Below are 72,089 nucleotides of genomic sequence, written 5' to 3'. Positions count from 1 at the left end.
AGTACAAGTGTTTAAGTGTTATTGCTGTATTAAGAATGCAGTCTACAACCTGAACTGTTGAGCAGTTGAATTTAAGCACGTTGCAAAAGAGAAAAGAAAAAGACTGAACTGTTGTGTAATGCTAATATTAAAAAAATAATCACACAGCTAATGAGGTTTATCTGGAGGTTCTGCAGGATCTACAAGTTAGTATCATAATTTGACTTTAAAAAAGTATACCAGAGAATCATAGCTAATTAGATTAATAATTGAATATTGAACGGTCATGACCTTCAGGACCTTTAGGTCCTCAGCAGACACTGTGAAAAACATGATTCAGTACTGGAAATCAATGCATTTTCACTCAACTGAACTACTAGCAGTTCTGACCTGTACTTTATTAAAAACTTATTGAAGTGAAAATATGACAAAGGTGGTGCAAACTGTTAAGTTGCCATAATTTGATATCAGACAAAAATTAAAAAAAAAGTTAATATATATATAATTAAACCAATTGATCTTTTCAGTTTTCAAACAAAAACAGTGTTGCTAAAAGAAGAGGTGATGAAACACACTGGGAAACACGCCCCTGTGTCCATGTTACTGGAAATCCAAAAGGAGAGATTGTTTTTTAAAAAAAATCAAATTTCAACATTTGGTATTTGTTTTTTATACTATTGACAATGAAAAATACGTTTCAGGTAATTTGCAAATCAATGTATTCGCTAAATGTACATTTTAAACAGCCTCACAGTGATCCCAGATGAAACTCTCTTTGTTCAGCTGCAGCACAGTGCCCATGAGTCTGTGTAATGGAAATCAGAAAATCACAATAAAAGTGAGAGTGGAAACTACGCTTGGGCATTTCATGAAAAACTGATAGGGTTTGTCTGTTGTTGAGGTACAGGGGGAGCTGTAATACATTTCTCACCTATTGCTCCACCTGGGAATTTGATCCAGCACCTGCTTGGGTTTTAGTCGTCATCTCAGAGCTCCGGGACAGTTATCTGCTGGTCTCCTATATCTATTAAAAGCTCAACAGCACATTCCAATAAAAGATGAATTATAAAAGGTGTTCACAGGTCAGATTTGATTTAATTCCCCTCGTCCTCAGACTGAGTATCTGTATGTGTGGCAATCACTTTGTGGTGTATCACTTTATTATCTGCCCCCTCTCTCACTGTAATAACTGCACCTTCCCTGTGGACACTAACTTTGTCACTTAAATATCATCTTCTCCCTGTCTCGCTCTATCTTTCTTCTTGTTATAAGGCTTCACATGGATTATAAGTCCTAGATAGGCAGTTGAGAAAAAGACAGACCGAGAACTAGAGGATTGACAGCTGTGGGGTTTTCCAATAAACAAAAGGTTGTGGGATAACACCAGCTTTGGATGTTATCACACCTTCTGTTGGCCAGTGTCTTTTGCAGAACTACATATAAGATGGTTTAGTAAGTCATGTTATTGTTGGATTATGTGCCACAGCAGTTTAGGCACAAATGTATAGTTATGTTTAGACACAAAAAGGGAAAGGTTAGGTAAAGATGGTGGGTGGGGGAAAACCACACACTGGCCAATGATTGTTTCGATACCCTATGTTGTCACCCACCTTAAAACAACAGTAGTGCTGTAAAGTTGCAGTTAGTGTCAATCACTGTGTGACATTGTTTTTTAATGTTTGGTCAGTCATTTAAGTGTGTGTTTCATTCATTTATTATCCATATGCCATGGTCGCATAAATAAATAATTTACTCATTAATGTGTCACAATTGTTGATCTTAGCTTTGTGCTCTGTGTTATTTTTTGGGTTGGAGAAATGTTTGTCAAAGTAACGTTACCACTGTACAGTGTTGCCAGATCCTTTAGGAAAAATAATTACTAAACCTTAAGAATAATGTTATTAAAATTAAACTGTCGTACATTCAAAATCCAGACTTCAACGCATTTTTTAACATCACAGAGCACTTCAACATGAAAGCAGCCTGCCACATTTACTCCGGCTAGAGAACACACATTATCCTACATAAAAATATAGGTCGAAGATTAGTATTTATTGTATCATAAACCAAACAAACTTTGAGGAAAACCAGACAATGGTCTGTCTGCAAATAACTGTCTACAGTGCCTGGATCATCAGTGAAGGATGCAAGATTGGTTTTCTGATGTCTTACATGGTTACTATATAATAATTGACCAGGCTTGTTCCAAATCAGCTTTAGATAATTTCACTGATGGAAAAGATGAGGAAGTCAAAATTAAGAGACTATACAAATATGTGGAGGAAACCCAAAAAAATCCCCCTTGAGCAAGCCCTAGGAGAGGAAATATTCGCTTTAAAAGAAGAAACCTCCAGCAGAAGCAGGATGAGGGCGGGTGGCCATCTGCCTTGACCGTTCAGGGTGAGTAGAAAGTTGAGTGAAATAGGTTTAATGGATTTTGGTATTAGGTATAAGAGTCTGATCACAGGATCCAGTATACTAGGCGATTGATGGGAGAGACGTCTTTGCGGGCAAAAGTGCAGATAATCAGAAAGGGGCTTACTTGTAGTTGGAGACAGCAGGGGCAGAAGAATACAGGGTACGGTTGGCGGGGCAGGTAAGTGAGTCAGGAGCCAGACAAAAGGGGAAACCAGGAGGGAGGTTAAATTATGGATGACCAGGCGAGTGGAGGGGAGAGGGATAATGGCATTCCAGGAATAAGAGGCAGGCTGCAGGGGAGGGCTGTGTAGTTTCTATAGAAGATCTCAGGATACAGGGGAATGTTTCGTATGATGCCGGAGAGCAGGTAAATAACAAGTAGTTAACATTCAGGTTATCGCAATGCCAGAAGTAAATGTCCACTATCCAATCCAACTCAGAATCCCCAGATCCAAATCTTTCCTATTACAAGATCCAAATTCTTCTTGAATCCAAAATGCAATAGCAATAGTTAAGTACTCCAAGATCCATTTAAATAGTAAATAGTAGGGGACTTACGAAAACGAGTGGGGGAAGGAACCTGGATGGAGTCTGCAGGGATGGATTAAGAAAGGTAGCAGGCAGGTTAGCCACTTAGCAAGTTGGCAAAAGGCAGGCAGATTAACAGGCTGGAGGGTTAGGAGCTTAGCAGGCAGGTAATAAACAGACAGGTTAGCAGACAGACAAGCAAGATTAGCAGACCGGTAATAGGCAAAACTGGTTTAGCAGCAGGCTTCAGGCAAATCCCAGGCAGGTGATCACAGACAAACAAAGAAATTACCATGATCCAAACGACTAAGCAAAGGCTCACTCAAGTCGTACAGGGAGACGATCTGGCAGGGGAATGTGGCCAAGACCGGGATTAAATAGCCACGGAACAGGTGTAACCAGTTTACTCGGTTTTATCGTACTTCCGTTGTGTCAATTTGCAATGTTTGTATGTTTTAATGAACTGTAACTCTGAAGGACATGAAGCCTTTTCATACTGCCATGTACCAGCCCTTTCTTAAAACTCAATCACAATTGAATTGCCATAAATCTAAAACAAATGGAGGAGCATTTGACAACTAATAAGGTTAATTGGCCTTTGGATAAAAGAAATATTTCAACGAAGCAGAGCCTCTCGAATTTAAAGATGGACAGAGGTTCACCAATCTGTGAATAACTGCATCTAAAATTTGTTGAACAATTTGAGAAAAACGTTACTCCACATAAAATTGTGAAAACTTCAAAGATCCCACCATCTACAGTATCTGATATCATCAAAAGATTCAGAGAATCAGGAGAAATCTTTTAGCAAGGGACAATGCCAAATGTCCAAACTGGATGGGTTTCATCTTCAGGCCCTGAGGCGGCACTGCAATAAAACAGGCATGGACATCACCGCATGGGTTAAGGAACACTTCCATAAATCACCTTTTGTGAACAGAGTTTACTGTGCATCCACAAATATAAGTTAAACATGTATCATGCAAAGAAGAAGCCATATGTGAACACGATCCAGAAATGCTGCAGTGTTCTCTGGGACACAGCTCATTTAAAATGGTCTGAGGCAAAATGGAAAACTGTTCTATGTTCAGACAAATCAAAATTTGAAATTGTTTTTGAGTAAAGAGGACAGGGACCATCCAGTTTGTTATCAGCAGACAGTTCAAAAGCCTGCATCTCTGATGGTATGGGGGTGCATTAGTCTATGGTGTGGGCAGCTTACACATATGGAAAGGCTGAAAAGTACATAAAAGTTTTAGAGCAACATATACTCCCCTCCAGATGATGTCTGTTGTAGGGAAGGCCTTGAATATTTCAGCAGTAACATGACTTTGTCATTTTCAAAATGAAGGCATTTCCATGAAAGGGTAAAATGTGTCAGTTTCAACATCTGAAATGTTGTTATCTTCAATTGTGAATAAATTATGGGTTGATGAGATTTGCAAATGATTGCATTCTGTTTTTATTTAGTGCCTGGTTTTGAAACCTAAATCTTCAATTCCACAAGGCATATGTCAGTAATGTTGCATGTGCTGTTATGTTCCATCCTCTATCAGGCACCATGACCCACTGAGTGTTTCAGAAACACTTTGTTGTGATTAGTGACTTTTCACTTATTTTTTCCAGAGCTTTTTTAGTGGCTGGGTGGGCTTTGTATTTTATTTTCTTGCTGTATTTTTGTTTTGCTTATAATTATTTTATACATTTTATATTAGCAGTGGCAAAACCCATCTTCTCATACTTGAAAGGCCGGGGAGTAGGGTTAAAGGATAAACATGGGAACTGATAAGTAGGTTAATATGTTTTCTGAGGACCCCTACAAATGGCTTCCATCAAAGATACCTAGGTGTATATCTTAGGGGAGTGGAGAGCAGCTTCTATGAACAAGCATTGACTAGGGTTGCAGCTGAACTATCAGACAGTGGTGGCCAATGTCCCAAAGAGCAGGGACTGAGATGGACAGATGTTAAATAAGTCCTCATGTCAATGAGGAGCCACTGCCGTCACACTGTGACAGATGATTGAGCTCTCTCCCACACTGTTACTGCTACTTTGTTTTTCTTACCTCTTCTTAGAGACTTTTGCAAGAGACACGTTTATTGACCACAATGGGTGAGGACAGCTGATGTATATTATTTTTAACACCTGTTCTGTACAACTGAGCTCTTTACAAAGAGCATACAGGATTTTTTGCAATGCAGGTAAATTAAATTAAATTATGCATTTAATTTAATTTACCTGCATTTCAAAAAATCCTGTATGCTCTTTGTAAAGACTAAGGACATACTTAAAGTATGCCTTTGGGAAGAACCTCTTGATGCCATTGTTCCAAAAGGAGGGTCTCTGTCCAGTTTGGTGCTTTTGTGCAGATAATGTAAATGTATCTTAAGTTTTCTTCTCATTGTTTGATTGTTATCTCCATAGAAACCATTCAGTTCTGGCATTTTAAAAGCTGAAGAAATAACTCCCATTGGATAATTACTGCAGTTATTAATATGTCTCAGCTGGAAACAAGTTATTAAACCCTAGCTGATGCTATAAAAAGCTAGCTAGCTGAATGTACTGAATAACCAGGTTTTTCCATCAATAATTTATTTATTTCGTTATGGCACAGGCTTATACAAGGTAACAATTCCAATATTCACTGGGCACAAATTGGGAAAGAGCATGAGAGAAAGGCCCGTTCTGGAGGATGTAACCGGGTTACCTACCCACTTTATTCAGACTGAAGAAGCTGCTTGGATAAGTAGTGAAATGTTTCTAACCAAGAATAAAGAAGCCCAGACATGATTCAATCTTCGGATAACCAAACTTGAGGAGAATCTTCACAGACATAAACTGTAACAACAAATGCATTTCATAATATAACTGCAACTGGATTCTGTTTCTATGAGCACAATGAGAATATGTTGATAATGAAATAAATAACAAGTGATAAATACATGGATACTGAATATATTAGTAAAATGTTGCCAGACAATGGATTCCTTTTTTACTATTACACTATTACATTTACCAAAACCATAATCTTTCCCTCAACTTCAATATACAGTATTTACATTTTCGCAAATATTTTTACTAAAAAATATTGTTTGCCTTATCTTTTTTAAATATATGGCAGAAAATATATATATATATTGCTAGTATCAGTATCCAGCTTTTACCCAGATCCATAATGATTTTCTTACATTTAATTCAATTTTAAATGTTTAGGGGGTGGCGATACTTTAGGTTACAATATGCAGCTTAGGCTCTAGTAAGAGAATCAATCAATCAATCCATTCTGCTGCACCCAGGCTTCCTGCTCTCTGCTCTGCTTTGCTCTTCTACCTCTGCAGTGTCCTTTATTATTAGTTATTAGTCATTATTAATTTACAATAACTAAGAAACAGCAAAATCCTACTAGCTGAAATCGTTAATATTCTCTGAGTGGTCATTTGGGTGAGCCTTACTCAGACACCTTTAGAATCTCTTTAGTGAGTTTGGATCATAGAAGGCTTTGGCACAATCTCTAACCCTAATCCTGTTTGAAACTTTTTTCTAGTAAAAAAAAAATCAAAAAAGTTACAGACAGTAGCTTTAACCAAAGTGGTTTTAGTTTCTAAATGTAACCACACTTGGGCCTCTTGGAATCAAACTCACATCTGTGCTGTGACAGACTTTGTTAATAATGTAGTGTTCAATTCATTGACAAAAATGTGTTGTGTTAGAACATTGATTGCATTTCCAATTAAGGCACTTGCAATTTTTTTGCACAGGAGCTTAATGCCTGAACAACAGACGAAGATTCAAGATCTGCTCTGACTGTTTCCTTTTGTGAACCAGGTCAATAGTTTGTCACTGTGTTCACTGTGTTACTGTGGGTTTAAATGCAAACACACTCGTAAGTGGCACTTGTGAAACTTATGCGTGGGCATGAATAATGCAGCTTTTTTTGTGGGTGTAAAGCCCTTGAAACCAAACAAATCTAATAAAGGGAATTTATGACATGCTGCTGTTTTCTCTCTTATAAGCAGGTAATGGGCAGCAGCTGGGCTCAGGCCACACTCTGTTCTCAGCTTTATTAGTCTGTTTTACCAGAGGATTAAGCTAAACATATGTCCAGGTTTGTGTTGATTTGTTTTAATAAGAAACAGATTATACAGACACATACATCTGCTCAGGACAGTCATGTTAAAATGCATCTGTAAAACATTGGGTTGTCCACTACTACAGCATGGGACTGCAGATATATTTTCATGAGTATAGATAGAGTATAGAATATTGACTCTGGGAAAAACTCAAAATCTTCTTCATTGGTTGGTTGGTTGCTTGGACAGAGGCAGAGAACAAAATATTCCTTCCACTTGCCATGAGATTTTCGTTCTAGGAACAGTTTACAATAATTATTTTTATTACTGATATTTGTGTATTGTAGATAATTGCCTTTTTGTTGTTGAATAGAACTGCTGTTGTAAAGCTTTTCAGAGAGAGGGAAAATATTCCTTCGCTTTTTAAGTTAAAAGTAAAATGTTGACAAAGACATCTATTTCCAAACTGAAATAATTACATGCAATATATGTAAGCTTGTGGCTGCTAATGCAACAGTTTAATTAGATTTAAATATAGCTTTCAACTTGTATACTGGCAAAAAAAATAAAAAAATAAATTACATTCCTTGATTACTTACAAAAATGAATATTTAAAATGGAATCTTTGACAAACAATTCCGGTACTCAATAACGCCACCTTAATTACAAATCATATGTACAAATGTGTATTTTTAGGTTTTCCGTTGACTGTTAGTCAGTAAGTTACTGAAAAAAAAAAGTTTAAATAACATCAGGCTTTATTACAGCTCTTCTATGAAACGTATTAAAGTCATGGAATTATGGCACACAAACAGACCACTGCATTTTTTTTAAAGGAGTCATAGTGTGCTTCTCTGTGTTTCTCTGGGCACTTATCCTAAACAGATACGTGCCCATACTGACTTCTGTCCACCACAATATTAACACCTCCAAGGTTGGGGATTTTCGAAACATCTGTTGTTGTCAAAACGTCCGATAAAAACACAAAAAAACTAACTGTGTTAACATCTAGTTTTGTCTGTGGCGTAGAGGTCAGTTGTTGTTCAACCAACTAATAATCCATGACAGTTCACTGGGTGACATGTTACTTCCTCATCACAAATGTGACTGTGGTATTTAACCAGATCAGAGCTCCAAAGGCTGAGAACAGCCTTCACTTTTTAGATGCAAAAATGATGGGCATGCTCAACTTTTGGGACACTTATTGTTTTTAGAAAAGGAGAAAACGTGCATCTCTGTCTAACAGTGGGATTCAATTATATGTTTTTAATATATTACGATGTATTGACAGGTGCCAGGAGTGTGAGGGGAAGATTGGAGAACTTTAAAGAGTTGATGAATGAGGAAAATGAAATGGAACAAAGAGTAGAAGAGGTGACTGGTGTGGAGCAGGAAGTAGTAAAGATTAGTAAGAGTGAAGTGAGGAGGACGTTGAAGAGGATGAAGAGTGGAAAGGCAGTTGGTCCTGATGACAAACCTGTGGAGGTATGAAAGTGTCTAGGAGAGGTGGCAGTAAAGTTTCTGACTAGTTTGTTTAACAAGATCTTGGAGAGTGAGAGGATGCTGAGGACTGGAGGAGAAGTGTACTGGTACCTATTTTTAAGAACAAGGAAGATGAGCAGAGCTGTGGCAACTACAGAGGAATAAAGCTGATGAGCCACACAATGAAGTTGTGGGAAAGAGTAGTGGAAGCTCGGCTAAGGGCAGAGGTGAATATTTGTGAGCAGCAATATGGTTTCATGCCTAGAAAGAGTCCAAACAGATGCAGTATTTGCTTTGAGGATGCTGATGGAGAAGTACAGAGAAGGTCATAGGGAGTCGCATTGTGTCTTTGCAGATTTAGAGAAAGTGTGCAGAGAGAGGAGCTGTGGTATTGTATGAGGACGTCTGGAGTGGCAGAGAAGTATGTTAGAGTGGTGCAGGACATGTATGAGAGCTGTAAGACAGTGGTGAGGTGCTGTAGGTTTGACAGAGGAGTTCAAGCTGGAGGTGGGTCTGCATCAAGGATCAGCTCTGAGCCCCTTCTTGTTTGCTCTGGTGATGGACAGGCTGACAGATGTGGTTTGACAGGAATCTCCATGGACTATGATTTTTGCAGATGACATTGTGATTTGTAGTGAGACCAGGGAGCAGGCGGAGGAAAATCTAGAGAGGTGGAGGTCTGCTCTGGAAAACAGAGGAATGAAGCTTAGCCGCAGCAAGACAGAATACATGTGTGTCAATGAGAGGGACCCAGGTGGAACAGTGAGGTTACAGGGAGCAGAGGTGAAGAAGGTGCAGGACTTTAAGTACTTAGGGTCAACAGTTCAGAGCAACGGAGAGTGTGGAAAAGAGGTGAAGAGGCGAGTGCAGGCAGGTTGGAACGGGTGGAGAAAAGTGTCAGGTGTGTTGTGTGATAAAAGAGTATCAGCGAGAATGAAAGGAAAGGTGTTCGAGACAGTGGTGAGACCAGAGATGTTGTTTTGCTTAGAGACAGTGGCACTGAAGAAAAGACAGGAGGCAGATCTGCAGGTAGCAGAGCTTAAGATGTTGAGGTTCTCTTTGGGAGTGATGAGGATGGACAGGATCAGGAATGAGGACATCAGAGGGACAGCTCATGTTAGATATTTTGGAGATAAAGTCAGAGAGGACAGATTGAGGTGGTTTGGAAATGTTCAGAGGAGAAACTGTGAATATATCAGTAGAAGGATGCTGAGGTTGGAGCTGCCAGGCAGGAGGTCTAGAGGAAGAGCAAACAGCACATTTATGGATGTAGTGAGGGAGGACATGAAGTTAGTTGGTGTGAGTGAAGAGGATGCAGAGGACAGAGTTAGATGGAGGCACATGATTCGCTGTGGAGACCCCTGAAAGGGAACAGCTGAAAGGAAAAGAAGAAGTTTTTAATATATTACGATACAATGAAGCTTTATGGCATCAGAAAAGCTAAAATTACTTTCTGGATTCTCCAGAAATAAATAAACACTGTATTCCTAGCTGAAATAATCAGTCAATAATAACAATTTCATGAGAAAATATGTTAAAGGAGAAAATTTGTTTCCAGAACATGAATTTTGTCTTTTAGAATCTGTGTCCTTTTGACACCATTGTAAGACTGAACACTGTGGTTTTCCATTCCAAATCATGGTCATTGTGTTCCCTCCAACTTGGCTGTGCAGCCACTGAAGCCAGACATCGGTGGGGATCCCTACAGCAGTACTCTACATGTCATAGGCCCTCACCATGAATAGGCAAAAGTGTGCCAAAAGTGTCCCTCTAACCAAATTCTTACCAGAGAATGTTGGATTAAAAGGTGATAACATAAAAACACAGCCCGAACGCTAAGTTAGCCAACAAGCTGCAAACACTTTTCAATTTTCTGAGGCAGGAGGTTAATATATTACGAGTCCTGTCACAGAAGGTGCTTTCTGTTTTGGTAGAACTGAGGAACTGTGGTTAGACCAGCAGCTGGGCTGCGGTACTGGACTAATGGGTCTAAGAAAAACAACGTGAAAAAAGTCTAGCAACCTCTTGTTGGCAAAATCAGACGTGTGCAGTGAAGTGCATGCTACCCCCATCTGTCACGGAGACTCAAACATGTTTTATTCCAGAATTCATGGTTCTAAGTGTATACTGATGCACACCTCAGTGCTCCTAAAAAACAGTAATGTATAACACTCATGCCCTGGTAAATCTTTGTGAGTATATGATGTGTGAATGATGTGACAAGCTATGATCAATGTGTCACTGTGTGAAATCTACTTTCACTGCCAACCATCTTTGAGTGCAGCTTAGAGAACTTCAAATAAAAGCCCTTAAACAGGCTTTGTGGGCATAAGGCCCTGCTGTTTCCCCAAATTATTCAAAGCGTCTAATCAACATGAATTAGTAACATCAATACAATAACTTATAAAAGAAACTGAATGCATTTACGTTTAGAAGAGCATTTACAACGGCACAAATTGAATTTAAAGATTTTTTCTGCTGTCAGACACTCTGAAACCATGTTGCTATGAGGCCTACGCGTTGCTATGGAGTTTTGCTTCGGATTGGAGGTGATGTGTCAATATTTGCAGCATTGTTGAACAATCATCATCATGCTGCTCTATATTTAAAGTATAAATAGTCTGCACTTATATAGCGCTATATCAGCACTCAAAGCATTTTAAGCAAATAGCTTAACAAATATAAACGACTGGGCTCCTCACTTCCCAAACACAGAGGGGTTTCTTTCATTTCTTTTAACTGCTACCCAGTTATAAACATGTCCTATCACAAAGATGTTTTTTAAGGTCACCAGACTTTCTCTTTTTTAATTTAAAGTTTAGCACTTAAGGCTTGTACCTATACATTTATCAAATATGTGATTTTCCTGTTAAAAAGAAATCAGCCACTGCCTCTCAGCTACTGCATGTTGGGACACACTCCAGGTCCCCTGTGAGTCCAAACAGGATAAGCAGATGGAGAGAATGTGTGAGTGGATGGATGAATGTAGTGGTGGAGGAAGATGCATGAAACCACCACTCAGTGGTTATATAATAATAATAGTCATGTCGATGCATTTTATATTATTATATAATTTTATTTTATAAATGGTAAATGGTAAATAGTCGCTTATATAACGACTTTATCCAAAGCACTTTACAATGTTGATTCATATTCACCCATTCAAACACACGATGGCAGTGGCTGCCATGCAAAGTGCTCACCTGACCCACAGGGAGCAACTTGGGGGTTCAGTGTTTTGCCCAAGGACACTTCAACATGTGACCGGTACCAAACCAACAACTGTGAGATTGGTGGACGACCGCTCTACCTTCTTGCCCCACAGTCGCCCTAAGCCTTCAAACCTGGGACTGTGGGTCCAACCACTGTCCATGCTTTAAAAAGAAAACTGCTGTTGTATTTTAACTGTTTAAAATAATTTTTTATACATTTTACTGTCCACAGGAGCACTTAAAGTTGCTTGGAACATAAGAAACATGGTGTGAGAGCACAGCAGTGGCAGCAGGAGGAGCAGCTCTGAGAAACCTCTATCATGTAGAAGAAGTCCAGAATTTGAACAAGAGGTGACCACAGACAATCAGTTGGAGGGGGACCAGTGAAGGGAGCACAGCAGGGATGAAGAGCAAACCTTAATGAGAATGAAACAAACATTCCAACACAAATGCTACACAAGGTAATTCATAATTATGAGAAGAGCTGCACAGTTATTGTGTTCCCGAAATTCCTTGACAAAAAAGGACTGGTGAGCCCATATTAGGAGAAAGCATCCCAATGTATGTGACATACCAAATACATGTTGACTGTGAAGCTATTCAAAACAAGATTCTTGACACCTTACTGTTGTCAGCTTCATCAGCACATGCAAATTAGTTGTTTTTGTTTTAGGTGCTGCAAGATTTCCAGCTGCTGTTCAGAGAAGAGACCTCATCAAAACCTCTGGAGCAGTGGGGGACTTTCCTGAATCCAAAGGTCATCAAAGAAGCAAATACCCTTACCAAGACACCCATGCTGGTCTCCTTTATAAAATCTTCAGAGTAGAACCAAGTTGAAGATGAGTTCTTAGGTGTGCATCAGCTGTATACTTCCAACTTTTAACTAAAGACATCAATCATATAAAAAATTTTGATGGAATCACAGTGGAAGTCCCACCACCTTTTAAAGGCACATTATGTGTACGCCTACAATATACACATTGGTGCCGACATCAATTTGCAACATTGATGTTAGCATTTGCCATAAAAGCCAGACATCTGACAGGAGTGGGGTCTACAAAAACCTCCTTGATGGTAGTTGGTTTAAAGATCCACCTCTCTTCTCCAACAAAAAGAACTGTCTCCAAATACAGTAATTTGACAAGTTTGGCTTGGATCTTATCATTCATAAACTTTATTTTACTTTTTATTATTATTACTCTTCAATGCCCTTATTGTATAGTTGTATTTTATATTTTAATATTTATATGTGATCTAGATCTTAGGCTCCGCTGTTAGAATTATCTGTACGCACCATGGATCCGAGAGAAACACAATTTCTGTTCCCTGTATGTTTGTACTGTACATGTGGAAGAACTGACAACAAAACTTGACTTGACTTGATAAAGTTTTAAGTATCTACTTTGTTTTAAGAAGCTTGTCTGCTAAGATAAACTCTGCTCTGATAAATATTGATCTTGTGTTGCTTTTTTCATAGTTAGTGATCTGCAGTACTTTCATGTTTCTGACAATTGTGTGGTCATTATTATCCATGACATATTGGAAGGAGTGGGGAAGCTGGAGTTGGGAAGCTTCTTTTTGACTCGCTCTCAGACAGCAAAATCACAACAAGATGCCAGCAATAGAATATACTCATACAAATATGAACATCTTAAAAGAAATAACTGTCACAGCAAATCAATCTTGAAACACCCCAGCAATTCAAATGGACTAAATGCTGTCAACCTTTTCAAAAACAAAAACAAATATTTACCTCAAAAATCTTGATTTGGTCAGTATTTAGTCAAATAAGAGACATGGTTGTGTTTGATGAGCAGTATTTTCTAAGCACATAGGATTTTGAGAGTCTTGGCTTTGTTGAGCATCTTCATTCCCATCTTTTTTAAAAAAAAATCAAAATCATATTTCAATAAAGATAACAAAAATATATTTTTAAAGTGCATACATACGCCTCAGAAGTCGGCGTATGTGTGGTCCTCTGCCAGCGCAGCAAATGCGAGTTGAAGCTGCAGCCCTACACCTTCTTCTCTCGTCAACTATCCCCTACTTATTGGGTGATCGCGAGTTTCGGGCAGTGAAACTGTCCCCAGAGGAATGGTGCCATTGGTAAGAGGGGGCACCACAACCATTTATTATCTGGATCGATCACAAGAACCTCTCTCACCAAACGCAAACGCCTCAACTCTCGTCAAGCCTGTTGGTCCCTCTTCTTTGACCCCTTCAACTTTTCCCTCACCTCCCGCCCCGGGTCTAAAGACATCAAGCCTGATGCTTTGTCCCGCATCCACACCCCAGAGACGTCTTCCCGTGTCCCTGAACCTATTCTCCCTCCTTGTGGGAGGGAGGTGTGTGGTGGGGGTCCTCACCTGGGAAATTGACAAGACGGTGCGCACAGTCTAGCAGCAGGAGCCCGACACCGAACCCCCTGGTCTCCTATTTGTCCCATCCCAGGTCTGCTCCGAGCTCTAAGCTTTCCTGTCACTCCAATGACCTTCTCTGGCGGTCTCCGGCCTCATCAGGGACACCTGAGAATTTGTGGCAGCCTGTGCTATCTGTGCCCAAGGAAAAAACCCATAAAACACCTCCAGCCCCTTCCCATCCCCGGTCGTCCTTGGTCTCACATCCCCCTGGACTTCATGTCTGGACTCCTGCCGTCTCAAGGAAACACTACCATCCATCCAATTTTTTAATGTACATTGTATAATTTGTTTAGAACAAAAATAATGGTTAATAGATTGTCACGTTTAGGTTAAGGGATTGACCCAAGAGAAGATACAGAGCGAGGGTTTGCAAAATAAGGGGCTTTTATTGAAAGAGATGTAAAAGATGAACAGGACCAGCACACGAAAGGAGTTAACTTGAAAACAAGAGGGGAACCGAATTACCAGAAATAAACACAGCTCGGGCTCAGGGGACAAGTTAGAGAAAGAACTAACAGAGGCTACTGATAAACTAAGGCACAGATAAACGTTAAACCACTAGAGCGGGTAAACACAAGGGTAAGGCTAAGGAGACTAAGAAATATCAAAGAACAAACTACTGAACAAAGGCTAAGACGTAATAATGATTAAAGTAAAACAGATCACAACTTAAAAACACACTGGAAGGGAACAATGCCAAAGTAACAGAGTTGGGGGAGCACATACACACAAGGACTATGGGGAGGCAGGGTGGGTGGCGGGGGACTGGAGGTGGGCTTGAGGCCCTCCAGTACGTGACAGGAGACCCAGCAGGGAGCCGTGCAGGTGGCTGGCGGTGACAGGAGGAGACCCAGCAGGGAGCCGAGCAGGTGGCCGGCGGCGACGGCAGAAGCCCTCCGGCGGCCGGACGGGAGGCCGGCGGCGAGGGCAGAAGCCCTCCGGCGGCCGGACGGGAGGCCGGAGCGGGAACAGAGCCAGGCCGGACCACGGCCGACCCAGCGCCAGGAGCGGGAACAGAGCCTGGACCAGAGTCGAGGCCGGGCGAGGCGGCGAGCGACCCGGAGGCAGGTGCCGTAGCAGGACTAGTGTCGAGGCCGGGCGAGGCGGCGAGCGACCCGGAGGCAGGTGCCGTAGCAGGACTAGTGTCGAGGCCGGACGAGGCATCGAGTGACCTGGAGGCAGGTGCTGTAGCAGGATCGTCATTGGGGCCCGGCGGAGCACTGACCGGTCGAAAGGCAGGCGCCCAAGTAGGATCAGAGTCGGGAGCTGGACCTGGGCACATAGAAACAGGACAAAGAGACGGGAGAAACGGACGCCGACCTCGGCGCCGGGACAGAGACAGGAACAGGAACCCGACGAGCGGTCGCCGACCTCGGCGCCGCGACAGGAACAGGAACCCGAACCAGACGAGCGGTCGCCGACCTCGGCGCCGCGACAGGAACCCGAACCAGACGAGCGGTCGCCGACCTCGGCGCCGCGACAGGAACCCGAACCAGACGAGCGGTCGCCGACCTCGGCGCCGCGACAGGAACAGGAACCAGACGAGCGGTCGCCGACCTCGGCGCCGCGACAGGAACAGGAACCAGACGAGCGGTCGCCGACCTCGGCGCCGCGACAGGAACAGGAACCAGACGAGCGGTCGCCGACCTCAGCGCCGCGACAGGAACAGGAAGAGCCAGAGCAGAATCACCAGAAACAGTGTCAACTCTCCCGGGGGGTTGGACCGAGGTGGTGGTGTTGACGCGCCCCGGAACAGGAGCTGAGGTGGCGGCGTCAACGTCAACGTGCCCCGGAACAGGAGCAGCAGAATCGGGTTCAGGGGCAGGAGCTGGGACCGTGAGGGGAGCAGGAACAGCAGAATCAGGTTCAGGGGCAGGAGCTGGGACCGTGAGGGGAGCAGGAACAGCAGAATTGAGTTCAGAGGCAGGAGCTGGGACTGTGACAGGAGCAGGAACAGCAGAATTAAGTTCAGAGGCAGGTGCAGGGCAAGTAGAAGCAGGTTCAGGTCCGGGGGGAACCACAACTTGGACAGGCGAGGGGATTTTGGCCCCCAGCATGGCCCGAAGGTCCCTTAGACTGGCCAGATGCATGATAGCAGCCCCTATTTCCCGTAGCCAAGGCCGGGACAGAATTAGGTCCTCCATGCGCTGGACAATGGCACAGCTGGTAGCAGGGTCATGGAGGGAGACCTTCAGCTTGGCCTTGAGTACAGTCAGAAGATTGTCAATAACCTCGAACTCCGCCCTTTCCCTAGCTTCCTGGGCTGACATAGCTGGAGTGCTAGATTCTGAGGTGGTGCTAGAGAGAGGCTCCTTGCTTGGGGTTTCGGAACAGCTGCCGTGCTGGGCCCTTCGACGTCTTGCTGAGCGTCTCCTGTGCATGGAGGGCCCAACAACCTGTGGCTCTGTGGAAAACTGGTCAGACTTGCTCGGGAGTGAGTGGGGGAGAGCGTCAACCGGACATGAAGCCAGCCCAGAAACAAGAGCTGACACCTCAGGTATAGATGGAGTCGACATTAGGGGAGCCAAAACAGGAACAGGTGGGCCGCAGACCGGCCTAGGGGCAGGCGGTGCTGTGGCAGACTCTGGGGCAGTGTGAGGGATATCAGGGACTTTGTCTTTGGTCTGAGGTTTGGACCTTCTACGTCGCGGGCCCACGCCTGGAGAACAGAATGCCAGACGGGTCCCTTCATAACCGGTCAGGACCGGAGTCTGGTCTTGAGTCTGGTGTCTGTACCCCGAGACAGACATGAAAGCCCTTGTGGCATCCATGGGGGGGAAGGGAAAAGAAAAAGAAAGAAAAACCACTCGCACGTCTCTGGGTCCTAGTCTGGCCAGATCCTACTGTCACGTTTAGGTTAAGGGATGGACCCAAGAGAAGAGACAGAGCGAGGGTTTGCAAAATAAGGGGCTTTTATTGAAAGAGATGTAAAAGATGAACAGGACCAGCACACGAAAGGAGTTAACTTGAAAACAAGAGGGGAACCGAATTACCAGAAATAAACACAGCTCGGGCTCAGGGGACAAGTTAGAGAAAGAACTAACAGAGGCTACTGATAAACTAAGGCACAGATAAACGTTAAACCACTAGAGCGGGTAAACACAAGGGTAAGGCTAAGGAGACTAAGAAATATCAAAGAACAAACTACTGAACAAAGGCTAAGACGTAATAATGATTAAAGTAAAACGGATCACAACTTAAAAACACACTGGAAGGGAACAATGCCAAAGTAACAGAGTTGGGGGAGCACATACACACAAGGACTATGGGGAGGCAGTCACAAACAAACTCAACATAAAGCACTGGCAAACTGAAAAGCACACAAGCAAACCTAAACATGAAAAAACCAGGATAAAACAAGCGGAGAAAACTAGGGACTAGGCCAAAATACTGAATTAAACAAAAAGCAAACCTCAGACCAAAACCACACAGGAAACAGAGTCCAGAATACCAAAGTCCAAGATGCTGGAGTCCAGATTTCCCAAGAGTTTGAGAAACATAAGTTTCAGGTTTTACCAAAAGTCCAGAGTCTACTGTGGGGTTGGTGAGGATAATAACGGCAACAAGGAGGATAGTACTCACAATGGCAGAGACCAGATTAACAATGACGAGGATCTGGCAGGGGAGTGAAGGGAAGACTGAACTTAAATAGAGGGTGGAACAGGTGCAAACAATGACGGACAACGAGGGCAAAGCTGGGGAAAAGAACCAAGGACAGGAAGTAAGGAGAAGGGGCCACAAAATAAAAGTCCAGGGACAGGAAGTGCAACAAGACCCTGACATAGATACCAAAATCATGTACCCATGGAGGGTTGAATTCAAAATCACAATGAAAATCTAAGTGAAAATTTAAAATCACAGGATCATCAGAAGTGTGTATGTTCTCTGCATGTCTGTACACTCTCCCAACAAGATTGTAGACCTGAATATGGGAGTTGAGGTAACCAGGAGCTGTTGAGTCAATTACCCTGTAAGCAAGAGACAGTTCTTTGAACCTGATGGTGGCAGCTACAGAAAGCAAGTGTAGAGATCTGAAGAGTGGTGTGACATGAGTCCTTTTTGGCTGATTATAAATTATAATATATATATATATATTAAATTATAAGTCTGCTACATTTTGGATCATTTCATACATGAGTAAAACCTAAAACACAAAAACAGCAGACACACACACACATTTCTTTCTGTCTTTATGTAATTGTGAGGACAATCATTGATATAATTCATTCTCCATCCAACTTTAAACTTTCCTGCTTTATTTCCCTCAAAATGGCTATGGTGACTCTATAGCTAGTGCAAATATTGTTCTAATTGCCTCCATTGTAGGATTCTTTCAATAAGCATAATTTCAGTCACATTTCAGTGTTTGTGTAATGCCAACTATTGTAGCTGCACTTTGGAAGTAAATTGTGCAACGTCTTTTTTAAATGTGGACTATGAGGAAGAAAATACTTATTTTACATTGATGGAAATCCCTATTTCATAATAAAATGATTTCATAATCCCCATGTTCATACTGTTGTTTTGTTATTTCTGCACATTCTTTCACAATTTTTTCGTCTATAATTTTCATATTCTCTACTTCCCCTTCTGCACTTTGTCTGTTTTAGCACCATCTGACCTTTTTCACCTGCATCTGTAAACCAGATTCAGAGACTTGTGAATGAACTGTGGTAATGCATGAATACTGTCCTACCTTGTAAGAAGCCTGTAAATAAAACCATTTATTTACTGTTTGACTCGTCTTGTGTCTTCACGATTGGCTCCTAAGACTTGTGTTAAAACAGTGTAATGTGGCTAAAATGGACCTAGCAGACATGAGCAGGTTGATCAGTGTAATGCAGGCTCATTCTAATTCTATTATAAAACAGAAAGACAGATTAAGGAGGTCAATGACCAAGTGAAGTGGCTGTCTGTACACGCCGCTTATTTCATGGCAAACACTGTTCAGGAGTCTGTTTATATCTGCTTTTGCTAAGTTGATGGTTTTTTTGGTATGTTTGTTTGTTTTCTTGGTCACTTTGAGTGCATTTTTTGGATCATTCTATATCTTTTAGGCTTGTAACTAAGGACTAAGACTCTGGCCCATGAGTCCCGCTTAGCTAAGTTAAGCCAGTATCTGTAAAAATGATCAAGTATTTGCATGTGGGTGCATCGTAGTATTCATTGTGGTGCTGTAGATGAGATTTGGACTTAAATATTAACTATAGCATTGACTAATCAGCAGTTGCTAATCTAAGTAACACTGTGTTACTGTGTTTCCTGAACACACAGTTTGGTACTTTCACCTGGTGGAAATGAATGATTTGCAGAGCATTAACAGTCTCTGTTGACGTTGTGTGGGCACTAAAGTACTGGAGATGAGCAGTACTTTGAGGTACAACAACGCACCACAGCATGTAAAAGAGTCAAAGATTCACACAATGTGACAGCTGCAGACATTATTTTACTTTATGTACTGCTTGGTAAAGTCAAAGCTACTGTGATAGACAATGCATTATACTAATGCATTTAAAACGCAACCTGTTAATTCTGAGTTCGATGCTGGACTGGATGGACAGAGGTTACTTCATAAAACAAACAAAACCATGTGTGTATCTGGAGTGGTTGCAGTTGTGCAGTTTGGCTGTGTGCTTTTAATCTCTTGGGGCCATTAGTTATTAGTTATTACTTATTTGTAAAGTGCTCTTATTACTTTTTAAAGAATTAATAATAATAATAAGTTATACTGATTACACATCCAGATTAACTTGCCCCGGCCCATGTGTCAAAGTGTCCCTCGGAAAGTTACAAAAAATGGAAACAGTTCCACGAGTAAAAGTTGATTTAAACTTCAAGCAAACACATTCAGTAAAAAGCTGTTAATGGTTCTATACTAAGATTTATTTTTTGAAAGGATAATGTAAGATTCTCTGCACGGATGGTTTAACATTTAGTCCTATTAGGCTCATTTAAGGTTTAGCTAAACTATCTATGAGTGGCGATAAAGCCTGAAGCTGTTCCTCCACTTTTACTCCACTTTTTCCTCTGCATAAACATTAAAGCTGCTTACTCTGAATAGGCAAATAATAAATAAGCGCAAAAACAATTAATATGTGTCACTTTAGTAAAAAAACACAGGGGCCTATAGTACCATGACTATACACTATATATACATTTTTAGATTCCCTGCATTTATTTACCAATATACATTTGCTTTTCGTATCACAGCTTTCAGTACCAGTTGTCCATTGCCTACAGGGCTTCACTTTTGGAATGATGTCAGATTCTTTTGATAAGGCTCTTTCCCTATAAAGCTCTAATGGTTTGTCTTGACACCAAAGTCTTATGATAATGACAATGAATCCAAAAACTGTATTTAAGTGTTCAAATGTTTTCCTTTTTGACATTATGACATTACAACATTTCGCCTACATGGCTTTTACTGCAAAACTTTCCAATGTTGCATCATTCTCCTGAAAACTATTGAGCACTGTGTTGTGTAATAGATTGAGTATTTATGACCATCTGACTGTCTGAGTGTCCAGAAATCTCTGCTGTGTCTTTATACAGAGATGTATGACACTGGCCTTGAGGTCCCTTCACTAATATCACTAGCTTTTTTTGGCAAATTCTATGGCCAGTTTGCACCTGGGCAGCAGGTGACTTTTACACTTCTGCTACTGTCTGTTAGAAAGGGGGGCTGTGCAGAAGTTAATCCTGTATGAACTTGTCCCCTCCGGAGAATGCAGTAGAACCCGCCTTTGGGTTCCCTCTGTTCCCGCAAACCGTTTAACATTCAAGAATAGTTACAGCACCCCTGGATATCATTATTACTGAATGCCTAAATCAATAAATGGTAAATGATCTGCCCTTATATAGTGCTTTTATTAGTGCACTCAAAGCGCTCTACTCTCACTTCTTCTTATTCACCCATTCACGATCACAATCACACACAAACACACTCTCACACACTTGATGAGGGAGCTGCTATGCAGCTGGAAAACACTCACCGACACCAACTAAGTCGGGGTTCAATGTCTTGCTCAAGGACGCTTTGACATGTGAATGGAGGATCTGGGGATCGAGCCAGCAGCTGGGGGATTGGTGGACGACCGCTCTACCTTCCTGCACGACAGTCAATCCTGCCTCGCTCCCCCAACTTGTTTACACTGTCATTGCTATCTATGCCACAACTTCACCCATCCACCACAACAAAAGTGTTTGTGTTTACATGCACTTAAGTAACCTGGTTACTGGATACACATGCAATATCAGAGCAACTTGATTTCTGCTCCACCTCTCATGTATTTTGGAAGCCTGGCTTACAGATTTGAACTCAATAGTGACAGAAAAAATTGCTTTCTGACGTGTATGTTCATGTTGCTGGAGGGTAACAGCGCAGGCAGGAGAGAAGGGGAAAAAAGGGGAGATACACATAGCTGATCCAACACAGGAACTGTTTGAATTTAAAAAAAATCCATGGGGAAAAGTAACTTATTTAGACTTCTACAAGTCTAAATAATAATTTTTATTTGTTAAATCTTCTGTTGGACTTTAGGAACTTTGTTTTAAAAATGAGGTGTCGTCAACAAACAATTGAACAATTTCTACTTTCAATAATTCTAGCTTCATGTTGCTGTTTGCTGCTTGTTATCACTCATAAATGCAGTTGCAGAAAGATAATCTAGACAACTGGTTATACGTATTCATTGCAAAGAAATCTACATTCTCCAACTTTCCTGAGAAAGTCGACTGTCCACACTCAGGGGAGATTTTACTCCCAGCTGCTATTAAAGGGATTCATTCCTAGTCATCCTAACTGACAGGATCAACGGCAAAATCTCTGTTAATTTCAATTTGGTTATTATTTAATGAAATACTACAATTTTACTATACTACTATGACCACTGTGATGGAAGCTAATAGAGATCTAAACAAATCTAAGTATTTTAGGGGTCAAAGGCTTCAGGTTTCATTTCTTACAAAAGTTACCTGTAACCAGAGCCGGCCCATGACATAGGCAGCATAGATGACTGCTAAGGGTGCCGTCCAACCAGGGGGCACCACAAATGGGGGAAGAAAATAAAGTGTAACATTCACTATTCTTATACTAAAAAAAGTTGAAAAAAGCCACATTAATTTAACTGTATAGTAAAATAAAATAATAAAATTCAATCTAATCTAATTTGCAGTACAAATTATATAATGATCCGCTGTGGTGACCCTGAACTCACGGGATAAGCCAAAAGGACAAAAAAAATTATTAAAAAATATTAAAATAAATTATACATCTACAGTATATTGAACATCATACAGCTCTTAGGTTTTTCATTTTTATTATTTCATTTTATTTTATTTGATTTGATTCTTGGAATCATCTTTTTTAAAATTACAGTGGTGCCCTCCACAGCAACATCAAGTGATCCTCCTGTCCCCTCCACCTCGGAACCCAGGTTTGCAGCATCAGGAATAAAGGCTGCACCAATAGACCTGAACTGAACTGACAAGGTACAAAGACAGTTCATTCACACAGGTCCATTTCGAATTAAAAACAGCTTCTGGGCGACTGTGGCTCCTCAATCCCCAGCCCAAGCGGTTTGGGTAAGGTAGAAAAGCACTTTAAAAAGTAAAGACCATTTACCATTCACATTCCCTAAAAACTTTTATTTTTATTTATAGTTTATTTTATGTCCCTTGTTTACAGTTTGTATTGTGTTAAATCTTCTGTAGCCTTGTGTAGGCACTGTTTTGTTGTTTACAACACATCAGAGCCTTATGTCTATAAAAAAAAAACCTTTGTCAGGATCCCAGTGTGTGAAACAGGCTTCTGTAATTAAGGTGTTGGGGCTCTGTGGAGGGGCTGAGGAAGGTCTTTGACCACACCACAACGCTTCTACTGCTTTTTTTTCCTTAGTGACTGTGCTCTAAAATACGCCTCTAAATGTTGTTTGTGCCAAAACGTATTTCAATTGGCTCCAATCTTTTAATCTACACATAATTTTTTTTCTCCAAATTTTATGTACAAACTAAAACTAAATACCTAAACAGATATATTAAATGATTGTACCTTTAAATTAAGAATGAAGTATTTAAACTCCTCATCTGTCAAAATTTGATATCTTACTATTAAATATCTTCTATTTAATAGTAAATGAAGATTTACACGCTTTCTTCACATATTTAAAATATTTGAAGTTCGTTGGACCTACCCTACAGGCGCAGTTGTTGGTTCAATCCCCGGCTCCTCTGGTCACATGTTGAAGTGTCCTTAAACAAGACACTGAACCCCAACTTAGTTGCTCCCGGTGAGTGTTGGCCAGCTGCATAGCAGCTCCCCCATCGGTGTATGAGTGTGTGTGTGATTGTGAGTGTGAATGGGTAAATAAGAAGCAGTGTAAAGGGCTTTGAGTGCCAATAGGTAGAAAAGCGCTATATAAGTGCGGAACATTTACTTAGGAATCGAGAAAAAACATTTATGAAATGAAAAGAAATTGTTTGCTGTAGCCCAGAAATAATATAAATGAACGATGATATTTTGTGATCCTGTCTTAGCTGAATACTGTACACTAAATGTGCAAGTATCTATTACTTTAGCTATGGCGTTGTCATTAATGCCTGCTTTCAGCTTTTTTCCCCCAGATGCTTGACTTCAGTGTGTGTCAAACATCTTGCTGTGATTATTTGTACAAGAGACTTTTTATTTTGTAAGATGGGATAGTTGACAGAGATTTCACAAGCTGAATTAAAACCACAGCAGGGATAGATTAAAATCAGTGTAATGGCTCACTTCCTTTCTAACTGAACTTCGCACCACTATCCCTGTCTTTGCTATCTTCATGGTGAGGGCCAAAGGTACCTATGTGCACATTCCCACACATCTAGTGTGGGAATGTGCCATCTGTACAAGTGAGATTAACACAATAAGTAAGATTAACAAAATATAGCCTTTTGATTTTTTTTATGAAATTCTTTAATATATACAGAATGACATCATCATTATTGTTGTTTGTGGATGTGGTTTTATCATTTGTGCTTTTTTTCCCCCCCACTTCTTTTTCTTTTTTACCATGGTTTCTGAATAAACCGGTTGTGTGTTCCAGGACAGCTTTATTTGCACTGTGATAAACTGAGCTGTGCCTAAAACAGGAGGGACCACAGAAAAGCAAAAACAGGTTGATACATCAAGGCATCAACACAAGGGGGAAAGAGGTACAAGAGAAAAAAGTTAGTAGAAGTAAGAAAGAGGTAAGAGGCAGGAACTAGGGGCTGTGCAATGAGATTACTAAGTGAAGCATGAATGACAATGAGACAGTGAGAGGGAGTGTGTGTGTGTGGGTTCTCTCTGGAATTTAGTTTGACTCCCAGTTTTGTAACATTGCCTTTACCAGTTATACTAGTTGAGTTGGTCAAGACTGGACCAGAGGTTTGTGAAAGTCCATTTTGAGAAAGAGAGAGTGCATTTGTTTATGTGTGTGCTAGACAGTACTTTAAAAAGATGACCAAAAGGTCTAAATCATCTGAAAAAGATGAAACTGTTGCTGAAAATTGGATTCAGTCAGATTCCAGTGGGAAACTGCAGGACAAGCAGAACAGGAAAGTGGAACTGGGGAAAAAGGTGACCCTGCTCAGAGGAATCTCTATTATTATTGGGACCATCATTGGAGCTGGGATTTTCATCTCTCCCAAGGGAATTCTGAAGAACTCGGGCAGTATAGGAATGTCCTTAATAGTGTGGATTGCCTGCGGCGTGGTGTCCCTCTTTGGTGAGTTGGTTCACTTTTGTGTGAGGGACAGAGCATCTGTCTTTTTGTTTTAGAGCTGCTGCAGTGGTGGAGTAAGATGCTGTTGGACAAGTTACACTTTGTCAAACAGTACGTTTTTATACAGACTTTCTATACAGTACTTTCTATAGAGTTTAAATAACTCTATAGAACAGACACAACGTTACCACAGCTGGTCTTTATAACTCTGGGCAGTCTACAGCGACACAGCCTCATACACATAAATGTGAGACACTGTGCAGATGTGGTAGTATACAGAAATTCAATACTTCAAATAAAAGTGTCTTAAATTTATTAGCACAGTTTAGTGCTAATAAATGCACGACTGCCATCTCTGCTGATAGCTGGATCCATGCACTTCATTTCAGATACTCCATGTGTGCACATATCTAATTCACATTAGTTTGGTCCACCACCTAAGTCTGGTATGACCAAACAAACATGCCTGTTATGTCTTTAGACCAACCCCCAAAACTTAGGTTCTTATACAACTAAATAGCAAACGTGATTATGTTTTCCTGGAAAACTTCATTACAACCACATTACGTTTCCTGTGGAAAAATATCTGATCTTGCAGTAAAATATCCAGTTTTGTTTTCTGCTGTAAAACACACTCCTGCAGTACAATGTCCTGTTTATTTTGATTACAGCATTGTTAAAGCATTTTATGGTTGTGATTAGGCAGGTACAGGAGCTGATTAGGGTCTGAGGAAGATTAAAGGCTGGTGTAATAAAGAAAAATCTAAAAGTCGCTTTAAACATTTTTTCTAGGAACATAATTTATTAGGAGACAGGGTTGCTTTGGACATGCACAGGCTTGGTGCTCTGAAGGTCTGTCAGTCAGCTTAGGGGAAAATTTCCATAACTATTTAGGTAGTGTAAGAAAGCATACAAAGCATAAGATTCTTATGATTGGCAATTCAAAAGCAACAGAGGTGCTGCATCACAGGCATAAAACACAAAATTATTGCAGGAGAGAAAACTTCTCTGTGTTACACAAACAACTTCATGAACAACTGGGACTTCACACTGATTAAACAGTAAGTGGTCCTGCACTTATAGCACACTACCATATTCATTCACTCATTCAAACTCACAACTGCGACTGTGGTGCAGGAAGGTAGAGTGGTTGTCAACCAATCCCGCACTTGTTGGTTCGATCACTGGCTCCTCCGGTCACATATCAAAGTGTCCTTGAGCAAGACACTGAACCCCAACTTAGTTGCTCCCAGTGAGTGTTGGCCAGCTGCATAGCACCGGTGTATGAGTGTGAGTACGGGTGAATACGAAATAGTGTAAAGTGCTTTGAATGCTGCAACTAGTTGCTGCCAGTGTGTGCTGGTCTGCACACACTGGCAGCAACTAGTCTGGTTAGTTCCTGCTAGTAGTTGCATGTAAGTAGTGGCAGCAACAGGTTGGGGTTCAGGGTCTTGCTATTAGACACTTTGACATGTGACAGGAGGGAATTAACACTGGAATCATTGCCCTTTTTTGTAGTAAATCACTGCATAACTCTTCCACTGTTACTAAACGTGCCTGCAAACACATTTGCAGGGAATGTAATAGCAACAGTTTTTTTTTCACTTAACATAATGAGAATAAGTCTTAAATTTGCATGTAAGTAAATGGTCTGCTTTTCTACCTATTGGCACTCAAAGGCTTTACACTGCTTTTTATTCTCCTATTCGCACTCACAATCACAGACACTCATACACCGATGGGGGAGCTGCAACTGGTCAACCTCTGGTGTTGACCACCAGAGCTGGTCAACACTCACCAGGAGCAGCTAAGATGTCTTTCAGTGTCTTGCTCAAGTACACTTTGACATGTGACCGGAGGAGCCAGTGACCGAACCAACAAGTGCGGGATTGGTGGACAACCGCTGAGGCTTGCTAAAACCAACGCTAAAGCCAAAGCTGAAACCAAAAAAATATGTTTTAATACATTAAACTACAAACTCAAAATATTTTGGAGGGAATGTTATTGCAACAGTCGTTTTTTTTTTTTTTTTTCTTTTTTCAGTTAGGGATAGGTTGTACATTTTAATATAAATAAAGCCACAAAAATGTTCATACTGAATATATGATCCAAACATGCCCAGACAATGTTGTGTATTTGTATGCTTTCACAATACTTAAACACAACTCCCCACTTGTCTTACTAAGGGTAATCAAACGTTTTTTGTGGTTGTGGTGAGGCACGCACAACACTAGGTTCACGTTAGAGAAACAACTGCAACTCTTTCTGTTTCTGTTGTTGAATGTTGCATCGTAATACAGTTAATTTGTCCGTGGAAACTTGTCTTTGTACAATTCTTGGACAACATGGTATCAATTGGATCCTTTATTATAATAAATCTTGTGGCCCTCTCTGCAGAGGGCCCTTTATGACAAACCTCTCCTGTAATTACTATAGTCTTAAAGTTTCTTTATTGCTCACAGGGTGCATTTCCTTTTTTCTTATAAGAGGTTGCCCAATTCCCATAAACTAGCTATGGCATTTAGTTTGTTTCTTGTCTGTGCAGTATAGAACAAAGCAGGCCCCTAATTACAACCTTTTTCAAGGGCCCCCCAAACAAATGTAGTATGAAGAAACAAGAATTCCTCTTGGTGAGTGATGTTGTTTCAGGTTTAGAATTAAAACAAGCAGCTTCAACAATGGTGTATGATTGGGGGAGAGGGGAGCAGCCAGAACATACAGACCTATAATCCTCAGTAGCTTCTAATGTGATGTGTTATGTGACAAGATACTGTCGTTTAGAGGCAATGTTATTATCAACTAAACTGTAACTGCAAATGTTTTTCAATGATGAATATTTTTTAATCAGCATAATGGGGAAAAGCTAATTAATATATCTAGTAATACACTTTATAAGATGCCCTCGCCACCAAAATTATTCTAAAAAACAAAACAAAACAAACAAAAAAAAGGATTAAATAGTATTCCAGGAGAAAGTGCTAAACTATGCTGTAAAAATCTGTGGTTAGTAGTATATATTGTTGTAGTAGCCTTCAATCATTCAGCTTTTGCACCGTAATGAAAGGCAGATGCAAGTTTTCCTTGGATGCCCTTTCTTAACCCCTTCCCTGCTTCCCTTAATTCATGTTTCGTAAACTTGTAATTAAAATTCCTCCACCTAAATCTTTCTTTGTTAAGTTATGGCTCGAGATGTTAAAAGGCTCCCACAGTAATATATTTTGGTCATCAAACACCCCAGGGGGGAGCTGTTTGTTCCTGTAGATTTGGCTGGGAGAGTTTAACGGCTCTGGGACTGTTCTGGGCCACCTTCTTGTTTCAGAGCCAAAGCTAATATGTCACCTCTGTCTTCACAGGAGCCCTGTGCTACGCTGAGCTGGGGACATGTATTAAGAAGTCTGGTGGACACTACACGTATATAATAGAAGCCTTTGGACCTCAGATGGCTTTCATAAGGCTGTGGGCTGAACTTATTGCAATAAGGTAATGCCTGCTTCCATAAGTGTAATACATTTACAATTTGGTTTCCACAGCTAAAACAACAGTGTACAGTACTTAAAAATTCACTTATGGTGTACTCATATGGATTGGAGTATGGAGTACTCAGGGTTGTTATTTCAAACAAAGTAGTTTACAGTAGTTTTAATTCATTTAACATATTTTTATATGTTTCCAACACATGGCTATAAAAGCTAAGGTAACAGTAACACGTCTGCCAGTGTTCACATATTTAGCGATATTTTGGCAAATTGTTTTTAACGTGGGTCTTAATTGATATTTGATGCAACAAGATATAGCAAAATATAGGTGTACTTCTCTCAGAGTAAGCAGCAAACATCTAAGAGCCCACTATCATGTAGAATTAAGTGATTTGACTTAAATGAAAAATTTATGCAAAACAAACTATTTATATTAACTGAAATTAACATGTATTGGGTGATTCCCCACACCAGGCCAATAACGATGTCCTGGGAGGTGAAACGCTGAGTTGAGTTCAGCGGCGTAAGGAGAGAAAATGCCTCATGTGCAGCTGTGTGTGTACACGGCCAAGGCAAAGCAGTATAAACAGTCTAGTGGCCATCCTGAGCTGCCCAATTTTCTGGTGGCCTTAGGCTGGCAGAGACCATGGGAAATGAACAAAGACAGAGGCAGAGAATGACAACAAGAATGAGAGAGACAATGAGAGATTTCCCCGGCTACAGCAGCTCAGTGGCTGCTGAGGGAAATGAACAGGGGAGTAGTGGTGACCCACAAGATGAGCCCATAGGATCAGTCAACCTTATTTGATTCTTAGTGAAAACCAGCCTATAGAGGACAGTCCACAGTCCAGCATATGAGGATGTTACTGTGGGAACAGTTTTTTACTTTGTATTACACATACTGCTGAGTACATACATAACTATAGGACATGTTATTTACAGCAAGAGAACTAACATGAGAAGGGAAACTGCTATTTGTAGTAAGGCTATGTTAGGTTAATAGTAATAGTGGTTAGTGAGTAACCAGGCAGTAGTAATGTGAACATCACCTTAAAATGAAAAAAAAAATGAAAAATACATTGATCCACTAATCCCACTGGTTATTTTATTTGATATTATTTTATTTAACAAAGCTTTCATACAAGCAGAGAGCTCTACAAAGACCTTTGAAAAAAAAAAGAATGTTAAACTTCAAAAGAATAGCACAGTCTTCAAGAATCTTCTAGATTTGACGTCTGCTTAGATGAATTATCCATATAATGTAAAATTGATCAATTTAACCCTCCTGTTATGTTCATTTCTGAGGAACAGCCTTGATGTTCCCGGGTCAATTTGACCCGGGGGACACTTAATTATACAAAAGTGTCAGAAACCAAAAAGTCCCAAAAAACATTGTTTATATCTCATCATTAACTCCATTACTAACCATTTCAATCAATATTTAGTTCATTGCTGTTCTTTACTGTTCACAGATCATGGTTCAATGAGCATAGGTCACTCGTTTATTAAAAAAAGATCATGTTAAAACTTTTTTTGATGTACACTGAAAATACCTACATATAAATTGCAATAGTTTTATATGCAATTGATTTTTAAAAATTTGATTTTATATTTAGAATTTCTTTTGTTTATGGAGTGATGCTGATAATGTAATCTTTTTGTCGCCGGGTCAAATTAACCCGAACAGCACCTTTGTAATACAAACATGTAGGGGGGGTTGCAAATATGTGAACTGAACCATTTTTATTTTATATGTTGATTACACTAAATAAGCCAAGCAGGAGACGTTTCAAAGTGAAAAAATACTTTTAAGTTTTTTTTTTAGATTGTTAAACTTTAAAACGGGTCAATTTGACCCTGAACATAACAGGAGGGTTAAACCTGTAACGCAGAAATATATATTATAAATAATGGTTTAGTTAGTGTACAGTGGGTTTTGGAGCTACTGTACTTTATAAAGATTGAGGGCCAAAAAGTCTCAACAATAAGCTGAAACAGGTTTAAACACATACAGTAGAAGTTCACTGACTTGACACAAACTTTACCTTTACATGGATTTTTCATCAGTTCATTACTGAAACATTTATGTATCTACCTGTGTGTGTGTGTGTGTGTGCAGGCCTGGAGCGATGGCAGTCATCTCACTGGCCTTTGGTCAGTACATCCTGGAGCCTCTGTTCATGCCGTGTAATATCCCCCCTATGGCTGTAAAATTGGCCACTGCCGTCAGCATAAGTAAGTACAGGCTGCAATTAAATAAACACAATCTAAACGTAAATCGTCTCCTTGGATAGCCCTTCTACCAAGAAAAAACTTGGTAAACTTGGGGTTCAGGGTCTTGCCCAGGGACATTTTGTAGCCAGGAGGGAATGGGAGCCAAACCACTGACCCTATGGTTCACGGATGACTGCTCTATCGACTACCGACTGAGCTGCAGCCGCCCATTAGATGTAAATCTGATAACACGGATCAAGCTGTGGTTAGAGGTTATGTAGTGACTTTTGCTTGAGTTTATTTACAGAAAGAAAAAATCTGCTGATTATGCTGATTCTTGAAGCCAAAAAGTAAACACTCCTTAAACAGTTAAACTACACCAACATTTATGTTTAGTGTTCTTCATTTTCTAAGTAATGATGTAGTGTGTGTTACATTGACACGTGAATTATACATTTTCCCCAGAAAAGATGTCAGTGGGACATTAGCCCTGTGCTATTAATGTCCCGACTTCAATTGACCAGATAAGAACCACAACACAAAATTTTCAGAAACCTAATCCTAAAATATGACCTTCCAAATAGACTAAAATAACATGTTAAAGTTTGAATTGACAAAATTCTATGTGAAAATGAAAAAAGTTAAATGTTTAAATATACAGATAAAAAAAAAAAAAAAAAAAAGGATCCTGCTGGTTTTGGAGATGTTTTCCTATGTGCAGATGGATTTCAGCTTTCAGTTTCATATGTTCTTAACCTATTTTGTGTCAAATTACATACCGAATCTGCAGAACTAACACCATGCTAGTGGATATACTGAACACACTACTTGAGATATATTATATGCTGTAAGTTGAACAAAAATATGAAGTAAATAAAATATGATTCCAGTTTTAAATCTGCACTAGAAAATAAGCCTCATCTAAATAAAATTAAATGAAAGTCCCAGCAAGTGGTGATACTTCAAATATGGCCCAGTAGACAATAAATGCTATGACTCTCTCTGTCTCTCTAGCTTCTGTCATGTACTTGAACAGTATGAGTGTGACGTGGACAGCCAGAGTTCAGACTTTCCTCACCTTCTGCAAGCTTCTGGCCATCACCACTATCATAGTGTCTGGGATGTACCAGCTCTTTAAAGGTAAGACATCAGGTGTTATTACTGTATATTAGAATACCCAATGAAGCAGTGGTGCAATCTTGAAAATGTTGTTAAGGAACATTTCCAGGCTTCACACAGTGCACTCAGCTGCAACAATTAACATGGCACAACAACATGCACTGTAAATACAAGCTTGAAGCCTTGCAGGGCCCTGATACACAGCTGCTCACAGCAAGCGACGGGAAGAGCATTTCACAATGTTCTAACAGTAGGTGTTCAGATAGCTTTGAATCCTTTCACTGCCTTTCCCACAGCTGTAGACCTCACTCCAAAATCTGGCTATTTAAAGTATTATTGTCTTATATCATTTCAAGCACACAATATTTCAAATGTTCAAACCAAGAATTGTAAATGTTTATTGACAAATATCTGCTCATTTTGAATTTGATGCCAGCAGAAAAGTTGTATTTGAGCCCGAGTTCATTCAAAATGGATTGATGAAGAGGAAAACCTTGTTTCCAGCACACAGATAAAAAGCCAGCATCTGTGATGTTGTGGGGATGCTTTCAAAATTAAAACAGCTGTTGTCCTCAGTTCTTAAACACTTACAGAGCCTTGTTAAAAAAGAGCTGATGCAACACAATGCTAAACATGACCCTGTCCCTACTTTATTGCTACCGACATGAAGTTCTGAATGATTTAAATTGATTTGCAAATTGTTTCATTTTGTTTTTTCTTCCATTTCACATGTTCTACCCTTTTTTTGGAAACAGGATTGTATATCATGCTACTGAAATCTCCCTAAATCTATTGACTATACCACATCCAAGAGATTAAAGCTTGAAGGTCCATTTATTCAATTTATTCCTGTGTGTCCAGGCGAGACCAGAAACTTTGAGAATGCATTTGACCTGAGCAATATGAAGCTGTCTGGTATGCCACTGGCCTTCTATTCTGGGATGTATGCATATGCTGGGTGGTAGGTATGGTCTTCACACACACACACACACACACACAAACATGCAATACACCATCACGGGTACATTAATCTAATCTTCACATTGCCATGTGCAAAAGTTAGTGACCCCTTGTTTCATGACAACGAATCGTAAAACAAAGAATCTTTTTCATTAGCATAAATTTTAATATAGCACAATTATGTTTTTTTTTTTATCAGAAATTAATTAAAGTTCTTTAAGCTTTTTAAATAATTTATCAAGGGGGATGCAAACTTCTGCACACTCTTTAGTCACCATTTGCCCATTTTTGTTTGTTTTGCTTGACTTTAGTCGGATTAGTTGTAAAATTCTCTATTTAAACTACATGCTGCCACCACAGCAAAAGCAAAAACTGCCAAACAGACAAAGCAATTACTTAGCGAAGAAAAACACAATACCTACACCAAAAGAAATACCAAGTGCTCCCGGATGAGCCCCCAAATGATGTTATTCCCTGGTCTAGGGGAACCTAGGCACAACATAATGTGCTCCCCACTCTTCCCATTCCCATGAAAAACCATCACAACCACCAAATGTTCCAAAACCAAACGGTAGCCATTTATTTGCTTCAGACGTGAGCAGTGCCTGAAAACAACAAATCAAAAGCTCCATACCTACCTACCTTACCTAACCAAACCAAATACACAACATAAAAGACAGATGTATATCCTAAACCCCTAATCCAAAACAGGAGTAAAATGAACAAAATAAAAGGCCTCTCACTTTTACTGTGGCTACATGATGTTCAGTATTTACAGTGAATTATGTATGTACTTATTTACGGATATATCTACACAACACACAATTCATTTAGGTTTCTTTTTGGACTCAGCGAGAAAGGACAGGCTAGGTTGGTTGGGAGTGGCAAAGGTGGAGAGGGAGGGCTGCTGACATCTGGGATACATGAAGAAAATAGCTCCATCTTGTCCAATCAGGTGGCAACAATTAAGTCAAACGGACCAATCTGTGAAAACCACCTGTGGCCCATTCCTCAGACACACCCACTCACACCGATACACACCCACATACACACCCACAGAAAACAGATGAGGAGGAGAGACAACAAAAATTCACAAATAATAACAGACCAAATAATGACCCAGGTCATAACACTTCGAATGATGAAAGAACATTTGTACTAGCTAAATGTACTCAGTAATGGGTAACATTTAGCGTAAACTTTGCATTGCCTTACCTAAATGTAGTAAATGTTCTGCACTTATAAAGCACTTTTCTACCTTTTGGCACTCAAAGTGCTTTACACTGTTTCTTATTCACCCATTCACACTCACAATCACACACACCGATGGGGGAGCTGCTATGCAGCTGGCCAACACTCACTGGGAGCAACTAAGTTGGGATTCAGTGTCTTGCTCAAGGACACTTCAACATGTGACTGGAGAAGCTGGGGATTGAACTAACAACTGCTTGATTGGTGGATGACCGCTCTATCCTGCGCCACAGTCGCCCCTATACAATAGGAATGTACAATCAGCTGGTTTGCAAAAGTTTGCACCCCTTTCGATAAATAATTAAAAATAGATTAAATAAATAAAATATGATAAATAAATAAAAACAATAATAATTTTTGATTATCGACCATCTGTACTAGCTGAATGTGCATTAAATATTATGTTGATGAAAAACATTCTGACTGTAGCTGTAGTTTATATTCTCTTCAGCTTCAATTGTATTGCACGTGATTTACCAGTTTTAATAATTTGAAACACAGAAACTCTTTCCTTTTCCAGGTTCTACCTTAACTTTGTGACAGAAGAAGTAGATAACCCTGAGAGGTGAGTTTAACCCATGTGTTGGCTGTACAAGTAGTGTAATATGTATTTACTTCATTTAAAAGCTAAAGAGTAATATCAATAGTATTTCAACACATTCCTATCCCAGAATGTTAGATATTGATGCTCCCTAAGGCATCAAATGGTGCCACTTTGTTGGTCCTTTGTGGTATCACATTGATGCCACAGGTACCCTTTGGATCTCCAAGTGCATCAACTTATGCAACAGAGGAACAAACCTACATTAGGGTTAAGGAAAACAACATCAGGGCAAGTTATGTTAAGAAACAACAGTTAGGCTTAGGCACAAAAATGTCAGGGTATGCTACAAACAGTGACAACGGCACACATGTACTTCCTTAATATATTTACCACATGATCCACAATCTTCGATAAAGTGCACATCTTCTCACACTAGTGTCGAACCCTAGTCTCCGTAGAAATCTTCTTTGTTTTGTTGTACCATCCACCACCCCCATTCTCCCGATAAGACTTTTTCTCTTCATACTGTACGTAATCAATTTAAGCATCAAATCCTGAAGCACCAGGGTTTGTACTTGACTACAATGAAAGCGCAGAGTGTCAATCACTGACGTGAACAGGTAGCTTAAGCTTCAACATTTAACGCAGAAGGCACTGTGCGGCACTTTTTAACGCCTCGGGAATGAGAATGGGCTTAGTATTCTCATTCAAATAAATTAAGGGTTTATCAAGCAGCCTAAAGACCTTTTTTCCTTTATCTTGAGACATGGACCAGGATGGACTCTGGCCCCCCCTTAACTCTTTACGGAATCAAGTGAGGTCTATAACAAGTGGTTACAGATAAACAATGGATGGATGATGTGGCAACATTGTTCTGGAAGTAGTTAATGTAACCTTTACACTTCCCATATGTCTTGAAATATTCTGTATATTGGACTATTGTACAGCAGCGGACAAATTTTGAAATATTTATGCCTATTTCTGTTCTGTCTGTAGTGGAAATTTGGTTCAAACTCAGAACCTCCACTTTATATACTGATACTTGATATCCCTGTTTTGTAGCTGTTCAGTAGATGACACATGAAAAAAGTGCAGTCATTGTTGAGTTGCATTAATAGTTACAAAACCAAAAAGGACAAAGTGAAAATAGCATTTATTGCGAGAAGAGGAAGTGAGAGCAGCCGATGGGGGAGTAGGACAGGATTGTTGTAAATATAGAATTAAAGCTGCAGAAATTGACACTACTTAACATTGCACAGCCCCTGATAGTAGAGATGATTTTTAGGCTTGAGATGTATGTGTTGACCGTTGTTGTATCCTCCTGAAATCATTCACCTCATGCAGTTACAGTCACCAGCAACCAAACAACATCCAATTGTTTTATTTCACCAGAGAAAGTAGTGAGGTGAAACGAAGGTGAGCAAACCATGCAGGTGGATGATAGTGTATTGATCCCATTATTATCCCTCCTGTCCTCAGGAATTTGCCATTAGCTATCTGTATCTCTATGGCGATTGTGATTTCCTGCTATGTGCTGACCAATGTGGCGTACTACACAGTGATGACAGCAGAGGAGCTCCTGGCCTCAGAGGCTGTTGCTGTGGTAAGTAATATGAAAATTTCTTTACACATATTGAACAGCATAAAAAAACATTATTCTATTAAATAATGCCATGTAAAAGAGTAATTTTGCTGTGAGTTTGCAGGTTGTAATTACTTTTTAATATACAAACTACTGTAAAATCTATAGAATATATTATGTGTATAGGTTACTCTTAAATAATCAGTATTTGGCATCACTTATTTAACTTTAAGGACAGTCCACATTAGTGCAAGTTGCTCATTTGTCTCACGGAGAGGCACCTTTTGTCAAGAATTATACTTCACACATCAAATCCTATGACTAAACATTGACTGGTACCCTTTGTGTCCTGTAAGGGCCCTGACCAGCATCAGGTTGTCAGGAAACCTACTCTTTGCATTATATCCTGCACCACTGCATCACCACGTTTGCAGCTTTTAAGAAAATTCACATGATAGGTTGGCTGGAAAAAAGTGGAATTTTCCTTAAAAACAAAATCAATTATTTAAATTAAAAAAGCTCTATGTGCTTATAAACCAACCTCTTTTAAACTATAAATTTTTTATTATTTGTTATTGGTTGTTTTCAAGTTATTCATTTTTTACATTTTTAAACTAAAACCTTTTACGTAGATGTTTGATAGCCCGCACTTAAGGTCAGCCTTGGCTTGTCTGCAGTAGAAAGGTCTGTATTACCTCAAAGCCTTCAGTTGAGCTCTCACCTCTGTGCTGTTTGTGACATTTACTCCTAATGTGAGCACCGTAGTTGCCTTCCTGCACTTAAGATGTCATTATTAGCCAAGTGTCTCTGACAGCTTGGCTTCCCAGCAACTGTTAATGTGATTGTTCCATCCCAGTCCTGTTAATGCTATCACATCACAGACATCCCCTAATAACAGCCCTCATTGCTTATTAAACTGATGAGTGCTATCAGTGCTACTGTAAGCTGTAAGAGATCTCTGATCTTTTCTAATGCGGTTTGTTTTATTACCCTATGTGCAATGAGTGATAAGAGTGCTTTAAGTAAGGTGTTAGGAGCATTTATCTTTTCTTAGAAGGCTGTGATGGGATAAAAGAATTACCCTTTGCTCTTCCTTTCTCACGGACGGCGAACAAAACTTTACATCTCAAATGTAATTACAAACTTACAGACTTTACTCATGTCTAAAACTTATTCAGGAGGCTAGCCTTAAGGCTCAATTAGTAATTTTAGACGGCATGAACAAAAGCCAGGTTTGTGTACTGTAAAAAGGGGAGTGGCTTAAGAGTTTGAAGAACTGCATGCAAGATGGTTTTTCATTTTGGTGCATCTGAAATCACCATAAAGCAGTCATCCTAAAAGTATCACCCACTTTGAATTTTATCACAGTGTTCAGGTAGGTAAGGTGGACACATTCTCTGAATGCGAGTGAGCTCACTAGGATAATACCCTGTAGTGTTGTTTGCACAACAAAGAGTATGTTTCCATGGAGTTAAGTAACCACAATACAGTCGGCTTTCTCAGGAAAGTTCTTAAGCGACAAACCCTAAAGGTCTGTGTGCCGCAGGGCTTAGTCCTTGGTCCTGTTCTTTTTTCCATCTATACTACATCCCTGGGTTCTATCATCTGCTCACATAGGTTATGCTGACAACACACAGCTCTTCCTGCCTTTTCCACAAGATGACTCCACTGTCTCACCACACATTTGTGCCTGACTCTCTGACCTCTGCTTGGATAAGAGAAACACATCTTCAGCTCAACCTCTCAAAGACCGCAGTTCTGGTCTTTCCAGAGATTCAACACAACATTAGCATCAACTTTGAGTATGCAGTTATTGTCCCCAATAAGTCGGCCAGAAATGCTATGCTAATAAACTTCACTAGAACTTCCTCAGTTAGGAAGTTGGATTCAGTATTTGTAGTTAGTCGCTCACACTACTGAGCTCTGTGCAGATGAGGCAACAGGTCATCATAAAAGAGCTGGCATTAAGATTATCCAAACAATCTGTGGCATTAAAAGAAATGTGTGTTAATCCGTTACTATAATGTTAACGTTTAAATCTCTAGTAATAAAAACTCTGCTTTAAATATTATTTCTGTGGTTTGTCATATGTAACATCTGAGGATCAGTGCAGCTTAAAAATGTTTCTTTTAGTGTGTGACATTAAATCCTATACTAAACTACATGAGCAAAATAAATGAACACACACACCCATATATAATCATAGACCGTGTCATAAAACATTAAAATATTAACATTTCTCATGTTGTCAGCATCCTGCACCTTTGTTTTCTGCAGTACATTTTGTTAGAACATTTACTTCTTCTTTTCCTTTGGTCTGTTCCCTTTCAGGTGTCTGCACAGCGAATCATGTGCCTCCATCTAACTCCTCTGCATCCTCTTCTCTCACACCAACTAACTTCATGTCCTCTCTCACTACATCCATAAATCTCCTCTTTGTTCTTCCTCTAGACCTCCTGCCTGGCAGCTCCAACCTCAGCATCCTTTTACCAATACATTCACAGTTTCTCCTCTGAACATGTCCAAACCACCTCAATCTGGCCTCTCTGACTTTATCTCCAAAACATCTAAAATGAGCTGTCCCTCTGATGTAGAACATTTACACTCTGCGTAAACCTTTCTTGTTTTTTTTTTTATCCTTGGTGGCTACGGGAGAGGGGATGATTTTAGGTGTTTGTTGACCTCTGTATACACTCCCTTTGATGTGTTCAAGATTTTTTTTGCCTTTAACAATTTCATATGCAGGTCCTGATGAGAGGTAGCACAAGCTACCAAGAGAATAATAACTACAAAAACACCTGCCTTCCTCAGTCTCATGGTGGAGACTTCAGTATATAAATACCTGATCATAAGCACACACAGTGTGTTAGCTTGTGGGTTGTGTCATATTGGAGGAGTAATCCTGTTTTCAGTGGGCTGGGTTTATCACAGATGTCTTCTGACTGTTTTCTTTAATACCTTCAGAATCTCACTCCTCTGCTTTGAATCATTACGATTTTTTTTATTGTTTACAGAGGTCAAGCATATTAACTAACTAATAGGATCTGTTGCATCATGCCTAGAAATTACAACATCATTTCCGTGTACCATGTACATTACACATTCTTATTATTCCCTGACAATCCGTGCTTGTCCGTGCTTGGACTGTGACTAATCAGCAGTGAATGGCTTCATGAATAATAAGAAGCTTTTGCTCTCACTTCTGCATGACCCATTTATGACAATTATTGCCAGAAGCCCTGTCAACGGCTCTAACTACAGCTAATAAACTAAGACAAATTAAATTCACCAAACATTCAATGAACGGTTAGCTCGGGAGTCTTTAATACATTCTCACTTAGCAGAGGATCGTGATTTGATTAGTCTCACCTAACAGAAAAACTGGAGGCAGGGGGAGCAGCTACTCAGCTCGTCAAAGTTCAAAATTAAAAATACGAACGCTTTACTGATTAATGTTATGTATTCTGTTTGTGTACAAGGATGGAAATGTAAAAATATAATTTTGGTTGTTAGAAATTAAATTTTTTGACAAATTAGCTACTAGCCACTAGCTAGCTATGCTTTTTTCTGTTTAATCCTAATGAGAAAGATACACAGAATCTTCCCTGAGCAACAATGTTTGTTTAATCCAATCTAGGATACATTTTTTACTGATTTATAAAGACCTGTAATAGTCAGAGTTTCTTAAAGGATTAACTGATCATGAGTGAATGAATAACTGGGCGGGAGAACAGACATCTCTGACCATACGTGAGCGACTGTGGTGCAGGAAAGTAGAGTGTTCGTCCACCACTCTCGCAGTTGTTAGTTCAATCCCCAGCTCCTCCGGTCACATGTCGAAGTAAATGGTAAATGTTCTGCACTTATATAGCGCTTTTCTACCTATTGGCACTCAAAGCGCTTTACACTGCTTCTTATTCACCCATTCACACTCACACACAGATGGGGGAGCTGCTATACAGCTGGCCAACATTCACCAGGACCAACTAAGTTGGGGTTCAGTGTCTTGCTCAAGGACACTTTGACATGTGACTGGAGGAGGTGGGGACTGAACCAACAACTGTGAGATTGAGGGACAACCGCTCTACCTTCCAGCGCCACAGTCGCCCAAGTCCTTGAGTCCTTAAGTGAGACACTAAACCCCAAATTCGTTGCTCCCGTTGAGTATTGTCCCCCATCGGTGTCTATGTGAGTGTGTGATTGTGAGTGTTAATCAGTGAATAAGAAGCAGTGTAAGGAGCTTTGAGTACCAATAGGTAGAATAGCGCTATACAAGTGCAGAACATTTACCATACAACTCCACACATGATATACGGTTCATAATACGTTATATTCCAGATAAAACAAAGTATATTACCTATAATAATTCACTTCCTTTTCCTGGTACGGTTTAAACTTAATATTATTTTTCTTAAAACAGCAAAGAACAAATAGTATTATAATCAAACATATTTATGCTAAATTTATGCTGAGTATCACAGCAAATCCATCTGTTATTAATGAACTCAGTTGTATTTCATAACATAATTTTATGACTTGTGCTTGTAGGAACACAAACCCGATGCACTTAGTCCTCACTTTTAAAATATTTCTCTGTAAAAGGTCACATTGTTTAAAAACCCATCAAGTAAAGCTCATCTTTTCCATTTGGAAACTTTTCCAGGTGTGTGTTCAAATGCAGCATCATCTTCTTCGACATAGAGAAGCAGGTTGCTCACTGCTGTCACTGGTCGACAGGTCTTTTTACACTGATAAGCACAGTTAAATATACAGTCTAGGTGTAATTTTTGAGCAAAGCTTTTTTTTACAGTTAAGCTGCTGACATATGCTGGTCATATTTTTGAAACCAGAAATATTCTGTATCTTTATTTTTTATTTTTTTGTATTTCTGTTTGTATCTGTCACAGACGTTTGCAGAGAAGTTGATGGGGAACTTTTCCGTAGCTGTTCCTGTGTTTGTGGCCTTATCCTGCTTCGGCTCCATGAATGGTGGTCTCTTTGCTTTGTCCAGGTACTGTAGAAATTCTTTGGAACTGATTGCTGCCTCGTCTCAAGTCTACATGCAAACTGCAATATATAATACATTTTACTGGAAATTTGCAGACAAAACATTTCTGCATAATTCATTCTACTGCCACTACTGAAAGGCACATCTGTTCTAAATGCAGCCTAAAATATAACATTACCTCGATTGGCCTTTCCCTTCCAATTCATTTGCAGGGGACTGCACATCTGATATAGAAGAAATAAAACACTGTAATTAGGCCTGAAAGTCAATATTTGAACTAGTGTTCACCGTGGCCCAAGCAAGAAGGACAAATAGATTTTTCACTAGATTCTCCCTTCTGTTTGGACAAGACACATTCTTGATAAGAGAGAGAGAGAGTGAGAGAGAGAGAGAGAGTAAAGATCCTGATACTAAGTTTTACATTTTACATTGCATGACACTACTGGAAATTAGAGATAACTTTGTTAAAATTGCAAAGAATCTCAAAATTTTAATATACAGTAAATGTGATCTTAAATTTAAATGAGATTATTTTAATCAATTCCGTATTATCTCAATGTGTATTGTCATGTGTGTTTGTCAGAATGTTCTATGTGGCATCACGTGAAGGACAGCTCCCTGAGGTCCTGTCTATGATCCATGTCCGCAGACACACTCCACTGCCTGCTGTTCTCGTACTGGTCAGTTTACTCACCAGTAAAAATTCACCAGTATTGACAACCATCAGCAACTGCTTGTTACACAACACTGTCAAAACATATTCTCCCTAATACTCTGTCTACTTTAGACAACAACAATGACAGTTAGCACTAGGACATAATGATGGTGATTATTGTGCAAAAGTCACCGTGACTGGGACTGTGATTTATGGTTACCTACATACAACATTATGACCGCTTGTGCAGCCATATTTAAAGTGAATGAGATGCCCTCCTCCTATAATGCACTCCTGTATGACTCATTCTCACCTTTGTGACAGTTTCAACCTAAAAACTGAGGAATTATAACCGTGTAAAAGCAGGATTCATGGTTGTGATCTTATGCCTGATCAGTGTGTGGTTAAATAGTTGTTGAGCTGTCCTCAGAATTGACAGCCAATCAGAAATAATCAAGATTGTCTATACACTGTGTGTGTGTGTGTGTGTGGGTGTGTGTCTGCAGTACCCTTTGACCATGCTCCTGGTGTTTGTGGGGGACCTCTACAGCCTGCTGAACTTCATGAGCTTCCTGCGGTGGTTCTTCATTGGTCTAGTGGTGGTGGGTTTAATATACATGAGATACACCAAGCCTGATCTTCCACGCCCCTTCAAGGTTAGTGTGTCCACCTCTGTACACAGAATCCCACATTGACTATTCACATACATTCATAATAACTGACATAATCTCTCTTTTTTCTGTGATACTTACTCTATTTTTTAGAGAAATATGTTCAATTAAAAATTCCACACAAAGTCAAATACAATAAAAGAAGGATTTTTGCATATATGAGACACTGTATAACACTGGTCTTAATACCACTCACTCCTCGCTCCTGATCCAGGTCCCGCTCTTCATCCCGGTGGTGTTCTGTGGCACATGTTTCTTCATGGTCTTTCTGTCTCTGTTCTCTGACCCAGTGAACACGGGGATAGGATTTGCCATTTCCCTGACTGGCATTCCAGCGTATTACATCTTCATATACTTTAACCACAAACCACTGTGGGTTCAAAGGGCCACAGGTAAAGTAACTCTTAACTATTAACACAATGGATCTTCTGATGTGTTGTGTGACAAGTAGTGAAGCAATGATTTAGCTCAGTCAAAAGTTTCATGTAGCACTGTACCTTTTTGGGACCCATTTGTTTTACACACTGAAGTCACTTTCATAGTGAAAAGACTTGAACAAAAGGAAAGAATGTTAAATAATTCCATTTGCTCCAGCTTGAGTACTAAAAGACAATTATAGAAAACATTTGAAGCAAATCGTTAGGTAGTAGCCACATTGAAAAGCATGTTCATGTTCATCTTCCTTCCACTCTTCTTCCACTGATGAGCATTTGATAATTGCACATTTTTGCTGATTTGTCTTTGCCTAAAGTGTTTTTTTTTTTTTTTAAATCGGTCTTCAGATTCATTCAACAGAACTGTACAGATCATCCTGGAGGTTGTCCCCGCTGAACAATAACAACACATCAACTTCAATGTCCTCCTCGGTCCTTAATCATGAGCCAATCGCTTACTCTGAAGAACTGGTGTAATACTCTGAATTTGTTTGCATGTATAATGTTTTATTCCAGGATGAAGATCGTTTGAAAAAAGTGAAAGTGCTACATGTTGTGAACCCACTGACAGTATACAGTATATTCAGTATATGTAATGGTAGAAAAATATCGCGTCACCATTCTTAACAGTGTGTCCACACGGGTAATTTGGTTTTATCAAACTCTATCATACTGAGACCTGATAAGGATTCTCCCACATTATCACTGCTTATGTGAAATCTCAAGTGAAATGACAAACCTTGAGAAATTAGTATCATGTCATGCCATTCAAACATTATCTATTGTGCTCAATAACTGGACCTAAAAGGATTCTGGACAGTAAAAATCTTAACGACACATTTTATATGGTGCTCAGTGGGTAGAACATCAAGATGCGAAAGTCTGGAAGCACTAAGTGTGCCCTAGTCGCTTAGACAATCAGGGCCAGCCTGTGGCTGCACAATACTCCCCCAGGGGAATGGGGTAGGGGCAGAAACTCAATGTCATTGTAACATGTATATGTCCTTAAAAGTATGAACAAACTTCTTCTGTTTGTTTCAGCAAGTAGGAAGGGATTTCACATTGCTCTTGTTTCCTTATAACTTTGTGTTTACACAAAAAGCGGGAAAATGTTGTGTTGTGTAGATTGAGCACTGGTACTTGTGATCAACTTCCCAATCAGAGATTATATTTCAAGAATTTAAAATGCTACTGCTGATCTCCTGGCCACAATCTGCCTTCTCTATAACCTCTGGCTCACCACTGCCCGGTAGCTTTCTATTCTACTAAACTACTGATATGTTTTGCAGGGAACATAATTGCAACTGGATCATGTTTTTTTTATTAAGATAATGAGGCTGTGTTGAAAATAATGTAAACAATGAGTGACATTTATATTGAAGTTTTACCTTTAAACCTTAAAATGTCTTATGGTTTTGTTCAGACTCTAACATATCAGCACTCTCAAAGGGTCATGACCCTGTAAAAGGGCTTGCTTCAAATTTTGGTCATTTGATATAAAAGGTGCTATGCTTTATGTTGTTTGTTATATCTTGATACAAATTAAAAACTGAATTTTAGAAGTCATATCACATGTATCATATTTATTATTTATTCTGTCCTAAATGTCTTCAGTGTACTGCTGTACTTTGACCCTGGTGTTTCGGAGGAAGTAGGCTTCCAAAAACAAATGTCAATAAAACTTCTATAGTGATTGAAAATAGTTAAACAATAAATTAAATCAATCTAGATGTAGTTAAACAACATAGATAAGTGCTTACTAATCCACTACTTTAATATATTAAAATATATATTGAAATATATTTAATAGAATATATTTTACTCGTTTAACAATGATAGCAGAAAAACGATGACCTTTAAATCCTTAGTTATTTCTTTTATATCAGGGGGCTCAAACACAAACAAACACATGTAGTCTTCCTCTTACAGCTTTAACATATATTATAAAACAAACTGAACATTAGAAAGTAATATTAGTGTACAACACCATCATTAACTTGAACACATTCATTTCAGATTTCTTTCTAACTTCAGTTGGAGGAGTCCATGTTGTATCCGGTTGGCCGTCTTCCAGGTAGAAATAAGCATGCAGATAATTCAGCCCTAACATTCGGACCTTTGCCATTTGACTCAATCATTATTATGATTTTCCATCACCTCTTTGACCTTATGTGGACTCTCTACTCCCCTGGTAGTCAACTCACATTTCACATTAGCCAGTCAGACCACATCAGCACCACTCTCTTCCCTCCAGCATCAGGAATGAAGTGGCTTGGCCCTGTGTGGCCTGCTGTGGTTATTGCCTTACTGTGCAGGGTGTGTGTGTGTGTGTGTGTGTGTGTGTGTGTGCAGTCTGCTGATGTGGCTGCACTTCATTCCCCCCTGGGTTGGATTTGCAGGTAATCTGTCCGTGTAACCACTGCCCTGTGGCACACTGCATCCCCTCTCAGCTCTGTATCCTGTAAATGGAGGGCTTTTACTGCTGATGAGAGGGTGGCATGATGCAGACAAAATTCCCGGGAGCTTTCACTTTAGCGCTCGTCCATAAAAAAACTGGCTTAAACTCAACTAGCTTTAGCCTTTGTGTGAGCACTGCTAGCTGTGCCCACACTGCAGGAATATGGATCTTTACTATGGTGCTGCTGGCTCTCAGACTATGTGCTCAGTTGGAGAGTTACTAATGTTCATTTAAATAAGTTCAAATGGGCCTTAATTATGACATGAAGGACAACATTGTTTAATAATACCTAAAGGATCACATCACAGACATTCCATGCTTGCAGCTTCAGGTGTGTGTGTGTGTCTGATTGCAGGCTACACACATCTGTAGAGCAAAGAGGCCACAAAGACGCAGACAGGAAAAACGTGCTCTGCAGTGAAATGATCAGAAAAAGTTCAAATGCTCAGATTAACTGCTTTGTTGTAGGTAGACACCATCTCTGCATTTCACTCTCCCTCTCGCTGAAGTAGGGAGGACACAGCAACTGAATGGTGTGTTTAGGGGCAGGATGGATGAATCAGACTGTTTCTAAAGGAACTAAGTTTACAGCATTTAGACAGCACATCAAAGTGATGATTTAAAAGGAACATTGTAGTTTTAATGACAAGGCTGGGGTGGATGGTCTAATGCCAATCATGGGATCCTATTTAAAATCCTTAGTAATTTTGTGTAGTCCAACCCAGAGCACGGTTTTCCTCTAACCTTCTTCTTTTTTTTTTATTTTTTTGTCCTTTCGGCTTATCCCGTGAGTTCAGGGTCACCACAGCGGATCATTGTCTGCATGTTGATTTGGCACAGTTTTTATGGCGGATGCCCTTCCTGACGCAACCCTCCCCAATTTCTACTTGCACCGGCACTGCACAGCTGGACACATGATGGTCTGTTAGGACTTCAGTGTCTTGCGACACATATAACCAGGGCCTGGGATCGAAACACTGACCCTGTGGTCCGTAGACAACTGCCTTTACCAACTAAGCTACAGCTGCCCCTGGTCTTCCCCTAAGAAGACCCAAGTAACTAACTTTCTCATTTTTGTTCCTAAACCAAATGACAAAATAACAAACTGGGGGATAAAATATTTATAACCAATCATCCTTTGCCTTCCAAAGCTAAAAGAAAACAAATGTTCTTGTCCCCAAAGGGGTAAACAGACTCAGTAAGGTCCTGAATGTTCACGGAGCTTCTCCTGCTTTAAAGCTCTGTCAAATGGTAAATGGTCTGCAGTTATATAGCGCTTTTCTACCTATTGCCACTCAAAGCACTTTACATTGCTTCTTATTCACCCATTCACACACACAATCACACACACACTCATACACCGATGGCCAACAATCACCGGGAGCAACTAAGTTGGGGTTCAGTCTCTTGCTCAAGGACACTTCAACATGTGACCGGTACCAAACCAACAACTGTGAGATTGATGGACGACCGCTCTACCTTCTTGCCCCACAGTCGCCCTAAGCCTTCAAACCTGGGACTGTGGGTCCAACCACTGTCCATGGTGCCGAGCAGCACATAAAAAACGCAGACACCCATTTTCCTTTTTCACTCAAACACAAAGTTTTCTTCATGTAATGCACCCACAGCTCAAGAATGCTACAACAACTTCTAGCCTGACATTCTTTGAACTACTCCAGATTTGGTGGAAACAATAAAGTGTAAGGCCGGTGAAGTTTAGGATGCAATGGATAATTGGAAAACAAGCGAGGCTGCAGCCCTCACAGAGGATAGGTTGCTAACCTTACATCTAAGGTCATTAACTAGTTATTAAGGTCTGCAAGCAAGGGTCTACAGTGGCTCCCCATATAGTATAACTAAAGATTTTGCCCTTGCATTGCAGAACATTATATAACATTATAACGCTGAACCAGACACCTACTGGCCCATAGCCATCATGTTAATGATAAAATGTATTGGTGAATGATGTGCTAACATCAAAGGGGCGGTCTGTTTGTTTAGAAGGTGGGGAGTAACCCAGCAGTATGTGAAGTTGTAGGATGTCTTTAGTGTCTCCAGATGGGGCTCTGTTTGACAAATGACAAATGTCCTCATGTGCCCTTGAGTTAGCATCTGTCAGGTCTGAGAAAAAGGGTACGAAAAGTAAATAAAATTACAAATACAAATCTGTAATTCAAGTCAAGTCAAGTCAAGTTTTATTGTCAGTTCTTCCACATGTACAGTACAAACATACAGGGAACGGAAATTGTGTTTCTCTCGGATCCATGATGCGTACAGATAATTCTAACAGTGGAGCCTAAGATCTAGGACGAATATAAATATAAAAATAATATGTAAAAGTACAACTATACAATAAGGGCATTGAAGAGTAATACAAATAAAAATAAAGTAACATGGGGCGACTGTGGCACAGGAAGGTAGAGCGGTTGTCCACCAATCTCACAGTTGTTGGTTCAATCCCCGGCTCCTCTGGTCACATGTCGAAGTGTCCTTGAACAAGACACTGAACCCCAACTTAGTTGCTCCCGGTGAGCGTTGGCCAGCTGCATAGCAGCTCCCCCATCAGTGTATGAATGTGTGTGTGTGATTGTGAGTGTGAATGTGTAAATAAGAAGCAGTGTAAAGTGCTTTGAGTGCTAATAGGTAGAAAAGTGCTATATAAGTGCAGACCATTTACATAATAAGCATAGCTGACTAGAGCTCTACAGCTGCTCTGTGTTTGTGCTGCAGGTGTAACAGACAAGTGTAACACACAGATTATCTGTCTGTCTCTTCTCATGTGGTTACATGCATGGTGTCTTATGAACCACTTCTTTCCTTAGTCTGTATGTACACTATCTTGCAATCACTGTGTGTTTACGGTTTACGCAGAACTAAGGGACTATTTTTGTCCATCAAATACAACTGTTGTCTTAAAACCAGTATGGGCAGTACTTACTGAGAGCAGTGCTGCTCTCAAGTTTGAAGGACAGACTTTTGACTGCAAACAAAGTGATAGCTCGAGTCCCCCCGTGTCTACTAAAAGCTCCAAGCTGAAGAATTGTGTAGCAGTGGCAGTTGGCACTGTGAGCACCTAAACCACACTCAGCTGAAATCTGAAGAGAACACACAATGCATCCTTTCCTCTAAAGACAACAACACAAAGAAGAGAGCTCCCAGTAGATGAGCAGACTAAGATCACAGACTACTACATCATGCTTCATTTCCCAAACACACTTTGCCACATCTGATCTCTTCTTCAAAGTCATCAAATAAATGTTGACATGCTCTATTTTTAGACTGCAAGAACTTGTTTTTGTAGGAAACAAGCAAATATGAAAAAAATGTTTTGTTTAATTCTGATTCCATTTTAGGAGGTGACCTTTTCATTTTGCCTCACTGCAACATGACATGACATAGATCATTACTACACTGAAGAGTTGGTGCATGACGAAAAAAAGACCCCAGGACTGTACTGTGAAAGGTGGTTTACATGTGTCTCCCTTTGTATGGACGGTTACCCTGTGGTATTGGTTCAAAGGAACATGATGCTGCACGATAAGAGATAATGTTAACACACACAACCACACACACACACAAAGAGTGGAATGTTCGTACAAAGACTTTTCTCACTGACTAGTATAGATTTCTATTCTCCGACTGTGTGAAAGAAGCATCAGTCTGACCAGCGAGGAAACTGTGTGCAACACACTTAACAAACGATCAGTAATGACTGGATGTTCTACAAGCGGGCAAACCTGCAAATCCTGCAAGAACAGGAATTCTTGCTTATTCTAAAACAAAACAAAACAAACAGGACAGAAACCAGTATGTGAGATTGTACAAAAGGGGGGTCTTGTACTCCCTAATCACATTTTGATGGGTTTTCCATGTAGGTCGCGATTGTCTTCTTATCTACGATACATTGTAATATTGATTTTGACCTAAATGCTGAAAGTTGGGGAGGAAAAGAAAATATGGCTAAAGTGAACAAAGAGCTGTCATATGCTGCAGCACCTGGGTGGATGTGTGTATGTTGTTTGGTCCTGTCTGTGCCCCTGACAATATTTTCTCAAGATAACACTTGTAACTTGTTGGGCCAGGCTCTGTTCAGTCTGATTTATTATTTAGCAGGGTTCAGGAGCTGCATATATATTTGTTAATTTGTGCACTTGTGTGATTATTGTGCATGACTTTGGTGTTTGATCAGTAAGTCTCACAGCTGGAGTCCACCAGCTGGAGTGGCTGCGTCCTGGTGTCTTCAAAACCATCCCATGCTGTTTTTTCCACGCAGTGACAAACATATGATTAAACAACCAACAGTACCCCAGTTTCCACCGGCACCCTGTAAGTCAACAGCACTGGTGGCGGTCGTTGTTATCCTGGGCCGTATGATAAATCAAAAACATACTACATTTCTTTGTTTCCTATAATTGCACAGCAACAGCCTGACAAAAGTTTTGTACTCAACTGTTGCCTCTAAAGCTAATTGTTGTCTTTGTCGTATTAAAATTGTAGAAATAGTTCATGTACTGTGTGCACAAATGAGACACAACAGCAAAAAATGTGACTGAAAGCTGCTTTATCAGTCTATGTGTTCAGAAACAAATTGTGAAAATTATTTCTTTAAAAACGAGAAACCAGATTTAAGGGGGATCCAACAGGCAGACTCTGCACAAACATACTTGAGAATAAGTAGACACCATCTAGCGGCAATTCTCTCCTCAGTATAGGAAGATGAGTCATCTGAGTTTACACCCCCCCCTTCAGGTATGAGGCAGTAGAAACAAAGTAAATGTATTTGGAACAGGAATAGTTTCACTGACCAGTCAGAAATGTGTCTGTAGAAGTGTCAGCGAGGAGAATTTGAGAGTGAGGGAAGGCTTGGAGCTCTCTCTGCCCATTCACTGTCTCTCTCATTTGCTCCTACTTTCACTAAAATAACTTGTTAGCTACTGCATACAAAGAACCATCTGGAAAGCCTGGTAATTTACATAGGCTTTAGCGTAACACTATTTTGGTGAGACTTAGCCTCCTTTTAGCTTCTTAAACCCAGTGTTGCTTCTTCTGCTCTCTCTTTTTTCTGCACCACTGGCTGCAGGTTTTCTCACTATGTTACATTTGGTTGCCCATGAAACAAACTGCTCCAGTATTACAGCTGAAGGATTTGCGGAAATTATCTGATTATTATTGAAAGATATAGCTATTTGATTTCCACGGTAACATATATATTTATTTTAACCTCTATTTAACCAGATAAAACACCATTTACAAAGGCGGCCTGGCCAAGATGTCAGCAGCACATGCCATAAAACATTAATACAATTTTAAATACAAATTAAAAACAATAAGTAACAATAGTTTAGATACTGCATCCGGTTTATAATTACAAAGTGCAGTAGTTGAGGACAAGATAACAATTTTAAAAAACAGGCACTGTCCAATGGACAGTCGTTATTTGGAGATTCCAAACAGAGCAGGAGGCAAAACTGAATCCTCACACCACTTCAGCCTGAACACGAAAACAGTAAGTTGAAAAATGTCACACGAACGTAAAGCATAATAGCTTTTGGTTTTTTGTAGAAGAGAGCATAAATGTGACGGAACCAACCCAAGACGAGCCTTTTTAAATCAGCATCATCCAATGTACCTTTATATGCTCAAAGAGGACCCCTCAGCATTGACATACAATTCACAGTGATGTGTTAGAGGACTACAACCCATAATAACTCTCAAGACGTTGTGATAGACTGTATTCAGAGACTGGAGACACTCATGTATAGCACACCTCCATAATCAAGCAAAGTCAAAAAGGTTGCTGATACAAGACATTTATGAGTTCTGAGGAAGAAGCAGGATTTGTTACGATAGTAAAACCCGAGCCTCACCCTCAGTTTCCAGACCAAGTTAGCAATGTGTGCTTTAAAAGAAAGCTCCTGATCAAGTAAAAAGCCCAGATACTCACAGACCCATGAGAGTGAATATGAGCAACAATAAAGTACTGTGTCATCAGCACAAAAATGATACAGGACATTTGAGAGGTTCTCACACACATTATTAATTTAAATGGGGAATAGAATGGGTCCTAAGACCAAGTCTTGCGGCACTCCTTTAGAGACACCTGCGAGGAAGGAGGTGGAACCAGCCATTTGAACACACAGTTGCCTTAGAGAGATCAATCAAAAGGGCATCACAATATTTTCTACAATCCAGTACCTGAGTAAGATCATTTAAAACATTAGTGTGATAGAAACACTGCTGTGCTGCTTTCAGACTGGAATTTGGATCAAATACTGTTTGTTTCTAGAAACATAAGTTGGACACTAACTAACTTTTCAGAAATGTTTCAAAAACACATAATTTAGAAATTGGTTAGTAATTATTTACTTTGGAAGTTGCCCTCTTTTTAGCAGAGGAAGTACAAAAGCTGACTTCCAGACTTTGGGAAGGCTTAAGTTAAAGTTGAAGAACAGAGACTTGGCTATGTAATCTGCAGCCAACTTAAAAAAGAAGGGTTCTAGTTTATTGGGACCAGCGGCCTTTTTGGTATCCCGGATTTTAAGCATTCCGTTAACCTCAGCAATAGACATGGGAGTAAATTTAAAAATCCAAGGATTTAGAGCATTTGCTCATTTCCAGAACTTCTTACTTACTTATTCTCAGGGTTTAAGCAATCAAATAAAAAACCTGCAGAAATAAAACGTTTGTTAAAACAATTCAACATGGTTGATTTATCCGTCAGATTTATACCTTCTTTGACTAAGAAGTTAGGAAGCTCATTTGTTGTTTTAAAGTCAGAATTGGATTTCACTTTTTTCCAAAACGTCTTAGGATCTTTCAGATTGTCATTTCAGAGGCATAAAACTCTGACTTGGCTCTCTTTATTAAAGAGGTACATTTATTTAACAGCTGTCAAAAATGGAGCCAGTCAACCTCAGCCTTATTTATTCTTGCCTGGGCCCAGACAGCATCCCTTTCTTTAACAAGATTACCAATTTCTGGGGAAAACCAGGGAGTGTGACACCCTTTCACTAAATGTACACAAAGGTGCATGTTTATTAATTAGTCTTAAAATCTCAGCATAAAAGTACTGCCATGCTAATTCTACAGTGTCAAAAAGAGAGACCCTGCACCACTCAAATTGTGACAAATCATGGACAAAAACCTGCTCATTAAAGTGCTTGAGATCTCTGACCAGGATACAAGGCTTCATTCTTGGCAACTTGACATTTCTGACTGTAGTAACAGTGCAATTATCACATATCAGTGTACTTATGTTATGGGCATCAGTCATAATTAAGTCAAGCAAGGACGATCTAGTCGGATATTTAATATTTGGCAGGGTAGGACTATCGATTAATTAAATTTAGAGAAGACCAGTTCATTTGAATTTAACCAAGCAATGTATTACAGGCTGAAGGGGGTCTATAAAAGCCCATAATTGTGCCCATAGACCTCCACATTTTCTAAGGTGATCACAGCAAAAGACTTTGTAACCTGATATAAAAAGTCTTTGTCCGAGACGGCTTTATTCAGCCAGGTTTAAAAAAGCACAATAATGTCAGCACAAGAATGTCAGTGTTAAATCTAACTTAGGTAGCAGGGTACGAACATTTACATGGATAATACCAAAGCCTGACCGAGATCAAAATCTGCAGAAAATTAGGTACAGGAGAATGCACTGGAAAGACCCAGAGAGGAGTGTGGCACATCACTGCGTGCACCACCACAATTTTGGGGTAAAAATCCAGTGGACCAGAACGAAAATCCTACCGACGTAAAAACTGCTCTATATTCGTAAGTAAGGAGGTAAACTAATAGAATTGGTTCCAACATGTATTTATTACATTTTTCTGAGGACTTTTTATTCACAAAACCTGGGACTGTTTACTTAAATACAGTGATATTACAAAAAACATGAAGACGTTTCTGTAAACATTGAACAGAACATTAGCCTACTCAGTGACATTCGGCATTCAGGTTACATGCTGAAAAAATCAAAAGGCAATCAATAAATATCTAATACAAAAATGTATATTTCATATGGCATTTTCCATCCATCTATTTAAATCTAAACACTCAGCTGCCTATTGGGTGATATATGGGGTACATCCAGGGCAGGTTGCAAGTCTGTCACATGGCCACAGAGAGAAAAGCAATCACACCTCTTATACAATACTAGGCCCTAACTAACATTTACCCTTTGGACTGTGACAAGAAATTGGACAAACATACTGTACACAATAAGGCCCCAGCTTTATCCATCCATTATCTGTCACTGCTTATCCTATTTGGGGCACGGGAGGGAGCTCAAACTTTACCCAGCTTTCATCAGGCGAGTGGCAGAGTACACCTCAGGTCCAGAGAGAGACGTGCACAGAAAGACAACCATTCACACCTATGGCCTATGCATGTTTTTGGACTGTTGGAGGAAACCCGTACAAGCACCGGGAGAAGATGCAAACTCCACACAAAAAGGCCATGGCCAAGGCATGAACCCACAACCTTCTAGCTGTGAAGCGGCAACGCTAACTATTCCACCATCATACTCCCGACTCCATGATGCTTCTCTTATATTTTGTAACCACTAAAGATTTTTTGTGCAAACATTTATTTAATAGCATATAATATACATTATAATTCATAGAATTGTGTGTGTTTTGTCTTTAGCCTGCTGCCTCCACGTAGTGTTGGCTCTTGATTTTATGACCTTAATGTGTCTTCACAGTTTAAAAGCTGAATTCATGCTCCCAGGAGATGCAGAAGTGGCTGCAGGTATGATACACTTTCATTGGCTTCACTAAAAAGGTATGTTACCCGATTACTCTTCAACTTTTGATCACATTTGCTCTATTATCAGTGGTGATGCACCTTTTCTATCAGACACTATTTGGACAACTTACATTACATTTCGCTTACATTAGCAATGTTCTCTCCAGAATGGTCAGCAGGAGAGAATGCAGTTTGCAGGCAGCTGCTGAAAGACATCATTCATGAAGGGTAGAGTGAATCCTTTTACATTTGTGGCAAGGCAACCTAACGAGAATATACTTTGCAGTGTTAATAAATGCTGTCTTTTTTAATGTAGTGTGTTATGGCCTTCGTTACCTCATGATGCCTTTGTCCTTTTAACACAGGGCAGCAGTTGCAAGAAACTAAAAAAAAAATTTTTTCACTGAACTGGGCAACAGCAGCAATTTCACTTGGCTTTTTAGTTGTACACTCAACACTTGGCAGAGCTAAAATATGAAATGTTGCCTCATAATTTGGCAAGTGTCCTTGACAGTCTTGCACAATAGTTTCTTTTGACGCATATCTCATCTCAATTCTCAAAATACTCCCACAACAGACTAATGCTGCTTTTCTTTTGGACACAATTGTCCAATGTTGTTTTTGACTGAAGGTGAAGGTAAGTTTTTCACACCACAAAAGTGCTTTTTTTTAACTGCTATTAAAGTTTGCACCAGTCATGTCACTATCTCTGAGGTCTCAAGAACATCTTCCAACATGTGTCTTTTGTTGTACACAAGAAACTAAATCTGTGATCAACCCATTGAACAACTGTGCTCGAGTCAGAATTGTGTCATGGATGTGCAAAACAAGCAGCTGCTATCACACTGTCATAGATAATAATTGCTACATCTCTTTAGCATGATGATGCTTCCAAAAATCATCCAGTAAGCTGTCAGACCATGTTACTTGCTTGCTCCTCCTGGTTCATTTTTTTAAATTTGTGCAAATTTTTTCCTTTGGTCAAAACCAATTGTCATTTCTAACATCTCAACTTACATACTATCAAATGGAGTGATTTTTTTGTATATTTGCGTTGCGTATTTTACCCATTGGGTTGGGTAGTATCAACATTCCTGATGATACTTGATCCTCTCCTCCTTTTATTTTCTCTCCTCTTCTCAGCGTGCAGAGCAACTTACCTTTGATTGTGTCATCCACCCATTTGCTGCCACAACAGTTTTATATGCAGTTCCCTGAGTAGACACGTGGGGGTGTTGCAGGGCTTCATAACATGCTGATCAGCTTTACCAAAAAGACTGTTGCAGTGCAGACCCAGATTTGCACTAAACAATGAGCAACCCCTAAAATAACACGCAAACACAACACGAGATATTATTGAGTTACTGCGTGATTTAAAGCAGTATATAATGATTTTTTTTTCTTTTTGTTAAGTAAAAATGAAGGCGAAGGAATGAAAATATTAAAACACATTTATACATTGAAACCTGATCTTTATCAAATATAGCAACTGAATTTAAAAAAATACAAAAAAGACTACAATAAGGTTTTTTCCTTTCTCAAAGTCAAACAGTGACCTGTATTAATAAATATGTTTCCTTCAGTTTCAGGCAGGGAAGCGTTTTACAGGATCAATAATTCTGTCTAATGCCGAAACTGAGAGCCTATGAAAAAAAAGATTCCTTTTGCAGTACTTTTACCTAGACTTTAAGCACATGTTGATTGTTTCCTTTCACATCTGCTGTGTTGATGTTCAAATGAGAACTGGCCAAATGTATATGAACTCTGGGCATAAAGGTTGGAGAACTTGTCTGGTATTGTGGGTGCCTTTTGTTGTGGATAAAAGCATTTAACTTAAAGATTATGAATTATATCGGGTTGTGAATATAGATCAAGTCTGATTTGATTTCAGGGTTTCATAGCCGCACTTTATGAAAACAAACCTTTGGCATTTGGGTTCACAAGGCTAAGTCTGTTTGCCATTTTTAGGCATATGGGCTGTGTAGCATCTATGGGATATGTTGATAGAGACAGAGTCTGTATGAGCTGTACTAGTACTGGTGTCAGTAGCAGCCCATATACAGAGTGATCCTGCAATATATCAGTATTTTTATTTCAAGAAATTTAGATAAAAGCAACAAAATGACCACAAAGAGATAAAAATTATACCTAATAAACCAAAACTTATAGAAAACACCCAAAAGAAAACACACAAACTCATGCTGTTGAAAACAGACATAAAAGAGACACATGGCTATTGAAGATAAATGACAAACAGCTGATTATGACAATGAAATATGATGAGAACTCAACGAAATAAAAATAACACAACTATTAAAAATAAATGGAAATGGCCTTGAAAGAGATACAAAACAATCCCAAAATGAGAATAAATGACAAGGAGAGAAAAAAGACAACATTGCTCACAGTGAACAATGTTCATCAAACCTGTAAAAATATTAAAAGAACATAATGATTTATTCGTTTTGGAATCAGCATCCCCATGAGTGTGAAAACAGAGCCTATTCATCAGCCCGTCCATCTAATCTCCATGTATCAGAAGTACACTGACAGTTCCAGTCAAGATGTTCTATCTGCATTGATCCCGGTCCACTAGTTTCTGTAACTCTTTGCAGTCATTAATTCAGCATGTAACGTATAAAACAAGGATAATGTACCAAAGAGACCCCAGTCATACTTTCAGCTGTGTCAACATTATATATCAAGCAAACTCTGTGATTATGTTTGTGTAGGCAAAAAAAAAAAGATAGTGCCATTACTCTGAATGCAAATTCTGAATGCTGGACTCCTTTTAATGGGGTATTTCTGTCCTACTGCTGCATTTGTTGCAGATGTGGATACTAAGTGATGATTCAGTGGCATTTTTAAGCCTTTATTCTGTACAATAGTTATGAAAGACTCTTTTTTTTCTATATATGATAATGTAATCGAATGTTCATTTATTGCTGAGGAGAACCCAAAAGTAGGGTCAAAGGTTACCTGTGACAGGAAGTCAGTTTAAGGTTAGTCAGGAAGTTAAAAATAAATGGCATCATTGTTTTCCTGTATGTGTTGTGTGTGTGTGTGTGTTTTTCCCATACTGGGGCTGTGACTCAACTCTGTTATTCCGCCAGCAAAGTGTGACTAATGGGGCACGTATATATGTGTGTGTGTGTGTGTCTGTATGTACGTGTGTGCGTGTGTATTGTAGGCAATGAGGTTCCAGGGTCATTCCGATTAACAGGAGGGAGCAGACCCCCTTTCTCCCCCTCAAGGTAAGAAGGGTTTATCCACAGGGTCACTCATGGCCCAAATGACAAGTGACAAGACTGCATCTGTGTGTGTATGTGTGTGTGTGAGTTTCTTCTGAACATAAATGGTTGAATGGATGCTTGCTCTAAAGAACTTTGGAAGCTGTTTGTTTCTGCATGTAAATGTGTAGAATAGAAGGCTGAGTATCCCAAGGCGGCTGTTGTCAGAGAGGCTGACTGACACACACACACACACGCACACATTGAAAGTGTGTGTGTGTGTGTGTGTGACTCAGGTCTAGTTAGGTAGAGAGGTTCGCTGAGGAGACAAAGCTACTAATTCAAATTGAGCACAGCCTAGCTCCAGAGAGAATGTCTTTATAGTACTCAGAATACAGAGCACACACAAACACACACGCACGCTCGCACACACATACAGAAACAAATACTTGTAAAACCTATAATAATTATTGATGAAGATTAGAACTTATCATAAGAAACCTCTATCTCTGCTGTAGACTGGCCTGGCTCTATTCAGTGTGCTAAAGAATATTCTACAACACAAGCTCACGGATCGACGTGTTATATTTTACTGCATGGAAGGTTTTTTGTCTTGAATGTATTCACCATAAAAGCTTCGTCAGACCTTATAGTCTCTGGGGGTTGCCAGGTTTGATGCCATTGTGTCTAAACACAGAATACTGTATTTCAGGCACACACCCACAGCAGAACTGAGACAAAATGTTGCTTGTTAGGTTCAACTTCCAGCAAAAATTCCCCTTAACTAACAAGATGTGCCATATAAATAGAACGTCCTCAGGCGTGTTGGTTGTGAGAATACAGGCTAGTTATATTCCCATTCAATGTCAAATTCAGCAAAATTTCCCTAGCATTTCTCTAATGTCCATCCAAATTTGTGTTGTGAAAACCTCATGTGCTTGTGTAAAGTCCTGTACCTTTACCAGGTCTCTTTCCTGCTAACCGACACTGTACTAAATAATGAGGATGAATCTATTCTTAAACAACAAAAAACAACTAAAGACTTTGTGTGTAGGTTACAGCACAATGAAGGAACAAATGGCAAAAAACAAACTACATGCCACTGTAGAAGCTCAGAAAAAGAAAAAGAAAATTAAGAAAAGGCTGCACCATTCCATCACTCCACCTCGGAAACACTATTAGTGGAGCCATGCAAAGGATGGAACAAAAGGGTTCCATTTGTAATTTTATAGATCTCTGCACAGTGCAATTATGGGGTTGGAGGGCACTTCATCACCTTTGTTCCCCTGTTAGGGGGAAGATATAGTTGCTGTTAACTATCTACGTTGTCAGAAATGAATGAACTATGTCTTTGCAAGATGTGGCAGAATCAAAAGATCTTTGCATTTTATAGAGAAATGTATGGAAAATAAAGTCATTGAGGCTGTCGACAACTACCCATAATATCTACTGACCTGCAATTGTTGTTGTTGTTGCTCTTAGTTTTTAGTTGCACACAGAAATTATTGTTGCTCCGTGTGACTGTAACATACATTTAAATGGTAATAACATGTCCTTATAGAGAGATCGCAGTCACATGGTTGTGCAAACACACAAGAAGAATGATTTAAGTAATGTGAAGCTGACCAGTTACCTCCTGATCCACCACAGATATGAAGCTAACAGACAAACATCATTAGTCACTATTAGATATTTCCATGCACTGAGACGTGCTGCACTGACCTGGTTTTTGGTTGACATATTAAACCAACTCGGTGAGTTAGAATTACACATTCAGCTCCGTGTTTGATGACGGTTAACCACCTCCACAATCTTGGTTTATTCTATTATTTAAGAGTTCGCTGTGGAATGAGGAAACCATCCTCCAGCTGTCACTTTGGATTTTCTCTCACAAAGCATATGGTTACAGTTTGATGTCAGCACAAACACATAAACATGACGAGCACTTGTATGATTGTGTCATAGCACTGTTAAAACAACGTATACATTAAAATGGGAATTTGCATACATGTCATATAATTCTACAGAAAATAAATGCTGACATTCTATATATGAGACATGAATATAGAAATAGTTTCTTATATGGATGAGACATCAATTGCCAGCTGAATGAGTCAAATCTATGACTGTCCTCTTATGAAGCAACAGTGCTTATTACTGTATGACTGTGAATAAAAGTTAGTTGCCCTAAATGTGGAATTCTTTTGTTATATATGTGTTAGTTCAACCTCTTTATGATATGTTATTCAGATGGTAAGATCAGTTTATATTTTAGTTGTAAATGTTCTTTCTACAGAACAGAATTTGTCCCCTTAAATTTTTGTATATTTTACTGGATTGTAAATTAAAATTGAAAGAAAAAAGCTACATACAGAAAAAACATATTTTACATTTAAAAAAAGAAAAAGAAAACTTATATGTGAATGTTAAAATACTTTTTAGAAGCCTCCTGGCTAGTAAGTACATCTTAGAATCTTCTTGGATATGTCTCTACAAGCTTCTCTCATCTGGGTTTAGGCAGTTTGTCAAAATCTTTCTGACAGATGTTTTCAAGTTCTGTCAGATTGTAAGGGAAGTGTCTATGAATTGTCATCTTCATTTGATCCACAGATGTTTTGTGGGGTTTAAGTTTGGACTTTGGTTGGTCAATGAGGGACAGTCGGGGACTTATCCTGTTTGCTGTGGATTGTTGCCATCCCATCTCATGTTTCCTTCTGCTCTGCATTTAGCTGCTTTGACCCTTCTCTCAGTTTTAGAATGAATTTACAATGCTGCAAAAGTTCTCTGATGTTAACGTATATATTTCAAAGTAAAAATGTCTCTATTAAGATAAGTTGATATTTCGTGTATATACACGCACTGCTCTGTTTGTAGGCCAAAGTTTCATTGACTTTGCTAAAGGAATTTTCACTCCACTTCAGTCACCACTGCAACTGAAACAAGATTTTAAACATCTGAGGCCAGTAATAACACATACATTTCCATCTAAAGCATGCAGGGCACAAACTCATCAAATCATCAGATATTTCTGTCCTCATAAAAGTAAATTTGTGTCACCATGGCAACTGCAGCCGGAAATGAGAGACAATCATTTTGAGCGAGCAGGAGGTATTAAGACCTGCTTTGCTTTCAGCATATTGTGTGGAGAATTTGCTGTGTTACGATCAACAATGTGCAGATGTTTTCTCGAGATGTATCATTTTCAGTGTGTGGGCCGCTGTTTGTAGAACAAGTGTGCTGCTCTACAGAAAACCAGGCTCATTTTGTTTGGCTTATTGGTTTCCCCAGTGTCTAATGCAGTACTGCCAAGACATCAAACAAGTTTGATCAAGTTTTCATGCGATCTGCTGATTTCAATATTTGCACAATGACTTGTCGTTTCTCCTCTCTGAAAAGTGCACGGCAAAGCTCGCTCCTGTATCAATTTAATTGGTTCAACAATCAAAGCACACTCTAAGAATGGGCTGAGTTGAATGTTGAAAAAAGAGGATTTGAGGAATGCTCAGCCTCTGATCCTGGGCTTGTAATTGTTTGAGGCTCTTTGGCTGAGAAATTGGAGAAGGCTCCTGTTCCTGCAATGATGTTTTTCAGGGAAATCCGCGCGGGCGGCTGATAGGATTCTTTGGCATCTTTCTCTCTCCCTCCCTTTGTTAATTCAGTCTAGCTCCTCAGGCTGGATCTCGTTGTTTAAGGATTGCAAAACCTTTCCACCCACTGTTCATTAGGCCTTCCAGCACACAGTGGCATTATTCTGCTCTTTGTGAATAATGAAGGCCTCCACAATACTTTCACTGTACATCACATCCATCTGTTATTCTAACTGATGACTTACATCACACTGCCGTCACACCTTACGGAGGGATCACACAGAAACTACATATCAGTCATCTATACTGTAGAACTCACACATGACAAAGATGAGTGTTATTTGGACACCAAGCCCCACAGGGCACTGGGGGATATTGATGAGGCTGAACCAAGAACAAACGATACAATATTGTGTTTTTGCTCTAGGCCAAGGAGGCTAAGGAGAAGATGTCCTGCTACCATTAGAGGACAAGTTCATCCAATTTACATAGAGATTTACATAGAAAACAAAAGCATAAAAGTCAAGAGGATTGTAGATGACATTTTAGAATCATCACCCCACATTACTCTACTGTACAATTTTTCTTCTCTGACATTTTTTCTTCAATGGAGTGCAATCAAAAGATGGATGTTGAGGAGAAAATCTCAAGCATCTGTCAGCTTGAGGGCAACTGATGCCACACTTCAGGATGATACATGGGTTTAACAGTTTTCAAGCCTGTTACAAATAAGGGGGAAATTTAGTTGCAATGAGAAAACTGTCAAAACAGTAAAACAAGTAACAAATCTTTGTTTTTCAAAAGCTAAATAAATTAGTATTTCACATTTTAGGTAAATAATGAAATAATAGGATGAAAAAGAAATTACCACTATCTTCTACCACTAGCTACCACTAGCTTCTTCCAGCAGGCAAACACTGGAAGTGTTGTGCGGAGAAGGACTGTATACAAAATGCCAAAATTAGAGCTAATTGAGTAAAAGTTTGAACATACATTCAAGCGGTGGACAAAATTCTAACAGTAGATGAAAATGTTTCCACATGTCAGCTGTAGGCAACTTTCTGCTAATGTGTTAGCAAAAGTGAGACATTTCAAAGCTGTGTTTCTGTTAGTTTCTGAGGAGCTCTAAGTAGCTCAATATTACAATTATGTAGACTTGCTCTAATTTGCACATCATTGTATTATGGACACCTTACCTGTCAATGTAACATTTAAAAATATATTCAAATATATATGTGTGTAATTATTAATCCTTCCTTTTCTTGTCTATACCTAAAATATAAAGCTACTCTTTTAATTTCAAACAAATCAGAGTAAGGTTTCAACGTTTGCCTGACGATAACACAAAGTTCAGTGCAAACCAAGTTTTTCTTTAATTGTCAAATGACGTTTTAGGATTCATAGTTTATAAAGTTTGCCGCTTAAGTTATAAAGTTTTCAAAATTTGAAGTCCTTGGTCAAGCGTGACTCCTCGCATGTGTCATATGTGTGGCACCATAGATCTAGGAATAAAAACTCCATGATTTTTCGGAGGGGTATTTACTGTAATAAATTAAAGGTAAAAGGTCAATCTTTGATTTATTTCTAACAATTGTTCTTTCTTCCCAATTCTTCCTAAATCTTCCTTTCATTTAATTTATAAACCAGAGGCCCATATGAAATAGTATAAACTACTAATTTAAAATGACTAAACATAAGGATCTTGAATTAACAATTATACTATAATAAATAGCATTTCCGACAAAGTTTACTCGTAGAGCTTTAAAAAGCCTTTTTTTTACCTGAATACTGAGCATATATTTACTCTGAGTGCTCACATTCAACTGGACACTGTGTCTATTGGTAGTTTTTGTTAAGATTTCTCACAAGCAATCATACAAGTGTGTGCATGTATTAACACTATAGTAAGTACACATTAAATGATTAAATAACACATTTGTCTATCTAGTGAGTTTTTACAGTGACTGATAAACCTTAGCAATGCTACTGTATCTGTACCATTGCTAATGTTTATGAATAAAGAAGGGGCATTTGCAAATGTAACTATATCATCACCTTTAGAAGCATAGCAAATATGACTGAGAAGCTACAGCTGCATAGTGGATGTGTTTCTGCTGTGCTGGACTGGGCTAAGTAGGAGGCAAGAAGATATTTGGTCCTTTGTGTGGGAGGTTGGGGACTGAGCCACAGAGGAAGAGCTGGATTGTGTGGATCATCCACCCTCAGGCAAGGTGAAGATTCCTGCTGAGCCACCCAGAGCTTTACCTCAGCATGAACACACACACATACAGAAGGAGCAGTCATACTGCGGGCAATGTAAAAACAATTAACAATGACAATAATGTATCTGAATTTAAAAAAAAAAACAAAACAGTAAACTGTACTTTGGTTTGAAAGCTGTATATTTGACAGGCAATAAAAAAGAAAAAACAAAGCTCATTGTTTGAACAACACACTGTGTTATTTCATTACTAGTTAGCATGATTGGCATATTGCTAATTCCAACAAACTGGCAAGCACTGAATTAGAGACACGCTGAGGGATGGAAGTAACTGGTTTAGAAATATAAAAGTGGTCAGTTAAAGTTAACCCACAGGCAGATTTCATCAAGTCTGCTGTTGTATTTAGCTCTAAAGAGCTTTACAACTTTCTTTTTTTTTTTTGGTTTGGCTTAACAGGACCACAGCTGTTATTGTTTTCACCCCTTCTTTTAAGACCAAAATCTAAAAGCCACTGCCAAGCTCACCAGCAAGCAGCAGCTGTGAAGAGCCAGGTATTTTTATTTTTTTTTGTTGGAGACCAATAGTGGATGGAATGTTGTAAAAAAGAAAAAACAGGCTTACAGAGCTAAAAAATGGCATTGAAACAAAATCAGCGGCATAGTGACATTATAAGATATAGAGGCTGCACAGGTCAGAGCAGCTCCTACAACTGCAGTTTCATTAGTTTATGTGAGTTGTACTGCTCAGTTGAAGCCTGCATGTGTGTGTGTGTGTCATTGTGAATTACAGCTTATCTGCTCTATGTGTGTCTTTTTCCTCCATAATGGCCCCGTCAGCTGCAGGAGCTCTGCTGCAACAACATACATCAAACCTGACAATGGAAAACATGCAAAGAAATCACTGCCCACCCAGCGAGAAATAACTTCTATCTGCTTACGCAAAACACCAACACACACACACACACAAACAGGAATCTTATTTGGGACCAATAGTTCACTTAGTGTGTGATGGGTAGAAAGGGGGTGAACGACACTAACACCAGTAACCTCTATCTCCATTATCAGCTGCATCCTGGGAGCAGCAGAGGGTGAAGGAAATACTATCAGAAGATGCACAGGCACACAGAGGCACACACACACACACACAGACACACACACACAAACAGATCTAACTAGCATATACAGTATGCATTCCAAGCACACAAGCATTGACACACACACACAAGTTGTTTAGGACCTGACATTTAATCATTTGGCCTTTTCCATTGGTCAGTGACTTGGAAGCATTCTGCTTTTAAGCAGGATAGATGCCCCAGTCAATCAATAACCAAATATCAGGGACACACACCTTTGTTCATACCTTGCAGTGCCTATTGTATCTTATATTATGACCACACTTGCTCGGTGTCACAGGGTAAATAACACAACACTCTGGCTACAATAATGCCTGAATGAACACACACCGTTTATTTGCAGGTCAAAAATTGGGTTTTAAAAGAGGTCGAGCCATTTGTGGTAACAACCCTGTATCTCCTTGTACATTTCATGGATTAAATATTCCTCCACGAGTTCAGACGATTTTCCACTGCCCAAGGCTCATCGTGAAAGTCTTTCAAAATTCATCGGATAATATTAGAAATCCACTGGCCTCCAGCTAAAACAAGGTCCCGGAGATAGGGGGTTTTCACCTGACGCTGGTGAAATGCTTGCCTGGAGGAGTCAGTGTGTACCTCTGTGAGGCTTTATAAAGTTTGAGCTGCGATTTTCTATCGAATATTTCAAAGGCGATGTGAAAAATCTTCTGTGCTTTCTGATTTGGACTTGGCGTCAAGATCAGAGCATTCCCTGACGTGCTGTTGCCTCAGTCCATTTCAGCCTGTCACTGATTTGTTTTCTTCATCTCTGGTTAAAGGATATCTACAGTAGAGATGATTTATGATTCAGTTTTGCATGGTGTGTGATGTAGGAGGCTGATAGCCTGTGGGAGGGCTGCTCAGTACAGAATTGCAAACTTTCAGATGAGGGTTTGATGGGTTTTTAGTCTTAATGATGATTCAGCCGAATACTTCATAGTCTGTTTTTCTTTTTGTCCCACATTTAGTTTCTATACACCTAAACACAAAAATACAGTCCAAACCTATTGAAAACAAGAGAAGTTGAACTGGACAAAGCATGATAATGGTTAAGTATATAAGCTGGATAGGGCAGCATGGTGATGGAGTCATTAGTGTTGCTGCGTCACACTGCAAAAGAGTAATAATTTATTTTACACAAGTAAAAGTACAATTATGTACCGTGGCATATATATATATATATAAACACACACACACATATGTATATATATATATAACTTTGATTGTACTTAACTATCTATCTATCTATCTATCTATCTATCTATCTATCTATGTATATATATAGTTTTTGAAAAGCAAAACTTTTCAAAAACCTTTTAAAAATGTAATTTGAGTAAACATTTGTAATTTTTGGCACCTCTAGGACCTTTGCCAGTCCAGATAATACAGACAATACAGACAATACAGGAGCATTTATATAATGTGTTATTTTTATGTTTTTTTTTCAAATGGCAAATTAAAACATGGACATGGTTTGTAAATGGAATAAAACCTTATATGTCAACTGACAGCTTTTTGTTTGATGTCATCTTTAGAATGTAAATATCAGAAAAAAAGTAGTTACTTTTCTTCCTTTTAAGTTAACTAACCCACCCATGGTATAACAGGATTCATTAGTTTGTGTTAAACCTGTGATTATCATCGTTTCTCCTGCAAATCAGGTCTGAGATCAAAGAAACAGCTCGGCACAAACACAAAACATGAACAAATTTCTGCCAACTCCCCCAAGAATCAAACAAAGCCACTGACTATAACCACGGAGAAATGTGAAACATATGCCTAGAAACTACGGATATTGTAGGTGGTGGTTACTTAAATGGTAAGCTTATGTAGTACTTCAAATGTAAGGTGCTGACTTTGTTTAGTGTTCAACACATAGCCAGGAAGGTCTGGGAGTTGAACAACTGACCATGTTGTCTGTGGATGACAGTTACCTTACTAGCAAAAAGTGGACTGAAAGTGTTTAGTGTTTATTATCAGATGCTTTTCTGCACTTCCCCCGTTGTAATATTACATCACATCTCTATAGTGATATCCTTCTGCAGCATTTGCACTGTAGATCACTTTAAGAGTAAAACATGAGCTGCTGATAAAATGTCAAGACAATTGGGAATAAGGTAATATTGTTATACCTGTTTTTTTGGTCCTTTCGGCTTATCCCGTGAGTTCAAGGTCGCCACAGCGGATCATTGTCCACATGTTGATTTGGCTCAGTTTCTACGCCTGATGCCCTTCCTGACGCAACCCTCCCCAATTTCTAGCTTGGGCTTGGACCAGCACTGCACAGCTGGGGAGGGGAAAGGTCTGTTAGGGGGTCAGTGTGTTGCCCAGAAACACTTCGACATATAGCCAGGGATTGAACCACTGACCCTGTGGTCCGTGGACAGGGTTAGTGGTTCGAGACAATGTAAATTGTAGTAAAGAAAAAATCATCATTTTGATGATTGAAATTAACTAAAATTGAACATACTTATGTGCAGTTTTTCAAACAATACTGCAAAACTAAAAATAAACAAAAAATCTACTTTGGTACAGTAATGTGAACAAATTTGTAATTTGTTAGTCAATTAGTTGAGAGAAGGAAAGAGATGAAAGTGCCCAGATTTTGTACGTTATAGGTTTCAGAGTAAAAGACCACATTTGAAAACTGAAATGATACAGGGACCTGAGAAAATAGGGGAAGAACACTATAAGATGGCAACAAAAACAGAGGAGGTTTTAGAGAAGTGTGGCTATAACAAGCTGGTGATTCCAGGATGGACTCAGCTTTCTCTGAATAGTGTACACACTCCAAGGGCTTTGACAAATGTGGTAAAGTAAATAGTTATTATTTCATTAGACTATTTAAAATTCCGAATTATTTACAAATACCAAATATTAAATTCGGCTTATATGTAGCTAGTAAGTTGCCACCAATTATAAGTACATAAGCCACAATTGCCAGTCAATAGTTGTCCATGAGCACTAGGGCTGGTGGTTCAGCTTCCAGTTCTTCCTGACCTCATAGTCCTCTGCTCTTTAGACATCTCATTCATCTGGGCTTTGGTGCTTGTGGCACAAACAGGGAAGAGAGATTTTGGGTCCTTTCCGCAAAGGAAAAGGCACTTAACATAAAAATCTCCAAGGGGCTCCATTAGGTGGATTCGGCTGACAACCTGCTGTTTTTCAAATGGATGGATACCAGGGAGTTTCTGTAAGCTCAACAGTAAACAGGGCATAGAGTTGGGAGATGGTGTCCATACAATCTGGTGAAAAACAAAGGTCGTGTGAGAGTCGCTGGTTCCAGGCCAGACTACAACCTCTACATAAGGGAGGAGCTGATGGCTGAAACCATATGCTAAAAACATGCTAAGTGAACACGTTTCTTGAATGCTCAAAGCGCATTTCAGACAAACCTTTCCAAACACAGCTTTTACAATAGCAACACTTACATAGTTTTGCCTTTAACACTCTTTAGCACCCAGTTCAAGGATCCCGACAATGCTTTGATGGAAGGGAAAACCTGGGAGATACAGACAGAAACAGAAGAGTATATCATATCAGCTGTGACACAGGTAACAGTTTATTCTGTTCCAAATGCTCTACATGGTTTTTACTCAAGCATGAGACAAGTCTGTCAAACAGATATGATAAGAACCAACTTTGTTAAAGACCATTTACAACAGAGCTATAACATAGTATGAATCACACAGTACATGAGCTGTGCAACTGCACAAGACGCAGTGTGTTATAAAGTCAAACTTTACTATTTTGCCAAGTGTATACCAGCTAAGTAGAACTTTTAAATTGAGTCTGATGTTGTTAACCTGTTAAGTGTTTTACTAATATTAGGCTGGTGACCTCTTCCACATTGACTATGGCTGTTACATGTAGCTGACTGCACTGGTTTTCTAGCCATGTAAAGGGCTCACATTACTTTAATTGTAAAATATTATTCATACCCAGTCTGATATTAATCTCAACAATGTCAGAGATAAATAAAATGTGTTATAATGTGTTACAATGTGTTGACTGTCCGACATATCTCTGCATATTTGTTTTAATTGCCAGAAGTGTGTGCAGCAGATTAAACTAAGAAATATGATTTCCATCAAATGGACTGTGTATACTGGAAGCATTTTGAACTGCTCTAGCACGAACATGCAAAGGCATTTGGATGCAACCAGCAGACTGAGGTGGATTTTTCTTCAAAAGATCAGTATTAATTTACTTACATACCTTTATCATTATTTCAGGAGACTGAATTTCAAACTAAGGCCACATATGTACTTACGGCATCACATAGTGAAAGATATAGTAAATGGTCTGCGCTTATTACAGAGCTTTTATATCTTATTAGTACCCATAGAGCTTTACAGTTGCTTCCCATTCACCTATTTACACTCACACACCGATGACAGCAGCTTTCATATGAAGTGATTAAGTGATTCTATCTTAAGTTACTAGCCTGACGAAGTGGGAGCAACTTCAGTATCTTACTAAAGGACAAGACAAATGGACAGGAGAAGGTGGGGATTAAACAACTGAGCCCAGAACTGGTGGCTCTACCTCCTGAGTCGCAGATGCCTCTGTGGCTGTTAAAACACTTTGGTTAGGTTTGCACACAACTAGGTCAATTTTGATTTCTGGGTTATTTTCTGTTAATAATAAATTTTCTGAGAATGTTGTAATAATAAATATAATTCGGGGAAATAATAAAAATTTAGCATTTTCTTACTTTCTTCACATTATACAAGTATTGGTATCTAGGAAAGAAACATGTATATTTTCTAAGTCTGATACCAAGAGGCCTCACTCTTTGAAACAAAAACTTTAATTTAGGACAGTGGCCACAGGACAACCACATATTTCTGTACGCTGTAAAATCCCCCCCAAAAAGAAAATCTGACAGATACTAGGTTGCTTTCATTCTGACACAGAGACAAGCTTCGTAGATGATTTGACTGAAATCATGATTATTCTGAACACCCATTTTAAGTGGAAATAACAGGTAAAAAACCAACTCTATTATTTATCAGGAAAACTAATATAGATTGTTTAATCCTTTGCTCTTGTTTTAAGTTTCAGGCCTCTTTTTCACTCAGTGTGATGTTGCAGTTTGCTAAATTTGACTGGCTGCAACGGCAAATCTTCAGAGTAGACAAACTAGATGTACAAGTATATATTCAAATAAAGCAGGCTGGAGTTACTGATGTGGAAAATAATGCTATGAAAGCTCCTATTTCTGTCCAATTGTATGCACACATGGCACCTGATTGGCTGTATCAAAAAATGTATGTTTAAACAGATAGTAAGCTAGTGCTGTATTGTGTCGAATTATTGCCAAAGGACAAAAGAAATGAAGTCTAAATTTAGTTACACAACTATACAATGTACATTTGAGCAGGTCAGAGTAGAACGATGTTGGTTTAAAATAGTTTAAAACATTAATACTGCATACAGTACATTACACCTTCAGAGGAGGACATATTTGATCTGATGTGTTCAGATGTAACTTGTGCCTGACATCCTGTCACAAAATCAACTTCTACCATCCTTTGCTGCTGACACCACCAAGATCTGGGAGCATCACACCCACACACACTCGCAAAGCACCACATTTAAATAACATAAAAAAAAGTTGACTTGATTTTGAATGTGTGAGCCGAGCAACAGCCTGCATTAAGTCAACTTGCTCAAAACAATTTATAATTTATTTGTCGTTGTTACAGATCTCAGTAAACAGTAGACGGTCCCTTACTTAACGCACCAACAGGTGAAGAGACACCTGCAGGTAGTGCCTGTGTTTCGAATGGTTATTCATAAGAAAGACAGCCCAGACAGTCTTACCTGTAATCAGGTAAGAAAATGTAACAATGTATTAAATATCCTTTACAGGTCAGCTGGATGTCACATGGTCAAAACACCCTGACCGCTGGGTGCTAAAGTTTTTGCTCGGACAAAAGCCTCAGAGTTTGTCATGACTCCTTTGGAGGTAATAACCACCAGTCTGTTTGCCTTCTATTTGACTTCTCTCTCTTAAAAAAACAGTGTACTGTAACCTGAGCCTGTGTTTGCCGGCCGGTTGCTGCATGAGGCCATGCAGAGCAGCTGATTCTGCGCTGTGCCTTTGATTTGATGACCATGGGGTGCAAGCTTTGAACATATGATCACACCACTGCTGTGGCCTATCTTGCTGTAAGTTTCATCAGTACTTGTATGAAATTTTAGGAATGAATGTTTAGCAAGTCTACTTTTACCTGCTTCTGAGCTATCTACCTGCTAGAAAAGCACAAAAATCCATCTGCCAGTGGAACTAGAGTGGAAAGACCATTGTTGGCTGTGTAAAGCTTTTTACCATGAGCTTTTGAGAACTGGCCAGTTCACCAATCACCTGAAAGAGCTCCTGTTTTTATTCTCAAAGGCTTTGGCAAAAAAGAGGGAGCTTGAAAAAGGCACACACACGGATAAACACCCTCACAGGTATTATCGACGTTCTACTAAGAGACTTTGAAGGGTTTGATTTTCCTTCTCCTATACTCTTCAACCTGATCTATTTAATGTTTCACTCTATTTTGCATCTGTTCTGGTCAATGCAGTAATTTTTGCACCCATTTTGGGGACATAAAAAGTCACGCCTCTGTTGTGTCATCAGCATCATAAAATGGTGTTACAGTATGTGCTTTCAGCATTTCATTAAATTTCAGCAACTTGCAATGAAGCCTCAGGTGTAGCTTAATATGTACGTGTATGTTTGTGTTCACATACCAAATGTGTGAGCTACACACACACACACTGCCTGTTCCCTGTGAAATGGAGAACTGGGCTGATCCCAGTGTCTGAGAAGGGTCTGTAATGTCAGATGATGCAAAGATGGAAATCAGAGAGTAATACCAGGAGGAGGTGCCCAGGAGAGCGCTGCTGAAAGACTGAGAGTCAGAGAGAAGATTCTGCACTGATACGACCATCGATGGAAGGTTTTTCAATTATATCAGCAAAATGATTTTAATCAATGTTTGTGGAAGTACAAATTCAAACTGACATTATAATTCATTTGGCATTTAAATCACCACAGTAAGTTATTTTATTTTTTTTTTAATGTATCAAGTCAAGTTGGTGACTTTCCCAGATAAAAAATGTCAAAACTTGGAGAAGTGTCATGTCTCAAAGTTTCCACTATGAGCCCGTGGGCTCAATGACCAATCAATGTGTCACTTATGCCCCCTCACAATAGTGTTCTAAGAACTATAATCATTCTCAGTTTTTGTGGTAACATGAGTGTTATACGTCATGCTAAACTTTACACAGCTGATAGTGGTAATCCAGTGTCTGTGTACAGTAAACACTGCAGAACCTTGAGAGTGGAATTTTTTTAAGTTCAGTGTAAATTAACAGACACAATTACCAAAGTCCAGCTGAATACCATCATATATCCAGTGGGTTTCTGTATATAAAGGCTTAATCAAGACCTGTTGACATGCAGGCACCTCAATATTGTATTACAGTTCACAGTCACAACAACCCAAACCATAATGCCATCCACCAACAAACAAACCTACTTTTAGATGAAAAACTACACAACAATCAATATTTTTGTCACTGGCTACACCACTGACAAAGCACTGGCCTTTAATCATAGTTAATTTAAATCACTAAACAAATCGAGATGCTACTGTTGTGTACAATTGAACTTGTAAGTAGCTTTGAATAAAAGCATCTGCCAAATGTCTGGGTTATTTAGGGTAATATTACTAAATACAGTACAAGGCAGCTATTTCACTGTATTCTATGAACTTTGCCGTTTTAGCGAATTAATAAAATGCATTTCCTGAAAGTTCCTTTATCTTAAAACGTGCAATAGTAATTTCTGCGTATCAAACAATTTATTTAAACAAAAGCTAATAACAGTGGTGGGTATACCACAACACAAAATGTCAATGTCTCAATAACTTGTCAGTTGTCTTT

At 39.4% G+C, this 72,089-nt stretch overlaps 1 protein-coding gene across 3 annotated transcripts; it reads left to right on the top strand.

Moving 5' to 3' along the window:
• Nucleotides 1-23,912: 23,912 nt before the first annotated feature.
• On the top strand, nucleotides 23,913-44,331 carry slc7a11 (solute carrier family 7 member 11). Of its 3 annotated transcripts, none has more exons than XM_067518902.1 (12): nucleotides 23,913-24,015; nucleotides 28,205-28,331; nucleotides 30,447-30,562; nucleotides 31,556-31,681; nucleotides 32,522-32,621; nucleotides 34,392-34,436; nucleotides 35,895-36,018; nucleotides 40,905-41,008; nucleotides 41,589-41,685; nucleotides 42,167-42,316; nucleotides 42,546-42,723; nucleotides 43,114-44,331. In XM_067518902.1, the coding sequence occupies exons 1-12, from the start codon at nucleotides 23,928-23,930 to the stop codon at nucleotides 43,167-43,169; spliced, it is 1,311 nt and encodes a 436-aa protein (XP_067375003.1). In that variant the 5' UTR covers nucleotides 23,913-23,927; the 3' UTR covers nucleotides 43,170-44,331. The 3 variants fall into 3 exon arrangements, with proteins under 3 accessions (XP_067375003.1, XP_067375004.1, XP_067375002.1); XM_067518901.1 differs by lacking the exon at nucleotides 23,913-24,015 and adding an exon at nucleotides 24,226-24,854; XM_067518903.1 differs by lacking the exons at nucleotides 23,913-24,015; nucleotides 40,905-41,008; nucleotides 41,589-41,685; ... (1 more) ...; nucleotides 42,546-42,723; nucleotides 43,114-44,331 and adding exons at nucleotides 24,200-24,854; nucleotides 37,615-40,211.
• Nucleotides 44,332-72,089: the final 27,758 nt, after the last annotated feature.

Source organism: Channa argus, chromosome 10, assembly GCF_033026475.1.
Source record: "Channa argus isolate prfri chromosome 10, Channa argus male v1.0, whole genome shotgun sequence".
Lineage (NCBI taxonomy): Eukaryota > Metazoa > Chordata > Actinopteri > Anabantiformes > Channidae > Channa > Channa argus.
This window is presented reverse-complemented; position numbering and strand designations above follow the sequence as displayed.

Bases quoted from the DNA above. Each gene is read 5' to 3' on its own strand.
- slc7a11 (XM_067518901.1), top strand. From the start codon at position 24,587: ATGACCAAAAGGTCTAAATCATCTGAAAAAGATGAAACTGTTGCTGAA. The intron at 41,009-41,588 runs GTACTGTAGAAA...TGTGTTTGTCAG, and splicing joins GGTCTCTTTGCTTTGTCCAG to AATGTTCTATGTGGCATCAC. The intron at 41,686-42,166 runs GTCAGTTTACTC...GTGTGTCTGCAG, and splicing joins TGCCTGCTGTTCTCGTACTG to TACCCTTTGACCATGCTCCT.